This window comes from Rissa tridactyla, chromosome 9 (assembly GCF_028500815.1).
Source record: "Rissa tridactyla isolate bRisTri1 chromosome 9, bRisTri1.patW.cur.20221130, whole genome shotgun sequence".
NCBI classification, from domain to species: domain Eukaryota; kingdom Metazoa; phylum Chordata; class Aves; order Charadriiformes; family Laridae; genus Rissa; species Rissa tridactyla.
In genome coordinates this window covers 13,834,120-13,895,067 of record NC_071474.1, presented here as the reverse complement: position 1 = coordinate 13,895,067, position 60,948 = coordinate 13,834,120, and the positions used below count along the sequence as shown (strand labels likewise).

Sequence of the window (60,948 nt, the reverse complement as noted above, 5' to 3'; positions counted from 1 at the left end):
GCCCAGAGACAATACGGTGAAGAGCATAAGCTCTTCTATTTTGGATTCTATTTTGGCTCATCCACAATCAACCCATTTTCTATTCTAGAACTATTTATTTCCAGTGATGATTCATGAGCCAGAAAGAATACCACTTGCCTATCAGATGCCAAGGAAAACTTACAGGAATGGCAATTAGAATGTTTTTTATTGTGTTGAGTGCAGTTGATAGGGAGCCTAGGGAAATAACTGAAATGCAGCCCTTCAGTGCTATTTTTACAGTTGTTTTATAACCACACTTCAAGGTTTTTCATCTAGCTGATGAAAACAGAAGGCAGATGAAAGCAGAAAGAAAACCAAACAACCCAACAACGCACCTTGCCAAGTTTATGCCTACTTAGTAGACATTCCCTACTTTTCTGTATTTGCTTTTTCTACTTTATCTCATATTATGCTAAATGATACATTTAATATTCTAGTGCTAAAAAGGAAAAAAAAAATAGGAAAAGTTACTGGTGATCTTTATGCAAGGCATTAGATGTATCTATAATCATCTGACCATAAGTCATGTATTTTGCACATATGTGTGCACTATGAATAGTCCTCTCTATTTCAATGCAATCATCAACAGTATGAGAAATTAATCACGCAGAAGCCTGAGGGTTTGTATTCTACAAGCCATTTTACATACAGCATTTATCAGTACACCACCTAAAGCGAAGAGAAGGAATTAAGACCCTAGAATCAATAAAAATAGAAGAAAAAAGTCAACGCTATTGAGATTTGAGCACTTATTCATGTTCCATCAGCTCTACCAGCAGCTTTTCCTATGCTTATTGAACTTACATTTTTTGGTCTGCAAAGCTTAGAAGGTCTTCTACATTCTGCAACATAGTATGTCTTTACATGAGCAACTCTTAATTGAGATTTTCTTAAACAATTCATTTTGTAAAATGAATTTCAAAAAATACAGTGCAAATCTTTCCACTTAGCTTCAAGGAAATGCCAACTTTTAATACTTTTAAAAGTAGTGACCTCAGTTTGTTCCTATTTGGCTTTTTTTCTGATAATAAATCAACTTATAGCTTTGAACTTCAGCATGATTTTCTGACCAGGCATATGTTGGAGATGGAGGAATACTTTTTCCTTGGAAACACACAGCTCAGAAGGGATTGCTTCAGTATCATCTTCCCCACTCTTTCTGGAAAAGAAAAAAAAAAAAAAAAAAGAAAATCACCTTGTGAACTGAAATACAAACCAGAAAATGTCAAGTAATTTTGTTTCAGAAAAATACGTGTAACTGAAAAAGATATACGTGGGTTTCTAAAATGGAATTAAGCATTCAAAACTACATAGATACAGTATTATTTTAGTCTGCTGTCTTTTGCGAGATGATTGACTCACATATTTAAGCGGTACTACGCTTTTTCCTTCACAGGAAAAACAGTGAGAGAAAAACAATTCTGTTAAAAAATACATTAAAGATGATATGGATATATCTTGTTGCCATTGGCTGAAGATTTCATTACACAAATTTGGAAAGGCATATCCTAACAGATCAGGTAAACATGACTGGATTAGATGCACTTTCTCCCTTGTAGTATGAGATATCTATGGAAGTAATCTGTCATCCTTCTTTCACGTGTTCATTTCATTGCTTTGGTGGCGAATGCCCAGTTCCACCACTGCCACGCAGTCCTGCGGCAGCCATGTATGGACCAGAAGGCATGTCACCATGTTTCAGAGCAGAGCTGGGATATGGCCTGTGTCTGACAAACAGAGGACGAGCTTTTTCTGTTAATTGAAATCGCTTCTCTGGGTACCAAATGACCAAAACTAACAAGGCTTCTGTTCATTTAGCATCTGCAACTACTGCTGTTCAGCTATGGTGACATAAAACTAGCCTTCATTTTGAAAGGCACAGTATTACAAAGTGGCAAAAATGGTATCTGAAAAATCAGAAAAAACTGTAATCTTTACTCTTATAAATTCACACCGTGCTTTTAACAGGTATATGGCCTTCCAGTATCTAAAGGGGTCTACAGAAAAGATGGGGAGGGACTCTTTATCTAGGAGTGTAGCGACAGGACAAGGGGTAACGGTTTTAAACTGAAAGAGGGGAGATTTAATTAGACATTAGGAAGAAATTCTTTACTGTGACGGTGGTGGTGAAACACTGGAACAGGTTGCTCAGGGAAACTGTGGGTGCCCCATCCCTGGAGGTGTTCAAGGCCAGGCTGGATGGGGCTTTGAGTGACCTGGTCTAGTGGGAGGTGTCCCTGCCCATGGCAAGGGGTTGGAACTAGATGAGCTTTACGACCCCTTCCAACTGTAACCCTTTTGTGATTTGCAAGAGCAACGAATGCAGAGACAGTTCCCAGGAGCTATGTGGTGAAAACCTTCCAAAGACACCAAACCCTGCTGCCAGGGGAATGCGAATCACCCCAGGAACAGCTCTGCTGGGAACCTCTCCTCAAGACCACTCTCTAGGTGCTCCCACTCACACTTTAAGAATAACATTTCCCATAAGAATCTACAATTTATCTCACTGCTCTCTTTTCGAAACCCACCTTTAAACATCTTTGTTTTGTGATGCTGACAAAAAAAAAGAGGCCGGGCGGGCTGTTCGGCCGCTCCCGCAGCCCTCACCCGGGCAGTGGTCCCTCAGGGGGGGAACCCGCTCGTATCTGGACGCGACCCGCAGCGGCCATAGCCCGGGCAGCCGCCCCTGGAGGCCGGATGGGGCTCGCCGTCGCCCCCCGCTGGGCTGACCGGCTCTAAACGCTGTCCTTCAGCTCCACCTCCCGGCGAGGCCGGGCGAGCGCCTCTCGCACAGCCGCGGCCGCCCCCGAGCCTCCTGCCCGCCCCTCAGGGCGCGCCGCCATTACGCTGTCACCTCGCTCCCTCAGGAGCGGGCGGGGCGGGGCGGGGGCGGTGCCGGAAGTGCGCGGCGCGGGCTGTCCTTCCCTTCCGGGCGGCGGCGGGGAACTGGCCGCAGCCGGAGCCACCATGAGTGACGTGGTGGAGCGGACGCTGAGCGCCCTGCCCGGGCTGCTGGGGCAGCAGGAGCCCGGCGCCGGGCTGGGGGGCGCTGGGGGCGGCCCTGCCAGGGTTTCGGTCACCTCCCGGCTCGGGAGCCTCATCCGGAGCATCACGGCGCTCACCTCCAAGCACGTACGGGCCGCGCTGCGGGGCGGGCCGGGCCTCCCGCTCCTCCCGCCGCCTCGTAGCAGGGGGGGGCCGGGCCTCACTCCTGTTTCTCCCCTCCCTGAGGGGCCGGCGACGTCCCGTGGGGCGCTGGCTGTGGTGCGGGCTCCGGGCGCGGCGCGGGGCACCGGCCTCCCCGCACAGACCCGGGACCGGCCGTAAACCTCCTTGTAGTGCGTATTCATAGGGTGGTTTAGGTTAGAAAGGACCTTAAAGAACCTTAAAGAGGGCAAAAATTGCCTTCTGTGCTTGAAATATGCAGCCTGGTGGTACTGCCATAAATGAGGTGTACGCTGGTCGAATGCTGTTAAACTAACATGTCTTCTTCAGCTTCTGCTTAATATTTTAGCCTCCAAAATTTATGCGAAATGAAAATAAGAAGTTTAATCTCTTCTAGGAAGAAGAAAAGCTAATCCAGCAGGAGCTAACCAGTTTGAAAGCAACAGTTTCTGCCCCTACCACGACACTTGTAAGTTCTGTTAGTGGTTGCAGGCCGTGGGAACGGCAGGCCAAGGGTGAAGAAAAGCAATGTTCTCGCTCCTTTTGCCAGGTGGAACGTACAGGTTATCTGCATTATAGTCATTTAATCATCGGCATTAAGAGATACCAGTGTCTGTGGTTTTGCAGCATGGCTCAGATAGTGAGGATGCCGCAATTCCACTTGATGCGGATAAACTGTAGCAATGTGGCACCCTGAGTCTGTCGTTCTGTAGTTTCTGAAATTAATGCAAATAAAAAAGCTACATGAGGAACTGCTTCCATCAAATAACATTCTTTGTAGGCCGACATTGTTCTTACAATTAATTTGTGCTGTATAAGAAGCTGTTTTGTTGTATGCACTGTTGTGTGTGTCTGAGTTGCAGGAGTTTGATGTATTCTGGTTTGAATTAGTTAATGAACATCTTAGTCCCATGAGTGAGAATTTTTGAAGGGAAAAATAAAGTTTTACCTTACACATAGTGAAAACCCATCCTAGGTCAGTGTAGTGATTAGTAAAGAATAATCTGCGCTTGCAGTGCGATCACCTAACACTTCAGATAATTCATATTTTTTATGTTAGTCATAATTAATCTGTTGTTGATAATATACTGTTGATAACATCCTTAAGGGTAGTATATTGGGAGTTCTGCTTGTATGGTCAGAAATGAATGCTGATTTGCAGAAGAGGTTCATAGCAAAGGAAAATTACGAGTACCCTGATTTTGGAAAATGTGTGTGAATGCACATATGTTTCTATGAGATAAGGTCGTCTAATTCACTACAGCACTGAAGAATAGCATAAAACATGGCTGACAAAATTCTCAGTTTATTTTTGGTATTTCAGAGACTGATGAAAGAATGCATGGTGAGACTAATCTATTGCGAAATGCTGGGGTACGAGTCTTCGTTTGGATATATCCATGCAATCAAGCTTGCACAGCAAGGAAATCTTTTGGAGAAAAGAGTTGGTATGTGCATGGAGCTGTAGCCTTAATAATATTCTTAAACTCTATTTTTAAAGTTTCTTAGGATTTATAATTTATGTAAAAATACAACTTAGTTAAAATGTTCTGTTTTCTTGGTCTTGTTTCATGGTCTCTCACTCCTCTGAAGATAACTAATTCTCTAGTTTGTAAGCTGCTATGTATCTGCTTGTAGAACAGAAGGCAGTGGAAATTAATTTATTTTCAATCATCAGTTGTTCTTTCGTTGGTTTGAATTGCAGCCCAATAAACAAGTAATTTATGAGAAATTTTGTTAAAAAACACGTCACGCTGAAAATGAGTTTCTGTCAGGGTTTGGTTTCTTTTTCAAGCACTGTAGTACAAGAGTAGACAAAGATGCTCATGTCGGACAATTTCTGCAAGCATAGTGTTGGTTTCCCGGTATTTAACTTGGAGATAGTTGTTTAGAATTTTTATAAAGGGCTTATTACTGTTAGCAAAGTGGCCCTAAAATATTTTCTGTTTTGGTGCTTGTAGGATTTTTTTAGTCTAGAAACAGTTATAGGAAATAAGGTAAGAAGGAAGGTCTGTATAACATAGACGCAGAAGTTCCTGAGGAAATCTGAAAGGCTAATTCAGACTTCTTTGGAATGTCATGCCGTTGTGATTTCCTTGCCTGCGAGTGTGGCTATTAACTTGTTTCTGGTAGATTTAGTTTGAGTAGCTGTCAGCCTGTCTCATCTGGAGAATTTCCTTGCAGTTGCTGATTCAACTGCCTAGTGAAGACACTTCTTCTTGTTTGCAGAGAAAATGGTTTAACTCCAAGCAATACTGTGTCTGCATACACAGAAGGAAGGCAATGTCTTACGGGATATGCTTGTTTGATATCCTTTGAATTTCATCTGGATCATCCACTCAAGTATTGGAGTTCCTGAGAGAATGTGTTACAAGTGGTGATTTAAAGTTACTTTATCCCTGAGTAATGAAAGATAGTGTACAGATGCTCTGGTAGGGATTAAGAAATTCTGTCTTCACCAAACCTGGGAGGCCAGGTAGTAAGCTGTTCGGAAGAAAACTTTGTGATCTCTGTAAGTGTCAAGTACCAATGTGTCTTGTTATTAATTGGTTTGAGAACTTTCTAGGTCGGTCTTGAGACCATACTAGGGCTCAAGTTGGTCTTTTTGAGACGGCTTTGGTGAAGCAGCAGTTCTTTTTTATTTTTTTAATATAGGTGGCTTCAAGTTCTCTGGACACAAAGTGCCCTTAAGCTTTGATCTGGTAAAAGGATGTTATCAGGAGTGTGTACAGGGGTTTTGTCTGGGTTTTTTTTGGTTGTTGTTCTGCAGTTATATGTGATACATGAGGATGACCTTGTCTGTTGTTGGTGCGGTGTACCAAAGTCTGTATTAAGGAAGCGTTGTCAGTTGATCCAATCAGGATGTGTTACTCTCTTACCCAATGTGAGCCTCAATGAATGAGAGCGAGCTACACTTTCGCAGGTGTGCAAAGCTGATCAAGTCCATAGTTCCACAAGCAGATTGATCAAGCTGATAGCCCAGACAATATGGTTATTTGTATCTCAGTTGTTAATTTTGATCCCTAAGCCCTGAATAAACCAAGACTTTTTTTAAGACCCATCTCTGTAATACAAATATTGTCATGAGTTGTGGCATGCCCTCCCAACTCCCCCACTTCCAGTCCCTTAATTTAAAAGGTAGAGCGGCCTTGAAGAAAAAGGCTTCTGTCAGGTTTCTTTCATGGCATTCTGGAATTGTTTCGTCCTTGTTATGAAGCAACAAGGGAGTTTTTGGCATAGGATGGTGAATTTACTCTTCTGTATTTCAAGCTGAATATAAATTTTATTTGAAATGGAACCTTATTTTTTGGAGAAAAAAAAAAAAAGGAGGTGCATTTGTGTTGTGTAGCCTAGAAGTAATATACAAGTAATAACTTTTATCTGTGAAGAGAAGATATTAGTTTTCCAGGAAGTGATTTCTCATGGTGTTCTTAGCTGCTCTTTAGCTATAACAGTATTGTAACGTCTCATTTCTCACAGTTTACAAGTTCTTAGCTGTTATTTGTTGAGTTTTACTGCAACTTAAATCTAAGTGGTTTGCCTGGAAATAAAAGTCTTGATATTTAAAACACGAGCAACTGTCACCCAACAGTGGGCTCTTTTCTTGGGTTTTTGTAATTGTTTGAGTTAACTCTTCTTGTATTACAGCCAGTCTTAAGTTTTCTATCTTGAAGTTGCTTATTGCTTGAAAGTAGTGATGGAGGCTGCTTTCTTTTATAGGTTACTTGGCAGTTTCTTTATTTCTACATGAAAATCATGAACTGCTACTTCTACTTGTGAACACAGTTGTGAAGGTACAGTGTTTTTGGAGGTCTGGAGGTAAACTAAATTTGAACCAATTCTTCCCATTTTGTGTCAGACAACATCTAAGCTATGTACTTATTAGTTCTGTCTTGCTCTCTTAAAATTGCTGTTTCTTTGGTTAGGAATGAAAATTTGAAATAGCTTTCTCTGGCTTTTTAATTTAATCTTGGCATTCGTGCTGTCTAAGCCATGTTTTAAAATTTTTTCAAAGGAGATATACCTTAAAATTTTCTTTATAAAATGTGCCACACATATACACTGTCAACTCCAGGAGGAGCCAGGCATACATACTTCAATGTAAACTTTTGCTCTTAACTGACAGCAAGTATCTGTTGGCTTCTTTGAGTTCTTTTGATAATTTTGTTAGAAAATGGAAATATGCTTTGGAGTGATACTGAAATTCTAGTACCTAATAATATTTATAGGTGCCATGGTTTGTATTACTGCCTCTCACATGGAGCAGCTGTGACTTACTATAACTCTGCGTGATGATTACTTTTATATTACACTGGGACAAAAATCACGTGAATTATAGACTGAAAGTGATGCTCATTTTGTTGTTGTGATTGAAAACTGTGTTATTATCTTTGAAAATCTAACTTGAAACTAATAAGGATATAAAAAGAAGTGAAAAATGGGAGTTCACAAAGAATTAAACCAAGATGAGGACTAAAACCTATGTGGGACAAATGGCCAGAACAAATAATGATGTGAGCTGGAAATCTTACATGTTCTATTTGTTTTGAAAAATAATTCTAATCTTGGATTTCATGAATTCATCCATCCTTTTTTTGGTTAAAGATTATAGTGAGCTATATCTACTATTTTTAATTATATTTAGGACAGACTGTTAATTTCTGTTCTTTTTTTTGTAGAACATTATGTGTAATTTGCCTTCATTTCTTAGGGAGTAGGTAATGTCTTATTTTAGTGTACAAATGTGTAATTGCCAGTATTATTGAGCTTGCTGTTTTTCTTTTGAATTCTTTGGGCTAGATCAAAGGCGCTAGAGAGAATAGTGTTGAATTCAGTGAGAAGTGACTCATCCCACTGATCCAACTGGGGACTCAGCGTAGTTTTGCAATCATAAAAAAAAAATTTCTGTAAACAAACGTTGATCATAGCTCTATGTGTTAATTGAGCATACCTTTAAAATATGAATAGTTCTATAACACAAGTGTGAGGAGCTCCTTGTTTCCTTTTCCTGTATAAGAGAAGAAAAGAACCCGATTAGCTCAGTGAGAGCTGACACTTCTCAAACACGAGCAGACAACAGGATGGCTGGCAGCAGGATGCTTGCAGTAGGTCAGCTAGATCCAGCCCGCTTGTCAAAGATTTGGGCTATGTCTGTGAAGAATTTTAAAGTCTAAATAAAAAATGACTGTCTTATCTCAATGATTGTAATAGGACTTACAGAGCACTAATCTAGTAGAGGTGTGCATGGCGTTAACCATTGTCAGCCAGATCTTTCCACGGGAGATGATTCCAGCTGTTCTTCCCCTAATAGAAGACAAGCTCCAGCATTCTAAGTACGTATTCATTTACAGAATTTCAAGTGGCCTTGTACAGTTGAATGACTTAATTTTGTAGGTAAACTCGTAAAACGAGTAAACTCGTGTTTTTTTCGTGGAGTTGATCTTTCTAATCGTTGCCTTCAGAAATTGTTCCTCTCCTAGCTTTTCTCGTGGATTCTGGTCTCACTTATTTTCAGTCTTTACTGAGTATTGGATTGGTATTAATTTTTTTCATAACCAGTTTTGATAGGTAAATGTAATTGAGTTTATCTGCTGGAGTCCTTTCAACAAATATGTGGATGAAGAAGTGTTTGTAGAGTAAGTGGAGAAACAGATTGGGATCCTTGAAGTACTTCACTGATACTTTTTTAAAAATAAAGCCCTTTATAGCAACTTTGTTGATAAAAGTGTATCTGCATATGTTAATACTCTTGAATTATTTGATTCTTTATTTATAATGTCCCATACACAGAGGATAACATTAAAAGTGTTGTGTTGGTTAGAAAGGGAACTGCAGAATGAACTGGCGTGGTAACTTCTAGATGGGTATTTTTTGGAGCTGCATGTGTGATCACAACAGATTAGCAGTGGCCAATTTCATTGTTTATTTGGTGGCCATTCTCTTGAATTGTCAATCTGACATCAAGTCCTACTAGGCTTTTAAGTTTGCTTTCTCACTTACCCACTTCAATGGTATTTGCAAAGTTGTTTGTTATCAAATATGTAAAACACGGGTTCTCATCTCTCTCCAAATCATGATGGCTGGCCATGTAATCTTAAATTGCTGTAGAAATAACAAGTGCAAGTTGTTTTGTGAAGTCAAATACTTAAAATGCACAAGCGACTTCATTTTGTTTTGTGTAAATCTCATGTCTCTTCAGGGAAATTATACGAAGAAAAGCTGTTCAAGCTTTATATAAATTCTACCTCATTGCTCCTAACCAAGTTCAGCATATTCATGATAAGTTCCGGAAAGCCTTATGTGACAGGGATGCTGGAGTCATGGCTGCTTCTTTGCATATTTATCTTCAGATTATTAAGGTACGCAAAGAATTAGAAGCACAAGTGAGCTTAGGAGCTTTTTTTTTATTGTAAATACACAGCGTACTGTTCATAAGCTTTGCAGAAGAAACTTACTTGTAGTTGTTAGAAAAGTTAATTTACGTGATCGTGGATATCCGTGCTATGTTTCTTTGTGCTAGCTCTCCATTTAACTTGACAGATCCACTTCTTGCATAATCTGGATGTTCGGCATCATTGGCATCCTTAGCTAGAGGATCTAACTTCTACAGATTCTTAAAGGGTTTGATGAAATTTTCTTGTAAATTATTTTTTTTACTGTTGCCTTCAAGCTCCATTCACTCCCTTTGCAAATGTGTGAGAAAATAGCATAGGTTTAAAGTGAAGAGTTTACAGGTGTTGAGGGATGAGAGCAGAAGTTTGATTTCAAGAAATGAAACCATCCGCCTAGATATTTTGATCTTACTCAAGTTGTGGATTTTTTTTTTTTTTTTTTTACTTTTGAGGTGCTATATCGTATTTGGATTGTATTTCTTTTTCATTATGTAGGAAAACTCATCTGGGTACAAGGACTTGACTGGGAGTTTTGTAACCATCCTAAAGCAGGTAGTGGGAGGAAAGCTGCCTATTGACTTCAACTATCACAGTGTGCCAGCACCATGGTTACAAATTCAGCTTTTAAGAATATTGGGGCTGTTAGGAAAAGATGATCCAAGGTAATCAAATCTTTCTCTATAATTAATATTTTGAAGCTACGGAGAAAACAGTCATGACCTGTATCTCGTAGGCAGCTTTTGTTTTTTTTTTTTATAAGAGGATTTCAGTGTTGAACTACTTACACGTTTGATATTACCCAATACGGTGAGCAGATACTTTTTTCAACTGCAAAATTAATTTCTTCTGGATTGGCTAAACAGTTGATTACTGTGGAATATGCTTGAAATATATTTTTTGCTAGGACTTCTGTTACTAGATTATCAAACAACTGTGTGAAAATCCAGAATAAAGACACTTTTAAAAGTGGTGTCATTTTGTGAGGACCTAGTTATCTGTGATCCTTTTCCTGATGATGCTTTATTTTGTTATACGAGCAGCGAGGGCAACATTTTTATTTTTGTGATATGGTAAATATTTCTTTTGAAAGGTGCAAACATCTTGCTAGATGCCATTTAGAAATGTGTTATAGAGCTGTTCCATGTTCAAGTGAATCTGTGGATATGAATAATTTGTTACAGATTTCAATACTAGTGTTTGAGCTGTTTGGCAAAATAAGACTACATGCTTGTTAGTGCTGCAAATAATTTTAAATACTTTTTTCTTGTTGAACAGGACAAGTGAATTGATGTATGATGTTCTAGATGAATCTTTAAGAAGAGCAGAGATAAATCATAATATTACATATGGTGGGTGAGGTTATTTTATGTAATTATCAGTATTTGGAAAGATTGAAAATGTGAGTAGTTGATCATGCTAAAATACTTAATGCAGTACTTTTAAAAATCTTATTATATTCTTAATGAACAACAACTGTATTCTGAAGTGTCCAACTAGTAAATTGTAAAACAAATGATACATTGCTGTACAGCACAGGTTTTTATCATTGAAGCAAAACACTTTCATTTACTGGGAATTCATCTTGATAAAAGAAAAATCCTAGTGATACAGCTCTGTTTATTAGAAATGCTTAGATCTTCTTTTCGCTGCCCTGAGAAAGGCAGTAAAAAAAGTCCGCAAGGGCGACAGCATCAGTTCTTTACAGCTGTGTAGGACTTTTCCTGAAGCCACAGTTAATAAAAACTACACCTCCAGAGTTCAGTGATAGTGGTGGCTGTGAAAAGACGTTTTTGGCGCACATCTCAATTTAAAATTTCTAGAACATGGTAGAAGGCTGCATCAATTTCATTACCTTCTCAGTAGAGAAAGGTGTATTTGTTGCTAGAACACAGCAAAAGGAATAATTGCATTAAGTTTTTTCTAATAAAAAGTTGAGCAATTTATTTGTTTTTTTTTTTTTCTTTTCTTTGCCTTCCCCTACCCAGGTCTTAATACCTTTCCAGACACCCAGATGTGATGTTCTAGAACCCTGCATTAAGAGTTGTTTCACTATTAAAAAAAACTAGCCCCCCCATTATTTTATTGTTAAAGTAAAGCCCCATAAATGTTGCCAAAGTACCTGTGCTAATGGAATGAAAAGAAAATTGAGACCTTTTTAAAACAACACTGGGGCGGAGAAAGAACATGGCTCAAAGCTCTAGATGTCTAATGCCTACTTGATACCTATTTTGTAAAGCATTGTGTAAGCTTTACTTCCACTAAAAAGGGGAGCTTTGGGGAAGTAGTCTCTTTTAGTAAATAATAAATGAGGAAACATCTGTCAGACTTAGTGTATTCAGTTTATTGCTTCTATTCTTTTAGGCAAGAACACACAAGATATTGGGAGGTGTGTTGCCTTATAATACAGACAATTTGCACTTGGAATTGCTAAGAGTTAAACATTAAATTTGTTTTAAGCACTTATGGGGCCAAAGAGGGCAGTTTATTATGATTTATGCAAGGACATAGAATTTAGGTATGTAGTTTTTGTTCACATATGATAAGCTTTTTATAAAACTTCTGTTGATCCCAAACAAAAGAAAAATGTAATTCTGAGTGATTACTCTTTCTTACACAAAGTCCTCGGTTGTGCATGTTTCTTGCTTCTTGTAGGCAATTGAGCTGTTAATACGGTAGTCTTTCTCAGATATAGTTTTGTAATGCTTAAGAAAAGTAGGTTGTCTATTGGACACTTCAGTTAGAGACTGAATTACAAGAACAACTGAAAATTACATCACGATTTTAAATGCCAGTTAACTTGGTGAGAGTGACTTGGTCTGAAGCTTTGCCTGAATTGCTGACACAAAGGATTAATTACTTTTTGTGTGTTGTTCAGTTTACTTCTAGCTTTTTCTCAAACAACTATTTTTTTAATAAGGATGTTCTTGGGATGATTGTAGCTGTTGGTAGTAGCTAAGAAATCATATGAATTATTGAAAAGTACTTGGTCTCGAATCCTTTATAGTTGCACATCGGTGTTCTAAAACCATCCCAGTCCAGTCCCTTGAGCAATTAGGACAGAAAGTTGTATGCGCAATGGCTAAAGCTAATAAAAAATCTGTATATACTAAAGTAGGTGGTCTTCCATCCTGTTTTTGCCTATGTCAGTAGGTACTCCGGAGTTAGATTCAGTGGGGGTGGGACAGCGGTGCAGTTCCTTGGTATAGTTGGTGGGCTTGTTTGCTTGTTAAAAACTTGCATTATAGAAGTATTTAATATGCATTAATTACATGTCGGGTTTTTTCCCCTCCCACAGCCATCTTGTTTGAATGTGTCCAAACAATTTATACAATTCATCCCAAATCTGAACTACTTGAAAAGGCTGCCAAGTGCATTGGAAAATTTGTTTTGTCACCTAAAATTAATTTGAAATACTTAGGTAAGGATACCTGATTTCACTAAGATGTTTTTGATTTGATCATAGTAGTATACATTTTCTTATATCATTTCCAATCACTTATATTCTAGGTTTAAAGGCTCTGACCTATGTTATCCAGCAGGATCCTAATCTGGCACTTCAGCACCAGATGACAATAATTGAATGTCTGGACCATCCAGATCCCATTATTAAAAGGGAGGTCAGTGAATTTTTGGACTTCAAAAATTAAGTTATTTTTTAAGGTGGATGATAGGGTTTCTAAAATGAGCTGTATAAAAGGTGTATTATGTCTCAGTTATTGTGAGAGAGCAGTTATGAACAATACTAATGTGACAAGTTGTGTAGATAAGCAGTGTATTTCATTTAAGACTTGTTAAATACAGTTGCTTAATTTGGCATCATACTAAAGTGTTTCTGTTTGCCTGCATCCTTCTTTGAGTTATCAGAACCAATTAAATATATTTTTTTGATTTCTGTTTCAGACTTTAGAGCTTCTCTATAGAATTACAAATGGACAGAATGTAATTGTCATAGTTCAGAAGATGCTTGACTACTTAAAAGAAAGCAAGGAAGAATATGCTATCATCAGCTTAGTTGGCAAAATAGCAGAACTAGCTGAGAAATATCCTTTTATTTTTCTGAACTAGCTGAGAAATATCCTTTTATTTTTCTGAAGCTTTGGAATCAGAGCTCAGGTAAATGTAGCATTTTTACCTTTCAAAGCATCTTTCATTTATGATCTTTGAAAGTAAGTATTACAGCTGTGCTTTCCACTCTTTTCAAATGCGAAAAAAATGTGCAAAAAAAAAAAAGTGCATACAAAAATGACCATGGTGTTTCTTGTATTTCACTGAGAGAAAGTAATTGCACTCAAAATGCTTTATTTTGGCTTTGGAGTTTAGCATTAAAACTTTGTGTTTTCTAAATTAAAACTTTGAAGTCTTACACTGCTGCATGGAGAGAGATGCCTCGGTGCTACATTGAGCGCTGTTCTGTAATTGTGGGCATGATCTTCCTATCGGAGAACTCTTTGTTGGTGTACAGCTTTATTTGTATGAAAATGTGTTATTCTTAAAAGAAAAGATTATTTAACTATGCCAAAAAGATGAAAGCGATAATTAGGCATTTGGCACATGGTGGACATTGTTGTTAGAATTGCCATTGCCTGATTTTCTGTGTTCTTGTCTGATAATGTGAGTTGTGAGCTCTTTGTAACAAGAGAGCTACCTTACCATCCTGTTTGTACACTGCTTGGCACAGATGTAGTGTACCAAAAAGGCTGTGTTGTCATGCAGTATGCAAAAATAAGGCAGTAATACTAATGTTTCTGTACTGTTGAAAATTTCCATTCAGTAAGTGTGCATTTTCAGGATTTATTTGAGGGAAAGCAGAAGCTAACCTCCAAAGTTAGCAAAGGCCGATCAAATTTTAAATATATAAAAAAAGCAGTGTTGCTTTCTGTGGAGTACTTCAAAATGTTTATTGGTTTTCAGTAAATCAACAGTGAAACACTGCTGAAAAGAACAGATTAGTCTATCAGTGGTCAAGTGATACTGGGTAAACAAACACAAAAGATCATGCTGGAAAGCTAGCACGGAACAAGTGTGAACTTAAAATACAGTAGGACAGGCTTTCAGAGCTAAACCCTTGTGGGAATGTGGTTGTTCCTACTGCGTGAAGTCTGCTTATTCTCCACTCTAACATTTGTTCATGCACAAGTTAAGATGTGCAAGATTGGCAAGCCAGCAAGTTGCACATAATGCATAGCTGTTAAGTTCATGTGCGAGCTTTTTCTACAGGGCAGTAATTTAAGACCACCAGTTTTCATGAAATTTACAGGAAACACTTCCTCTTCAGTTAGATTGAGCTGATACTTGACCATCAGGACCCCAACTTATTGGAGAGAGCAAGATGGATAGCTTATTTGTGGAAAACTTGTTTCCTTAGGAAACGCACTGAGAAAGAAAGAAAAAGTTATGCCATAGCACTTCATTCCTTAACATCTGGACAGGTATGCCCCTGACAATGAGTGGTTCATCCAAACAATGAATGCCGTGTTCTCAGTTGGAGGTGATGTTGTGCATCCTGATATCCCAAACAACTTTCTGAGGCTGTTGGCTGAAGGTGAGATACCCCCTGAATGCTCTGAAGAATTAGATGCGTTCCTTAATCTTCTGGCTTTTTTTTCTTAAATGCACTTTGAAATATTTCATGGGAGGTGTTACTTATATTTCAGTCAAAATATGTATTGTTTTCTATCTAGGATTTGATGATGGAAAAGAAGATGATCAGCTACGGATATACGCAGTACAGTCTTATTTGGCATTACTTGAAGAGGAAGATGCCTTGTATCCACAGAAATTCCTTCAAGTTATGAGTTGGGTAAGGTACACACATGGTCAAAATTGAATACAGAGATATGAGGAAACTGTCAAAGGTGGTGATGTTTTTAATAAATGTTTTAATCTTTTATTTTCAGCTATGAATATTCTGTTTTTACTTGAAGTCAAATCACATGCTGCGATCTGTTTTTTTAGTGATCTCCTTTGGTGCCCGAGGACTGCTTAGCTTGTCATAGTTTGTGGAAAAGCTGACTTGCTCCCTTTAGGGCAGGTGACTATTGGTATAGCTTAGCAGCCACATGAATCTCGCTGTGTGCTGAGAGCCTTTCTGTCTTCATCAGAATTAGGCCAGATGTGGCTGTCAAATGCACTTTTAGCCTTGCAGGCCAAGTGCTATGCTAGTATTGTCTGGCTCCTGGGTAAGCTTCAGCTTCCACCCAAGGAAGAGGCTGCAGTATGAGCAAATCATGTTTTGTAAGGACCTAATTGCTATGTTTAGCTTTGTTTTTAAGAGCTATTTGATTTTTAAGAAGCTGAAAGTTAGAGTCTGCTGAGGTAAACACAAAGATCGTTTCAAGCCTTTGACATTTAAAATAGTAAAGAAATAATTTAGAACATGTTTAAACAATAGTTTTTTGAATGTGAGGTGGATTTTATTGTGTTGTTATTTAGTACTGCATTCTGATTTCAAAACTAAAAGCACTGCTCAGTGTGACTAAATGCATATTTTGTCTGTTCTTTGTGAATAGGTATTGGGGGAGTATTCCAGCCTTGTTACAGATGTTGATCCGGAAGTTATTTTGACAAAGCTGCACAGCCTGCTGAAGAAGACTTTTGTTACTCCTGAAACTAAAGTGTGGATAATGGCTGCAGTCACCAAGACAGCATCACGTACCTCTTGTTCTAAAACAGTTGACAAACTAATCCAAGAATTTAGCAATTCTCTAGATACCTGCATGAGACAATATGCCTTTGAATTGAAGCATCTGTGTGAAGACAAAGCACTGATGAAAAAGTTGCTTCCATTTGATGCTAGTTGCAATGACATGGTGGTAAGGCAGCTGCAATGTGTGTTCTTCATGACCTTCTGTAGTTCAGGCAGTTGAATATTTTGGTAAGAAGTGTTGTCAGAATGAATGACATTTGGCACTTGTGACTGGTGCCAGTCTTTAGTTTGTGTAAAGTGAGTTTTCAGAAACATACTTTTCCAGGCATATGGGATGAATCATATTGTTCTGTACTGAAAGATAAAGAGCCATAGTGTTCAGTTACTAAGCTGGGGTAGCTTTTAACAAAATTCTGATTTCAAACACTGATTTATTTTTTTGTTGTCGTCTCTCTTTTTTAAAGACAGATTAGGCCTGCTTTAGTGATGTGTTACTTCTAGTTCAAAGGGTTTGCTTCCTATTTAGAAACTACTGATCTCTGCACTGAAATGTCCCTAATAAATGATGGAAAACAGTATTGGTGAGGTTTTTGAATTTGTTTTTTTTTTTTCTTAATTCAGTGTTTTCATATAACAGTAGGATCAACTATTTTGGGAAAACTCTACTCTGCTTTTTTTTATTGTTTAGACAAAAAAAACCAATAGTGGAAGAGTTAATTTAAGTTGCAGATCTTTAGCTCAGTCTGTTTCAACATACATGCTAAACAATTTCTGTTAATACAGCAGCTTTAGTGGTAGGTGTGGGAGATGTGAGACACAAGATCCCGATTTGTTGATAAGACACAATATTTTTCTGGTAACATCAGGCTCATGTATAGAAAACATTTTTATTGCTTTCTCACTTTTCTTAATTCTCTGTAGGTAGATGCTTCCTTATCTTTTCTGGATGGGTTTGTGGCTGAGGGACTTGGTCATGGTGCAGCACCATATAAGCCTCATCACCAGAGACAAGAGGAGAAACTTTCTCAGGGAAAAGGTGACTGTTAGTTTACTGCATTTATTAAGTAGCTGGTAAATTGCCTGATAAGTATTAACAAACAATCCAAATGTACTGTTAATCTTATTTCTTAAAGTAATGTTATCTCAATGCATCTCTTCTCTCTAGACTTAGCTAAGCTCAAGTTAGATTTTAGTTCCGTGTCTGTCTAGCTGGTATGTGTAACTGTTCATTTATCGTGGGTTGCTGTACTGCAGAGGAGAAAGTTTTACTATAATCTCTGCTGGTCTATGGGCTTTGAAATTTGTGGGGTTTATTCAAATGAAAGCAAAGGATTCCTAACTTTACTATTCTGAGCATGTAGTCTTGTCTGGAATTATAGTTCACAGTAATAACCATTGTGAGTTTATTTTATGACACAAATCTTACATTTTGTACCCAGTATAAATACAGTTAAGACAGCAGTATGTGCTTTTATTTGTTTAAAAATACCCCAAAACTTTATCTATAGTCCATTTTTTATTTTTACTTTTTTTTTTTCCATAGAAGTACTCATTTACTTTATTATAGCCAGTCACAAAAGGATTTCTTTTAGACGCTTCTGAATGATCCACTTTGAGGTTGCAAAACTTTTCTAAAACATTTCTCAATGTTACTGTTGAGGAATTAGAAAAATGAGTCCTGTACATTGCATTATTACAATTAAATTATTATTTTTAAAAGAAGATTTTGACTGTGCAGGTTAATGGATACAAAAAATAATACTGCCATTTGCTTGCATGTGTAGCTTGGCAGGATTTAACACTTCTGAGAGAATTATAAATTGAGAGTATTCCATCTACAGCCTCCACTTTAAGTCTGCTAGAAAATCCAAAACTTTGGTGGAGAAATGTTGAAACTGGATATTCTATACTGTTTTTTTCATGCATATAAAGCCCAGTGAGGGATACAATCTACTGCATGTCAGGTTGAGTTCATAATAGCGCTTCATACAGGGGTGTTGAGAACAAAATTAGTGGTCTTTACTGCTGAAGAACATCTGTTTAGCACTGTGGTGTTTTCAGTATTCTTAGAATAATGACAGGGAAACCATTATGAAATGCCGTTTTTTCTGAGTAATCACACGTATTGATTAGCATCTTCCACTGGCTCATAAATATTCTGGAAGATAACATATAGGTGAGGGAGAATATTCAGAAATATTCTAGAAGGGGAGTCCACTGAGTTTATTGAAATGATTTCTTTATAGATAAGTAAATTTATGGCTTGGTAGAGTTTGAATATCTTTATGTGGATGCATGTGGATGCCGTTTATCAAAAGGCCCTTGGATCTCCGTTCCTTCTTGCTTCGTTATGGGACAGGACACTTCCTTAGCACTACCTCCTCCTTTATCAGGAGACTTCTCTCATTCCAGATGCCCGACAGCTTTGCCCTGCTCCTTCGCATTGCTGGGAAGAAGAAAAGTGTAGGGCTGGGGTGGAGATAAGGAGAATGGACTGTACCTCTTAATAGTTCCAGGGCTGCAAAGGACAGTCTGCAGTCTGCTTCATATGTAACAGTGACTGTTTATGTTGCAGTCCAAAACGATGTTTAGAAGCTCTTCAAACTACATTTTGATTCATAAAGCGTAGTTAAGGTGGCTGGTTCTGAGTCCTGGTTTGCAAGTCTTAGTGCAAGTGATTTATCACCCAAGGTTTCGAGTTGCAAAGCAGACAGTGATATGTGGACATAATGCTGTGGACTTAAAATGTTGCTTGGGCTCATGAACAGATGGAAAAGCTCACTTACGTAGATCCAATGCAGTACGTCTCTCTACAAATACTAAGCATTTGCAGATATTTTAGTGATACACTGTTAAGTCACTATTTCTTCTTAATTTCAGTATTTAAAACCAAATACCAAATGAATACATGTTTTGGATAAATCCTCTGTGTGTCTAAACTTATTTGAGAACAGAAACATCCAGTTTTAATGATAGCATCCTGAATGGGAAGTTTGAGAAGTGCAACAGTACAGCGTATCTACTTTCAGAAAATAGACTTGTTTCTAACCTTTTTATGCCTCACTGTAATGTCAAGATTCTGTCTGTCTGGCAGCTCTGAATTTTGAACCTTATGGATTGTCATTTGCTTCAAGTGTGTCCTCATCTGGCATCACCGGCAGACAGTCCCCCACTGGTTTATCTTTTGGTTCTGACACATCTGGTAATAGTGCTGAGACGGGGCATAAAGAGTGAGTTAATTTGTGTTTGAAATGTCTGTTTAAGCTTCTGTTCTTGTCAGCATCATGTGTCTTTGCCTCTTTAGTACATGAAACTGAAAAGAATACAGCTGATTTTGGAAACCTTTGTTATGTAATGACAGGATGTCATCTTCTTTGAAATAATTATAAAGAAAGCTAATGCAGTTGGACTGTTTTTTCACTTTCTTCACAAAGTACAAATTAATTGATAGTTAATGCAGTAAAATTGGGGACAGGATTACCTGGTGATTACAGGATTAAGTATTTATTTTTTTCCTCTAGCTTCTTTCTTTTCCTTATAGGCTATGCTTACTTTTTACGGGCTTGCAATAATGTGCCTTTTAAGGAAACTTCTTAAGATAAAAGTGAGGCTAAGATTTGCAGTGTAAGATACTTCTTAAGTTTTAGAACACTACAAATAAATTCCATATCCATTGTTTCATACAAATTAACTTCATTTGTACTTTAGTAAATTGGTATGCAGAAAACCTTGGAAGCTTTTTCAGATTCTTTAACCAGATTGTGTAAGAAAGTTTGAGTGAGACTTTTATGTGCAGGACTTGCAGCATTTAGCCTGTGTCTGTTGAATTAACTTCTGCTGGAGTTCAGGCTGTCTGAGAACACGTACGCTTTTCATAAGAAATAAAAATGCTTTCGAGGTCTCTTCTTATTTTCAGTCTCTAACTTAAATTTTTTTTTTTTTTTTAAGGAATCAGCAATAGAAATAATTAAATATTACTTAAGGATTCCCAGAATCTTTCGTCTGGGGGAAAAAAGCTAGATACCATGTTGTTTGTATTCACTTTTAAAAAATTATTCAAATAGATTATAGATGTCATCTGAAACTCTAAATGGAATTGGCAAACACAGTCTACTACTGGCTGCAGGTGACTAATGCTGACTTGGCCTCGATCTATATTTAGGACTATATAGACTAGTCCAAGTTTGCATTTGTGGGGTGTTTTAAAAGCGATGAATGACATTGCTAACATAGAACTTCACGCAGATGCAAAAGTGTTAATTTATATTCCCCTGCTCGCTGCGTATATCAAAGTAACCAAGTTGTGAATGGTGTTTAGAGTGTTGGCATGTTTTTATGAACGCGATGTTCACACGGTTGATCCTGCTTTGTTTTGTTGGCCTTTTTAGGACAAATACTCTGAAACTTGAGGGAGTACGCAAGCTATGGGGAAAAGAAGGCTATCTTCCAAAGAAAGAAAACAAAGTAGGGAAAGAAAATGAGCCACAAACTGTTTCTTGTGGCAGCATGTTAGCAGGACAGGTGGGTGATCCACCTGCATCACGCTCTGATCAAGTTGCCAGCCTCTCCGAGGAAGATAAAGAGAAGCAGCAGTTAGCATCAACCTTGTTTGTTGGGCTAGGATCAAATGCTGGTGTCAGTCTGGTAAGTGGCTCTTTTGAGACTTACCAGTTTAAAGTTTGTATATTGCCTTATTTACAATTGCAGATATTTATATGTAAGTGGAGGTCAAATTAGTGTTGTGGTAAAACAAGGCAAAAAAAACCCTGAGTCACTGAAAAACTATTGAAAATTACTTTTGTAATCTGATAATTTGTTAAGAACCTGAAATGGGTTGGGTATTACTTGATCGAGCAACCTCTGGAGCAGACCTGATTCAGTAATTAGAACTTCCCTCTCTTTACATGTTGCGCTTCAAGTTTTAGCCTGTTTTACATAATAACTGTTCCTTGACCCAACTTTGCAGAGCTGTTGGCGTTCGTTTGGTAGCGAGGCTAGAGTTTGATGGCCATTTGTCAAGACCATTTTTTATTTTTGTGTGGTAATATGCAGAATGCTAAAGAATTCATTGTTAGGTAATCTTTTTAAGACCGGCATTATCATATTAGCCAACTCAAATCATGGTGTTTATCACTGGTTTAACCAGAAAATGTTTAGCTGTGCTTGCTTTTTAATATTTAAGCTTTTAGTTTGTTTTAGAGAACCTTGAATCATTCTTGCGTTACAGGCTAATCCAATACCCTGTAAGAAATACAACAAAAGCCCGTTACTGGATCCACTAAAACGTTTGGAATCTATTTGTTACCTGAATTTATTCCGTGGTCATTATTTGTCCTTGCTCACTCTTTTTCGTGCTGTCAACAGTAACACAGGTGGTTGATAGAAACTTCCCCACACATTTGTTTTTTTTTTCCTTTTTACTTTTCAGATGGGGAAAGCGGACACAGCTACTCAGAAGTTCAAAAGGAAATCAAAGATAAATGAAACCCAAATCAGTGAGGAGGTGTCAGACTTCCAGAATAGAGCTGCTTCAGATTTTGGTCCCTTACTTGATACAGTACCTATTAACACAGAAGACTCTGAGGGAGATATACACACAAGGTTAAGGAAAGCCTCCCTGTGTTCTTCTGATATTGTAGAAGATAATTTATCACTCGAAACACCTCAGTCCCTAAAAAAATCTGGGCTGGATGACAGACTTTCAGATAGCAGGCTGTCACAATCATCTTTGTTTGCTGATAGTAATATTGAAATTCTTCAGCCTTCTCCAAGTGCTCAATGTGAAAGTGCCAGTAAAACACCATGGGTCCCTTCCTTACCAGATGAGCTAGAAGAGCTCGCTCACTCTGACGTAGTGGAACTTTGTCAGAGTGATGCCGTAGCTCTGTATTTATGTAAGGTGTGGACAGATGACTCTCTGTTGCTCACTGTTTTTGTTTCAAATAAAACCACTTCTGCACTTCATGCTGTGAACTTAGTGTTTGAAGAAACAGAACATTTTCAGGTAAGAAACTTTGTTTCCATTGTATTTCAAATTCCCTGGGAACTTCTTCTGTTTTGCTTACGTTTGTGTACAATGTTTGTTTTAATGTCACAGCTGTGCCTTTTTGCCAAAGCATTTCCTTAAAACCTGTGGTATGGCTATTACACACGTCAAAGAAATTTCAATACTAAACTTAGTGTCATTTAATAGAAAAGTGAACATCTCACTTATTTAATTCACCTTGGTTTCGTTTCCTACTGCTTGCCTCCATATAACAAATCCATATGACTTTTCAGTTCTGAATTCAGCTTCTTCCTGGTGTCTGACTGAATGCAAACCTAACTAGTCGTACTCAGAGTGCCAAAGGAATCACCGTGTAACTTTTGTCTGAGTGTGGCTATTAGGTGTGTGCATTTATTTGTATTTATCTGATAGGCAGACATGACGCTGTTTCTTCCTTCACATAAAAGTGTGTAAGTGTGCTTCAAGTTTTTGGTTTTGTGGTGTCCTTTAAAGACACGGGTCATATTTCATTCTTGTTCTCCTGCATTCAGTTGATGTTGGAGAGGAGTTGCCCGGTGTGTGTGTGGGGGGGTTTGACGTTGGATACATCTAGGATTTAACTATAGTTGGTAAAAGCATGTGATGTCTTGATTTAAATGTCACTTAACTAATTGGAAAGCTATTTAGGAATTGCCTATCAGCATGACTATCCACAGATTTTGCTGAAAGAAGCACGGAATTATGAAACCTTGGAGACACTCAGCAAGTGGTAACTGGACAAAGAATTAAGCAGAATGTTTCTTTTAGAAGTGACTTACTCAAGGAACTGCTAATTGGTTATGAAGTCTCCTGCCTTCCCATTTCTGGCTTGAATCAAACCTGTCATGGCATTGATAGAAAACGAGCATCTCATGTCTAGTTTTTCCTTCTGTTTCATTTAAGCTTCTACATAGACCGCTACCACAGATAGAATCTGTGTTACCAGTTTGTTTGAAGAGGCTGGGGACTGCTGAGTAATCTTGAAATCATCTTTGTTATTGGGGATGACTTCTCAACTTCTTGCTTTTAGTATATAGCTTGGGGTATATTGCAGTGTTGCTTGCCCTTGTATATTAGTTTATTTTCGGACTGAACTACAGAATTCAGGTTCTTGGCCATCAGTTCTCTGTCTCTCTGAGCAATCATTCGGGGGGGAAGCCAATTGGCAGAAAGAGATTAATTTCTCCAGTGGTTTAATTCTAACTAGAGCTTTTGTAGATGTTAATGATTGATTTATCCTTAATGAGAGCTGAGAAATGGTAGCTCTGTTCATTTGCCAAATAGTCCAAGAAAAATCCATTGAAATAAGTCATTGACGCAATTTTATAGCTGTATCTTAGCCACTTACACAACTTGACAGCAAGACTTATATTCTGTATTCCTTTTAAATAATTGTATAGATTTTGGAGAGTCCCACCTATCAGTTTCCTGTAATTGAAGCTCAAAGTGTGGAACGTTGTCAGAAATGCGTGTGGATGGACAAAATCTGTACACAGGGAATTCTTTCTGGCTCTGTTAATTACCAGTCAGAAATGGAAACTCTTCTTGACTTTTCAATACCTTTATCGTTGTTGGACTTCATCAGGTAAATAAAATAAGCTGCAGTTTTTAAAAAATGCAGCATTTTTACCTAAGTATTAGACAAGGGCAGGATGATTTGGGTATTGATTGTGAAAATATAAGGCTTCATCTTGAGCAGCTAATTTTAATTTAAGATGACTGTTGAAGAGTGAATGGTTATTTGCACACTTATTCCAGTGAGAATATTGACAGTAGCTGCAGGTTAGCATAGTCTTGAACTACAGAATGCACCTCTGAGGAGGCTAACAGAACTGAGTGAAGAGAAGGCCATGCCCTTTTAAAATAGGGCGTAATATAAATGTGTCAAAATGAAATAAGTGATTTGAGTACAGGGACCCATACATGATAAGAAAAGGCTGACAGCTTTTGCAGGGGGAGAAGAAAGCTCATTCTGTTAATTTTTGAAGACTGCATTTATTTGGGGAGTAAAAAAAAAATAATAAAATTGCAAATGTTCTTTTTCCAATAGACTTAGCTCTTTTATAGTGAAATCCACCTTATTTTCCATAATGAAGTCTACCTCTCATTCAGCTTGTTTTGTCTCTTTCAATGGGCAAATATCTCAAGGCCGTTCACTTTGGTCTTGTATTTAAATGGAATAATGCATTTCTTAAAATTTAAAAATGTAAAGCAAGGAATAGAAACTGTTTTTAAATGGTAAGCTAGGAAGAGGAGGGCTTTGTTTAAACTTATTGCTTGCTGTATTGTCCATTTGCTTCCAGATACAATTTTTTGAGAGACCAAATATATTCTGAATAATGTGTCTTATTTCGCTAAGACATGTGGTGAACTTACTTTTTAGGCCAATGGAAATGACTACAGAAGACTTTGGGAAGCTGTGGTTGTCCCTTTCCAATGATGTGAAACAGAACATAAAAATGGCATCTCAAGATTCCCTTTCAGTAGCTGTGAATACCCTGCAACAGAAGCTGAAACTCCATATAGTTGACATTATAGGTGAGTGAAAGTACACTGTAAGGTTGCTTACAACCTATAATTCTTCCCAGGAAAATAAATGCATGGAAGCAGGTATCTTACAGTTTAAGGCAGGGAATGTTTAAGAGCATAGTAAACACAGGAGTGTTGTCCTGTGGACTTTATTTGCCTTACTCGGGGGGTCTATGAAGATTGATGTGAAGGTATAAGCGTACAGCAAGTGGTAGATTTTACAAGGGTGCAAGCTTGTGCTGTGAAGAGTTTTGGACAGGATAAAAAAAAAAAAAGGCAATGAAGCTGTACGACAAATATGAAGCTGGGATTGCAGGCAGGAGGCATGGTTTTTGGTGACCTGTTAGGGGAGGAGGGGTAAGAGTAGGAGAGAACAGCAGAAACGGAGTTTGAGAGAAAGATTTTTTTTTTTTTTTTTTTTTTTTTTTTTTGGTGAACTATACTGTAGCTGCTGTTAATTGTTACTCCATTTGTTTTCTGTGGCTTCTGTTTTAAGGCAATGAGGGAATACTGGCATGCCAGCTCCTTCCATCTGTGCCCTGTCTGCTGCACTGTCGCACTCACTCAGGGATGCTGGCTTTGTGGTTCAGATCGCCTTGTTCCGCCCTTCCAGATGGTTTGCTTTATCAGTGTCAAAAGGTGATGGAGGAATCCTAATGACAATAGTGCCTGCCTTCATCTATTTGCTGCGTGAAAAGCAAATCAAAATTCATACAGTTGCACAGACAATTACCAAAGCTAAATTAAGATCCTGCTTCTCGGAAGTATTACAAGTTTTCTTCCAGCTCGTGTATGTCATAGTGGACTTGTGGGGGAAGAATGATGACCTAAGTTATGCCTGCAAAAACATGCTCAGGACTGTACAGTGACTAACAAGCAATTCATTAAAGTATTATTACCTGTTTAAGTGAAATGTATATTTCTTAATTTTGTTGTAAATGACTGAAAGTATTTATTTTTATTATGCAGCTTTTATAGATGCCAACAATTATTCCTCATGGCAAATACTTAAATATTATTTTAAAGAAAACATCTCCATTACGGGGTCAGGCTTGATCGGTTATCAGGATCATCTAATTTTATTTTGATATTTTTTCTAAAGCTATTTTTAAGCACTGCTGACAACGAGCGCCGTATTGGTGGTTGTATAAAGTAACTTATATAGCAACAAATGCATGTTTTGAAAATAGTTGAAAGGTTTTAGCGATCAGCACACTTCCTGTGGTCTTTGATGTTTACTGTTTAAGAGGTGACATCTAAATAGGTTTTTGCTAGGAGGCAAGCCTGTGAAATTGGATTGAAGCACCTCCGGGGGGATGATCTAAGGCCCTTCAGGTTAGTTCCTGTCTGCAGTTCTTCCTGCCTCACGTTTCAGCCACGTTCCCTTTCCTTAGGGGTCTGTGACAGTCACTGGATGTCGATGCACGTCCAAGGACAGGTTTCATGTGGATCAAGTCCGCGATGACTGAGCTGGGGGTAGCTGGCTGTGGACATGCTGGCCAGTTGGTACTTGGCTAGTGGACATCTTCATTGCTTTCCAGTCAATCCTATAAATTTGGCCAATCTGTCCTCCATGTGAATTTTCACAGACAGAAACTTTCATTTATTTTTACTTCTCATTATTTATAGCCTCAGTTGACTTGCACAGATGTGGCTGTATTGTGTGTGCACGGCCAGGAACTGCAGTAAGACATAAAAATCTAAATCAGAGCAACATACGTGATGAATGTGTCTGTCCAGATTGTCTCCTTTTTTTCCTGAAATAGCCTCACAGTCTTGAAAATCCAGCAATCTTAATTTATTTAGATGCTAAATGAAAACTTTAATGCTGTTTACTATTTATAACTGGTTGTGTTTTTTATTTAAAAACATCAAAGATTGTCCGCACGATTCAGACATGGTATAGATGGATTCTACAGTGGAATTCCCTCCTTTGTGTGTTTAATATTAACAAGGAAAGTCTTTGTTATTTCAGTGTTGCTGATTCTCACCTGATAAGCACTGGTTGTAAAGGAAAATAAAGTATTGTTACTCTGCTAATGGTTTGGTAAATGTTCATGAAATCATCATAAGAATGCAAATGCGCTGATAGCTTTTTTTTCTGGTTGGTGTTTTTTTTTTATGTCAAGCCACTTCTGTTTATCACAAGTACAATCATATAAGCAAAGCTCCTTTTTTATTGCTGTTTCAGTACCCTCTTACTGAGGAATTCCAAGTGCACTGAACCTGTAAATATACTTAATGTTCTGCATACTTTAATGTTTACCTGGCACTTCAGGACAGTTTATATAAATGAAACTGATTTATAGTGGAATAATTTCCAGCAAACTACTTCCCTGCTGGTAAATCAGACTTCTGTTATGCAATTGGACTTTTGTATCATATGAACTATAACAGAAGTATCTGGTTTTGGCCTATGCATTTAAACCATTTCAGCAATGAGATGTTCAATGTCCTAGCGTCAAAAAAGAACAGCAGAAGACAGTAACACCTTCTGTTGTTCATGTAAGGTTCTTTATAACCTTTTTCTCCACAGGAATAGTGTATGTAAGCTGTCAATACGCAGATTCGAAGGACTTTATGGTAACATTACACAAAGGGGTTTGCAGGGAGTTGTATCTGGGTCAGTCTTCATTTTTAGATTGCCCAGCAAACATTTTTCTTAATCTGTCACCATCTTTGCCTTTCTTGTAGTTTAATAAAATTCAATTTTATTTAAAAAAAAGAAAATTAGCTTGATACTTGTTAAATAGTCTTTGCTACCTCATGTAGCAGTGTTTCTGCATATTAAGAACTAGGTTCTATTTTGTTTCTCTTTGCATCTGAACAGTGATGAAGCATGTAATGCTGCAGAAGTCTTGAATCCATTGGTGATTTAAATGTCCTGTGTCTCAGCTGGAGGCATAAAAAGAGTGAGAGTACACCTGAGATCTTTTGAACAGCATTCTGTGTGCCAGCTCACATTATCCAATACTCCTTTTGCAATACTGCCAGATTATTGGGATTTGGTTTTAGGCATCACAGGAGACTTTGGGGTCTCTTGTTAATCATAGTTGACAGCAATAGTGTTTTGGGTTTTTTGTTTTGGGTGTTTTGTTGTGTTTTTTTTAAGTCCAATCCTAACATAACACACTATTTGCTGTAGTATTGAGAAGGAGCTGGGAGTTTGGGAAGTTTGACATAACTGCTGAATTGAAGGTGGTCGCAGCCCCGATGGAAATCGTGAGGCTGTTCTGTGTGGGGTGGCTGTTGCTGTGTACCCAGAGGGCATGCCGCACTGCAGTTCTGGCGGATGGACGGAGTTTAGGCCCTCAAGAACCTCAGCAATTCAGTGCTGGGAGTCCCTCTGATCTTCATCCATCATCCAGTTGTTGCTAAAATGAAATACAGCTGCATAAGTAATTATCCAAAGGAATAGTCTTTCATCTAGTTCTGTACTGAAAATCCTTTAGCAAGTATCTTCATCTTCTGTGGTGTTGCCATTTACTTTTCTTTGTGACTTGCAAGGATTAACCAACCTGTTCTCAGGGAAAGGGCAAGAAGGTGCACAGAAGTAGGCTAGAAGGAAGAGAGCATGTAATCCCGTTAGCACGAAGAAGCCTGCTCTCAAGAGGCAGCCAGAGGCCAGTCAGAGTATGTACTGACCTTTCTGAACTGGCAGGTTAACAGCGTTTTGGACCAAAACCCTACGTACCTGGAGATGCCACTGTTTTACTGCTCTGTGCCATGGGCAACTTGGAGTTCTGGACATTTTGGAGTCAACAGATAAGCGATTGTATTGGATCCGTATTTCAACTATTTTGTCAGGTTCTCCCCCTTACCCCAAATATTTTCAGATATTTTTACTGATACAAATACTTCGGTAGGAAAATTGGTGGACGTGCACCATGGCAGTATGGTGCAGTATGTTCTCCTAAACACAGATCACATCTCCCATGGTGTTATATTACTTGCTCCTGGGTGTTCCCAACCCCTTCTCATCCTGTAAGGACTAGAGAGAATAAATTTGTGTAATGGATGGCGCTATCTTGAGATTTTCCTGTGCTTGCAAGTAGTTCATAAATGATACTGCCTGATGGTTTCTAAATACTGAAAAGGTGGTTCCCACCTATAGATCCCACTAGTGGTTTTTCAGCATAAAAAGCTGTATTATTTCTTCTGTGTGGATAAGACTATGCATGGTCTCTTTCTGTCACTGAAATATGTAAAACTGGAAGTAGACTTGCTTAAGTCATCCAGTGAAGACTTGCTTTTGCATTTCTGTTCCTGTGATAAGAGTTAATCGTGCTTTACCTCTTGGTTCTCATCAGGGTGGGGTATTTATATGCCTTTCTGTGAGGATGTGTCTCCACCACAAATAAGATGACATGTTCAGTGCGATGTGCTCTTCTGTGGTACACGTACAATTTCCTTAGGATGCCAGAAATGGTCACTCCCTTGAGTTTCTTGAACATTAACATTTCTCTCTTTTTAACTTTATTACATCAAGTTGGCAGTGATGAAGCAAAGAATATTGTGTCCTGCCATGATATGATTCATAAAACGAACCTGTCAGCCATGTTTTACCAGCAGCGTGGCTCAAAACACCACTTACGAAGATTGCTTTAAACCTTTATTTTAAGGTAGTTGGCAGTTTTCTCTTTGTGCCAATCTTTAATTGCTTCCAGGATAATTGCCGTCTGAGTTGTTTGCAAATCCTGACCTCTTTCAGCCAGAACAGTTTGCCTTTTCTGGGAATAAGGATAGGAGAATATATGCTTGCACTTAAAACATTCTGGTAGGTTCTAGCACGGAAGCGTTTAGGGCAGGGATAGGAAATCTGTCAGGGACTGAGCTAAATACATCATGGAAAACTTGCAAGAAGGTGCTTGGTAGAGAGCTAGACTGTGGCGTGTTACATCTGCTGTGGCGCAGAACAGGCTGCCCGTCTGCCTCCAGGCACCGCGCCGGCTGTGCTGGGCGAGAGGCTGGTACCCCGGGGTAAGAAGCTTGTGCCGTTTCCTCCGCGTGGCCCTTGAGGGAGTTTCTGAGCCCGGTGACTGAACCCCACCGCTAACCACCCTGAGCCACCACCGTTTGTGAGCTCAAGTGCTCGAGACCTTTTGTGGAAAAACAGAACTTTCCTTTGCTGCTGGCGCGTGTTTGTGTTGCGTGTGTGTCGCGCAACAGAACTGCGGATTTCCAGTTTTCTTTTAAACCCATAAACTGTCCGTCTACCGACCTCCTACCTCCACAAAATCTGGTCATCAAAGAACATTAAGGTCGCAGAAGCTGAAGGTGAGAAAACTTAGATTACATGAATTCCCTCCTCTTACTCTTAATTTCAGTTTACATTGGATGGCAGAATAAATAAATGAAAAGGAAACAAAAAGGGCAGTAATCACACATTTTTAATCCACAAATATGATAATAGATCATATACTTAAGGTGACCTGAACATTGCCCGTATTTTAGCAATGTTATTACATACCAAGCTACAAGTACAAAAGTAAACAATGAATATACAGTATATGCAAGTATGAGAAATACTTGAAAACATTCTCTTTCCTTAAGGCTACTCAGATTTATAAATAAAACAACAGATGTTCAGCTGGTTTGTCTAAAATACCAGAATATGAATATTGATACTTGCAACACACAAAAAGAAAGTCACAGACACAGGATATCCCTTTCCTTTGGACATCTTGAATGTTGAATAATCTCTTTTTTTTTTTTTTTCTGGCTTTAAAAAAAGAACTTAAATTTGTTTGCCACAAGTGAAACAAACACGCAGAATCTGACGTGCGCACTGGGACAGGAGTGTTGGATACCATAAATACTGTTCAAAAGCATCAATTGACAAGTACGTGCTTGGAAAAATGCAACTAATGGTGCCTGTAAACATGGCTCTGCAAATGGCTGAACTTGAGACCTCAAATGTTGGTATTTCATTACCGTGCTGCCTTGCAAAGGAATTGTCCACCTTCATTGCTACTAAATATACGTTTTTATGGTTAAAGGAAATGTGTGAGGAAAATTCCATTGTTACAGACGGCTCTGGTAATGTCTTGTGCTGCCATTTTTACTGTGCTCCAAAATGAGTTCTCCTGGGAACAGATAAAAATCCATCTAGCGCTGCCCTAGTGAATACGTGCTCTGGGTATGTGTATTCTCAACCCTGTAAGGGCGTGATGGGCGAAACTGTTGTTGCAAGAGAGACAATATAGTTATTCTGGGGTGAGGAAAGAAGAAGAAGAAAACTTTGAAGAGTTTTCTCTACCACCATAGTATTTCAGAGTTTAAATGAGAAACATAAATTTTTCTTATCCTGAAGTAATGGGTGATAACACTGGAAGTCTTCCTTAGAGAGGAATGGCTTTTAAATATATTTTATTGTCTTTGTCAATTTTCAAGTACATGCATCTCTGTATTTTAATATATGTGATATGGAAGGTGTTAACCTCCAGGTAATGGAATTGTCTTCTATCTGTGGCAACTAAAAGGAGATGGTACATGACACCGAAGTGTCAGTGGATGGAGGTGAGTCTGGAGGATAAGATGCCGAGGGTGAGGAGAGGAGAGATTTCCGAACATTCTTCTTTCTACTTACGGTCAGCGAGATTCGGCAAGTAGCAAGTTGGTGTATCTGCTCTGCCCTGATTCTCCCTTAATCCTAACAAAAGCGTACAGAAACCGGTATTTCTCTGCAAAATGTTTTCAGTTTGAAGACATCAGTGTATTTTGTTTAAAAAAAGGAAAAAGAAAGTCACTGAAAACATTCTGAACAAACAAGTCACTTGTGAAGCTCACCAGAGTCACCGCGACAGTTCTTCTAAGACTCCTGTGGAGATACTACGCTTGGATGGCACCATAAGCGTAGCGGATGGGCTTCCTTTTTTATCACACCTCTGTCTTCCCGTAGGCACAAATTAACATCATGGACACGTTAAACCGAGGGTTTTATCTAGGCTGAATATTTTGAGGACAGGGCCTGTAAACGTCACTTTGTAGCTCCATTGGTGTCTTAGTCATGCTCCTCTTCACAAGTGCAATTTCAAAATCTTCCCAGAGTATTTAGTTCTGGCCAGCAAAACAGCAAGAGCACAAAGAGCAGCACAACCTTCAGCCTAAACTCATCTGATGTTACCGAAGAGGGCTACACCAATGTACTAATTTATCTAGGTTTGTGGTTATCTTTGAGCTTGAACTACTGAGCTGCTTTTCAAAATTAGAATGAAACCTTCTCTTGTTATTCTCAGGTATAAACCAAAACTCTTTAATGAAAATATTGCTTCATAGAGCAGCTCTTTAAATTTTCTCCCACTTCTACTCAGTTTGCATTATTTGTTATTCCCCTAGTAGGCTTAAATACTATGTAAAATCAGAGATGCCTTCTCATATTGATCCCTGGTCCTTTTGAAAGGAGCGAGCTTAATCCATTACGGCCCTACTTTCTGCCTAAGCTTTTTCAGTTAGTGTGGGAATAATAAAAACGTACGCACCAAGGGCAGCCTGGGGGGAAATTCCATGCGTTGCTCGTTGCCGTCACCTGTCTTATTTTTACATAGCCATGTGTTTGAGTTTACTTTCTTTTCACGCCTTTAGCCTTGAACAGAAAGCCAGGAAGATCATGGTGTATCGCCATCTGTTTCTGAACAATATACATCAGCAGCCTTGTTCACTCCGCTCCTTGGAAAAGACTGAATTATCTGAACAAAACATTAAAATTGATAGCTTTCTGATTGCAGTTTTCCACTTCATCACGAGCCTGGTGAGCACTTTCTGGCCCCTGCTGGAGACTCTGGTAAGAGACCAGTAGGAAGGAAGCTCGCTTGCTCACCACAGCTCGTGAAGGGTGGCCAGTTCTAGAGAGAAGTTTTTGGTTGGTTTCTTGTTTTTGAGTGTAGTTTCAGAGGACCTTCTCATCAAGTAGTTTGTTGATGCCGTCGCAGATCTTTTTGAGGTATGGCCGACAATCCCCATCAAGACTGTACAGGGCAGTTAGAAATTCCACATCCGCAAAGTGATTGAAGACGTGGTTGATGCGCCCGTGGGATCTCGGTGTCAGGTGTCGATCTACTAGTTCATGCAAAAGGTCTTTACATTCGTTCAGAAGTTCTGCAAGAACACTTCTGTCAAAAGTGTATTCTACCTCGTAGAAACTGACAATTGTCATGGCAGTTTGGTTCAGCTTCTTCCTGAACTTGTCAACGATTTCCAGCTCTTCCTGGTTGAACTGATTATTTCGATAGAGGATCCCGATTTTTATTGCCACTTTAATCAGGTCTTTCATAATTTTATGGGCTTCCTTTTTGTTTCTCGTGTGTTCCTTTGTTACTTTGTATAGCTCGTCGAAGATTTCGCTGCTCGTGTCATCAATCAGCATGTTGGCCATGGTTTTAGTTGCCATTTTACTCAGGATCTTTTTCTGGGCTTGCAGTGCGAGATTCTTGGAACTGAAACAATCAGGACCTGTTTCGGGGTAGCAGAGAAGGAGGAAAATGTTAATGTTGTTTGATGAATAATTTTCACAATCAGTTAAGAAACGCAGTACCGATGTGCTTAACCCAGAGACTGTGTGTGTCACGGATCGCTACGTGTAGTCATGGCTGCAGTAACGGGAACACTTCCCATGCTGTATTCCCAGGTATCCTTGGGGTCTCAGACATCTGTGTTTTAGGTCTTGCTGTCACTGAGGTTTTTTGCTTACAAATAAAGAACAGAATATCCCGGCAGGGGATATCTGTGCTGGTTCTTTGCCAGTCTTTTAATTTTGAAGTTCAATATTAAAGCTTTCTTGGCAGAGGGATCCATTGAGATGTTGTGGTCAAAATAATACATAAGCTATCACAGACAAGCAAAATGAGAGTGACATTTGGCTGATACTTGACAAATAAATACATGAACCTGAAAAAAATCATGGTTTTGGTCATTGGGAGGCACTGTTGTTGCATGGTTAGACTAAGCAGCATCTCAGCTAAGGGCTAAGAAAGCAGATTCATAAGCCTGGATTTACTTTGCTTTAATCTCTACTAACGATGCCTTTCCAGTTTGTTACCTATTTGCAAAATTATAGAGTGTGATTTTTGTAAAATGTTGGTGCTTCAGTGCATGCGGTTCCTGACAGATAAAAATACCTGAGCTGTTTGCTCTACATTTATCAAATAGGTATCTTGGATTTTTTTATCCTTTATGTATCTGTGCAAGTTTCCCTCAGCACCCGAGCATGTGGCTACTCCCGCTGGACTTTATCCAGTAACTATTGGTGGAGATTAATTTGACCTTCCTCTGTTTTTCACATTAATGTTGGTTTTTAACTGACCCTATGTGGACAAAGTAAAGAAAATGGAAAGATTTCCTATGAAATAATCATCCAGTTCAATACTCGGGTAGTGGAGTCTCTGTTGAGTCAAAGCGCGTTTTATTGTTGTAGCAAAACGGTGATGGGTGTGTGTATTATATACTCGGGCTTACAGCCGGTGAGGTGAGCGCTGGCTGCTGGCAGAGCGGCCTCTCTGGTACGAGACGCCTTCCTCGCCTTCCCCTCGCGCAGCAGAGATGCCCGGCTTTCCCTGCCAGCTGGGGACCCTGCTCTGCTCACCGGGAGATCAGAGCCTTGGACGGAGGTAACAGCGTCCTTCGCCAGCTGCTGGGGAATCGAACCACTAAGAGATTAAAAACACCAATAAAAATCAAAGCTTCCAGTCAAAGATTTGACTCTGGAGCCTGTGTGGGTCGCAGGCTGGTTGGGTGAGCTCCGGAGGCCCTTGCCAGCCTTCAGGACTCGAGTGCTCAGCTGAGACACCCCGCTGTCGCCCCTGCGCAGCCCTCAGTCTGTGTGCGTCTGTGGTGGAGTCTGTCGCGCAGCCTGGCTCGCGCCGCCCTGGGGTCACCGCAGCCTCTCCTTCCTCCCCGGGCTCCCTCCCCGCAGGCTAAAGGCGTGCGGGGTGCCAGCGCTCGCTTCGAACAAGTAACGCTCTGAATTTCAATAGTCTGCTGTTTAAACCCGATTTTTCAAGTTAGCTAGAATACTAAAGTTGTCATTTTTCTTTGTGCGCTACTGCTGTATTACTGAGCAATATGAAAGAGTAACATTAAATTTCAACTGAACCACCACCTGGAAAAAATAATTCAATGTGCTTCAAAGAATTGCCTGTCATTTAGAGAGAAAAGTGTGGGGCTGAGCTGCTGACTGGAGGAAATAGAAAAACTGTGATTTAATCTAGAAATGATAAAACCAGGATGAAAGCATTCTTTCACTTAGCAGTACATGGGTATATAAATAGTATCCGTGATGAATAATTACGTGCATTTGACACAGTAAAATGGAAGATTAATATTAGCGTCTGTTTCTGTAGTAAGCGTTTGCAATTAATCAAGTGGACGCAGTTGTTCCGTATCTGTTTTGATCAAAACCTGGATATAATTGCAGTCGATTTTCAGAATATTAATTTCACTGACGGTCATGATACTTCAGCCTCCGTGTCATTTTTGCCAGGCGAGAGCCCGGCTGGCTCCCGCCGTGCCCGGCTCCGCTGCGGGGAGAGGGGGAGCTTTGCAGAACCCGGGCGATGCTGGGGCTGAAAGCGAAGCCTGCAGTGGTGGCGCACAGAAAAGGGGGACGAAAAAGCACCGCCTCCCCCAGGACCAGCACAGCCACCAGCACGTTCTCAAACACGCGTGCAGCTGCCCTGCCATCTATGCGATTTCTGAGAGACAAAATTTGACGCTAAATTAGCAGGTAAAAGCTTCTAATAAACATGGTAGTGAGGTTTGTCTGGCACAAAAAAAAAGTGGTTCAGGGGTATGTTTCTATAGTCAAAGCCCTGCCTTTCATCCACAAAACTGAGCGGAGTGCGACCTTCAACGATGACAGCCCTGGGTTTGGTACCTGGAGCAATGGTGACACAGCTGCCAGCAGAAGGTGTGAGCCAGGAAAGGGGCAGTGCAGCCCGAGAGCATCAGGCTGAGCTTAACTGGATGTTAAGGCTGGGCCAGTCTTCCATGGCAAGTCCCAGCTGTGGGATCTGCTGTTTAACAGATGAGAGGGAGCTCAGTCTCATGATTTCTAAAAATAAAATAAATCTGTTGTTACATTGGAGCTGCTAAACTCTTCTGAGGAAGCTGTATTCCTTTTCCTCTATGATTTCCTTTACCAGGCCCTAGTGCTATATCCTCCTCCTCCTCCTCTCGTGTCTCTTGCTCTCCTTGGTTCAATCCAAGACGCCAGTTTTGTGGCTCATGTCCCTGCTGTGACCCCCTTCTCCCCTTCGCGCTCCTGTCTCACCATGGCACCTCCAGCAGCCGTGAGTGCTCAGAGCCCTCAGAAACCAGGCAGATCCTACTACTTTGTGCACACTCCTTTCCCCCGGCTCCTTCCATGATTTGTCCTGCTGGGTGTATTGTAAAATCTGTAATAGCTGGTAACGAGTTTCACCACCGGGACTGCTGTGTGCTCTCTCCCGGTCAGCTGTACCCAACAGACAAGGTCCTGGTGGGGAAGGGCTGCACTCTGTGGGGACACAGGACAAGCTTGTACGTTGGTAGCATTCTGTGGAGCTCTATGTTAGATAGAGAAGCTGCAGCCTGCTGCCACAGTCCCTCCACTGCATCGGGAAACCACTGAGAAGCTCAGGGAGGAGGACAACTGGTGCACCCCAGCTGCATCAGCAAGCTGCCAACCCGGCCGCCGGCATCGGCGCTCGCAGAGGCTCAGCCGTGGTCTCCACCTGCCCGAGCGCCTGCTGGTGGGGTCGGACAACGTGCGTGCGATGAGGAGGAGGCAGACGACAGCCATCAGCCCGTTTGTGCAGCCTGGACAATGGCATGGGGGCTCTTCGCAAAGGGCTGTGCTCAGCGTCGCGGAAATTCAGGGAGTGCAGAGTTTTACGGCAGCGTATGCTGGAAGGAGCGAGAGATTGTTTGGATTCCTGCCTCCAAAATCATGTAGTGCTCAGGCAGCAAGGTGACGCCTGGCCTTTCAGAGATCACAGGTGGTTAGCCACATGATTAAATGCAGGCTTTCATGGGGACGGCAGGTTTACTGTGGCAGCCCTTTCTTACTGCAGCACATTGCTCGTTACACAAAATACAACATCTTTGCCTCCTACAGACAGCAGTTCTATTTTCTGCTTGCTTTCATACAGCAAAACAAGTCAGCAACAACATTACAGACGCTATTAGCTTTCAGGAACATTACACCAGAGCTAAAAAAGAAAAGCCAGCCTCCGAGCGTGCTGCTTTGCTGGGTTATGGTTAGCCTCCATCATAGAAGGCCTGACGTCTTCGTTTTTATTAAACTAAGGACCAGTTCTGCCTTCAGACCTGCTCTCTCCCCCTCTACCTGTCATTTAGAGCTGTGCATGATAAAAGCTATTCAAAAAGCCCCGGGTTATGGGATTGATCCCACAAGAATCTTCCATCCTTTTGACCTGCGTTCCCGCAGCGGGAATGGTGCGGAGGGGACAGGCTCCCGCCCCCCGTCGGGACGCTGTGCTGCTCCCCCCAGGGACCGCCCGGCCTCTGGCACAGGGCGCTGAACACGACAGCGCTGCCTCGCAGCCACTAAACTTAATAACAGGATTGCTTAATAACAGAGTTGCTTAATAACAGAAGTGCGGAAAAAGTTTGGCAACTCTAGAGAGTGAATGTAAGAGTTTTATATTTTGAGAGTTTTTGAGACTAAAATGCAAGAGCATCTGTAATATTCACCAGATAGTTTGATTCCAGATGGCTGTACCAAGAACAAAATGATTAGAACTAAATGCTCAGCAATACTATTTTCATGTAAATACCCATTCAGCCACTCTGCACGGAACACACGGCAGAACCAGTGAACCAGAATGTGCTCCCACTATGCCCAGGAGAGAGCACGGTCCACGTTTTCTGAAAGCAATTAGGCGGACATGGAAACAACCCCCCCGGGCACATGAATCCATTTCCCTCCCAGTTAGCCACTTCTTAGTCAAAGCCTTAATAAAGTTTTGCAGCCAGGATACTTTCTCCCCCGGCACATGGCTGAAAGGCAGGTTGAAGTGAGCTCTGGAGGGCGTGCTGCTTCTCAGGTGAAAACAGACAGAGCGGGAGTCCATCCGCAGGGTTTTGGCAGAGTTCGTCCAGGGCATTTTTAATGGCATTGGCAGCCTTGCTCGGAGAGAAGGGATACAAACCAATTTCTTTGGTTTTGTCACGCCTGGGAGTTGTGTCTGCGCCTGCTGCAGCTTGTACCACTGAGTTACCTCAGCCACTGACTTCACCTGGCCTAAGGAGAAGCCCACGTGGAGCTGTGCGCCTTATCTCCCGCCTTCCCTGCGCGCAGTTGCTGGTGGGCTGTTCTCGAGCCGCTTGCCAAGCAGTGTGTGTGTGTGGGGGGGGGGACACACTGAGTTAGCTCGACAGCATCCCGGAGAGGTGAGCCGAGCTGCTGTAAATTAAAGGACTGAGCTAAAAAACATAAAAAACTGAGCTAAAAGAGGCTGCAGCCTGGCAGGAATGGGAGGCGATGGGATCGGCAAAGGTTCTTGCGTCTGTGCTGCAGCTGTACTGTAAGCAAGCAAAGGCCTGAATCTTCACTGAGCAAGAGGGAAATGCGTAGGAAAGTAAAGATGATGAAGAGGCTGAAATATTTTTAATACTCCTGAATCCTCAATTTTCAAATGTAGTGCAGCCTCTGCAGCAAAAGACAGGCTTTAAGGAGTCAGCAAAGCTGCTGGAAATGCGGGCATCCCTCCAGCTGCCAGCAGTTGCTCAGGCTGGTGGGAGAGGGACTAAGCCCAGCGACAGGCAGGCTCTGGGAGCCTGCTGCGGTATGAGACAGCTGGGTTGTGAAAATCATTGTAGAAATGTGCTGGTTTCATGATTTGCGTGACCCAGTTTGAATGCATTTGTGTTTTTTAACCCAGTGACCTACCTGCCCCTGAGCAGGGGGAGTCTGGGAATGCCAACGAGAAGGAACGAGGCAGCCGTATCATAAAGCTCGTGCAGAGTTAAATGAGCAGGGGATATCTGAACGGTTAATCCAGTGTTGCCAGTGTTGATAACTTACTGGGCTGGCAGCTTGTTATAACCTAGAGTTACCTGTTAATGCCTCTTTTGCTTGACATAAATAGTTAATAAAGCATAAACAACCTTTGAGGAAAATCAGAGCAGGAAACTTTATCAAGCTGGTATGTAAAGCTGTAAGGACAAGAAAAAGCTAATGCAGATTTGGAAAGGAGAATGTAAAAAACAAACAACAAAAAAAATCTAGTTGCTTAATTGGCGGTATTCAGACTAAATGTTTAGAGGTAAGGAGCTGCAAACTCGTGTGTTTTATTTATCCTTCAAGTATCACTTAAATGCTCTAAGATTGATTAGAAAAGTGAACCGCAGAACTCGGGATTTCAAAATAGCTCTAAAAGCAGACAGGAAAAAAGTGCACTAGAAGCACTTCTCCCATAGTATTTTAGTAGTGAGCAGCCAGGGAGCTCTAAGCGTGCGTATTGCTCTTGGACGGCTACAGGATCACTGCAGAAGAAACATTCAGTGTTTCCAGTAACTTTAAGCCAAGAAATCCAATAGACCAGATGGAATATATCAGCTTTCAGGGAGGGCCAATTTAAACACGTGTAAGCACCAGGGGCCCGGCGCTCAAACTTTTAACACTTCTAAATTGTTACTATGAACATAAAAGGGTTGCTCATTTCTGTAGTGGAACGGGAGATTACAGACTGATAATTATATGATCCTGGGAGAATGTACTGCTATCCAAACGTCTGAAGGCAAAACTTGGACACGCTGGAAATGGCAGCGACAGCCCTGTACAGAGGGAACATGACTGAATGGAAAAAAGACCGTTTTTCCTTTCAGTGCTTTATACGAGCAGCAACCATGCTGCAAAAAAAAAGCACTGTCTGGGACTCTAGCAAGTGGAGATTCCCAATGAGTCTTATTTCGGTGGCTGGCTTGTATCTGGCATTTACTTTACTAATAATAGATTGTTGCTGCGTACTGGAGCGTGCCTTTCAATACCTGGCAGAGGTGACGGCTGGCTGGGGAGCCCCTTCCGTAAAGCGAAGCGGAGCAATGCAGAACGAGCGGTTAAACTGGTGTCTCATCTCGGTAATGCCTCCAGAGATGATATCCAGGGGGAGAGGAGCTCAGCTGCGGTTTCCATCAGCTCTGCTGGAGCTGCCAAGAAAGGGGCTGGATAAGCTTTTCTCCTGCTACCCCCAGTAGCTGGCTGGGAATTCAACTACACCGCTGTATTCTCCTCCCGTGTCTAAAAGCAGTAGCTGGCAAGCGGTGTCTGGATAACAGCACTGTCCCGTGGCTATAACTGGCCCACGGTGTGGAAACCTTCACAAGAGCTCCCTTGGTTATCCGGCACAGCTGAGACGGTGCCGTGATTTTGTACGGCTGCTATTTGACATCAGACATGAGACATTACGCTCGGTCATATCCTGAAAACTCGCATCCAGCTTGTGAGAGAGGAAACCACTCCCTGACGAAAAGGCTCCGCGAGGACCATCTCCGTGCGCTGCGTCCCTGGCCACAAACCAAGCGGTGGTACCAGGCAGCAGCAGCTTTGCTAACGACCCAGCCCCGGGGTCCAGCCTGCCAAGTAGGAGCTTGGCACGTGCAAGCAGCAAAGTCACCGCTCCGAAAGTGGCTGCCAGAGCTCTTAACTTTTTTAATCCAATAACATATATCAGAACCAAAACCAGGCCGCAGCCCAGGGAACAATGTCTTTGAAGAGTGACTTTCAAGTGTTCAGTTTAAACCTTGCAACTCCCATTTTGCAGCTCGTGGGGAAGCTCTGCCAAGGCAGCAAACACATCTGGCTGCACTCGCCACAGATTGCCGAAAAGCTAAACGATGCAGAGCCTGCTGACGCAGCACCCCGAGGTACACAGACAGGGTGCGGACAAGGCTTTGCTCTTATCTGGAACTGCTCAGGCGTTACAGAAATGAGAAAGTCTGTCTGCCAGGAGTGATAGTAAAATACTGTGGTGGTTGGGTTTTTCAAGCTTTACTCTACGGCTAAAAGAGGTTTTGATAAACTGACCACTGTAGCTTATAAACAGGTTTAAAGTCTTTCAGTGTCAGCTCATTATGTTGATAGCAAGTGCAGAACACATTGAAAAGACTGAACATCCCTACCCCAGAAAATGCTGGTTGAACTCTGGCTGACGCTGCAAGACACAACACTCGCACGCCGACAGCAAAGGTCTGGGGAGGGAGGTATTGAGCCGTGCAGACCAAGGCATCGCCTGGGCCCGTCTTTAGGGAATGGGAATGCTGGAGGATTGGTTACTACCTGTTGCAGTGACCTGTTGATCCTGTTCCTGTATTTTGAGACAGATATTTATGATTATATTAGCATGTTTTTCTTTAAATACTAGCTTTGGTCCAAAAAAGTCTTCTAGAGCAAAGAGGTGTGCTGACATACCCAAAACACTACGGCAGGATCTTAGGTCAGCATGGGTAGATAGCTCACACAAACCAGCAGACAGCGCTTTGGTGGCAATAGGGGACATCTTGACTCGGCTAGGATTTTTGGCCTTCAAATTGTTAATAGTTTTTATTATTTTTTTTTCCAATATATGCTATATGGCAAATCCTGGGCAGTAATTGTTGAAGAGCCTAACTTTGGTCTCTGAAACATTTTGTGCTTAATCTCCGTTGTCTTCTCCACCATTATGACTGTTCTTGCACCTTCCTTTTAAAGACACTGCATTAAAAAATAAGGTTTCGTGGTGACTATGCAGCAAAAATACTTAATTAGATGAATAATTATTATCTCTATAGGAAAATTAGGCTTGTTTTAATGTCTGTCCATGTAATTTACACAACAGGACAGTAAGGAGTTCTTTGGTGTGTGCTAAGGAGCTGTTTATCGCTTAGACAGGCCAGAGGCTCTGGGGGAGCATCAGGCATATAATGAAGGATAAACCCATTATCTTGTTAAGGGAAAGTCCTTTTTTTAAAAGGACTCAACCACCATATTCTTCCACAGAAAAGTAACAATTATCTAGAAAAGAAGGGATTTTCTTGCCAAAGTATTATTTGCCACTGAGGCTCGTATAAGCCATGAGGAACCTTTCAAGATCTCGCAGCTATGCTGTTTTAACCCAGATACAATTAGAGTAGCAACTTTCTCTTTGTAGATGATCTGTAGAACTTGCATGCAGTTTTCCTTTATGATCAGTTTCCAAACCGGTAGATTCTGTTTTGAGCAAAAACTTGAAGAGGGGAAAAAAAAAAATAAAACTGCAAGCACTGCAAATAGAAAATCCAGGCTGTGTTACCTAAACATGAGGGATACAGCCAGGCATCCTGGAAGCCAGCAGCTAGAATCGCCTCACTTACAGCTGCTGAGGCTTTCTAGTTTCAGTACATACAATATTTCTTGCTCCAGGAGTGTAACAAGTACTCAGTCTCTCCCCTTGCCTCTTAAAACAAATAAAAAAAAACCCCCAAACCACATGCAGAGAAAACAGAGCCAGGACAGACCGTGTACAACTACGTGGCAGGTGCTTTCCACCTGTTAAGTGTTGTATCTGTGCCTTAGTATTCACTTGCAGTGGCCCAGAAGCAAATTGCCTGGTTCACCCTCTGGCTATGTTTTCCTGATATAGGCAGGGAATTTGGTGCCTGGGAGCAGCTATGCCCTTTTTCTGATGTTTGAGTGTTCAAACACTGTGATGCTCGTAACAGATCCTGGGGAAATTGAGTGCAATTTCACGAGTGACTTGGATTGTTGATCAGGAAACACGAGCTTTTCTGTGTGTTCTTTCACAGCCTCCCCTGGCCGGGTGAGGGAAGGCGAAGGGCTATGGAGGTGTCTCTGCTTTTTGGGGCTCGGTGCTTATTAAGTACCACAGCCATCACCCCTGTAACAGGAGGTGCCGATTTCCCCGTGCTTCTGTAGCTCAAATCCTTTCTATTCCATCCACGGAAGTCTCTTTAGCACGCAGGAGCCAGTCGCTCCCAGTAGGAACACAGTAATATGCTGTTAGTACAGCAAGGCCTGGCAATATCAGCCCTAAATATTAAACAAGGCCTCCGTGCAATATGCAGGCTTCAAACAGATAAAGTGCAGCTAAGAAAGAGGCCATTTGGTAGTGGCTCACTGATTTCTTTTTTTCCCCTATTTCCCGTCCCCTCAGGAAGAAAATTCCGAGGGTTTATTTTTGTGCCTTGAAGTTGCTTGCTGTTGCAGTACCCTGCTCTTTCTCCAGAGATATAACATCCTTGCCTTTTACATAGACTAATTCTATTTTTGACTCTAATATATTAAGAATGGCATGAAAAATAAGCACATCTATGCTCTGGGGATGCACAAAACTCCGTGAGAAAGCAAGCAATTGGGACCCCAAGGGTAGCTGGTCCGAAGATGCTGTGAAACTCCAAGATGGCATTTCTCTGCAGCTTAATACGAGGCTGAAGGAAAATGGGTGGGAAAAGTATTTCTGCTGAAGCAGGTCAAGGTGAATAAACTTCCAAACCACACAGAATGGGCTGCACCTGCAGAAGGTGTCAAGCTGCTGCTGACCCAGTGGGCTCTCCAGCTGCACCAGGCTGAGCTCTGCCACGTCCAGAGGGAGAGGATGGGGGTCGGCGGCTCTGGCACCGCATCCCTGCGAACTACACCAGCGTCTCTGCAGAGCATACGCCTCTCTCCACCATCCTCCAGCATTCTGCTCAGAGACACCCAAAATAGCCCTCCTTGTCCCACAGAGGGGGAGTGACTGGAAGCAAAGTTGCAGTTTACTCTTGTGTGGTTTTTGTCTTGTGTTTTAAAAGCAAAAAATCCCACTGACAATGCCACTTAGCCACCTTTGCTTGAAATGCTCTGAGGGCAGTGACACAGTGCGAGTGCCGGGTGGGTAACCCTGAACCGGGCGTGTAAATGAGAAGAGGCCAAGGGCAGCGGGGGGTGGAGGGGAAAGGCAGGCTGTTTAAGCTTGGAATTGATTTAAGCTAATGGCATCTGTGTATCTGGCAAATGAGGGACATATATTTTTTATGAACGCCATATGCCGTTGTTTTACTACCTTGGTACTTGCTTGCACTAGGTTTTGAATCAAGAAGGTGATGGATGGGAGGGAAATAAAACAATGGCAGAGATCAGGTACATCTGGAAAAACATACTGTGGGTCCCTAAACCAAACACTAGAGGAGCTGTTAATTTTCCCAATTAACTCCAGCCGTGCTTCCAAACTGTGTTTAAACCAGAGAAGAAAGTCAAATGAGGGGAAGATGAAGCTGGTGAGGGGTCTGGAGCACAAGTCTCATGAAGAGCGGCTGAGGGAGCTGGGGTTGTTCAGCCTGGAGAAAAGGAGGCCGAGGGGAGACCTTCTCGCTCTCTACAGCTCCCTGAAAGGAGGCTGTAGCCAGGTGGGGGTCGCTCTCCTCTCCCAAGTAATAGGCGATAGGACAAGAGGAGAAGGGCTCAAGTTGTGCCACGGGAGGTTTAGGGTGGATATTGGGAAAAATTTTTACACTGAAAGGGTTATCAAGCATTAGAACAGTCTGTCCAGGGAAGCGGTGGAGTCGCCATCCCTGGAGGTATTTAAAAGCCAGGTAGACATAGTGCTTAGAGATATGGTTTAGTGATGGTTTTTGTCAGAGTTCGGTTGATGGTTGGACTAGATGATCTGAAAGGTCCCTTCCAGCCTGGGCAATTCTATCATTCTATGACAACGGTGCAAGAAGTGTCAGACAGCAGTTAACTTTCCCAAGTCGGGAGCAGACACTCTAGACTGATCACAACATATTTAAAACTATTAAGAAAAAAAGTTTGATTAACCTTAGACTATTTATCTAATTTCTATTTTTTGCTTCTGTGCTTTGGGGGAGTCAAAAGAAGAGTGTTTTGAAGATGCTGATTAGTGCTTACAAACCAGCTACTAGTCCCAGGGCTGTGGAAGACGGGGGCTTAAAGGTTTGAACACGTTTGGACCTGCTGTTTGGCCGTCAACAGGTAGGCACGGCGCTGGCTATAACACAGCCCAAACAGTAGGACCATGATGTGACTATCACTAACGGAAACAAAGGGTGTCAAACCTGCTGCTACGTGAGGGCTTGGTAGGGGCATAAAGGAATTTAAAGTGTGGCATATCTTGTGACTGATTAATGTTCTTAAACCAAAAAGCAAACAACCCCACAAAACCCAACCAAACAAAAACCAACCAAACAAAAAACCCACTAAAAAACCCAACCCAAAACTCTTGATAGAAGAGACTCTGCAGGTGTGTAAGTCAATTTCTAAAGAAATATTCTTCTGAACCCTCAGCTTGAGTCATGCCTAGTTACAATATTTGGTATGTCACGGCATCATTACTTACAAGGTATGTGGGTGCTACTTATGTCTGTGTATTTATGAATTTTCATTCCCTCTATGAATACAAAGGTCTAAATTTGTAAAGGCACCTAATGTATCAGTAAGTGTAGTCTAAAATTTTAATTCCTAGTCTGAGAATATTCAGGAGGGAAAGAAAAAAAAAAAAAAGGACTACAAGAAAGCAGGAAGAGTTACTGAAACTTGTGAAGTCTTTTGGGGTAAAGAAAATACTCCGGATTAATTCACCACTCGCCATACCAGTGACCCTCCTCCTGCCTCCTGGCAGCAGAGCAGCCCCTGCTCTCTTGGCCCCATGTCCTTCTGCCCCAGCGCGCGGTGCTGGGCACGCAGCCACGCACTGCCCTCCGCTCTGTGCCCCGCTGCGGGGTGGAGAGCATACCAGCCCTTCTCACATGGGTTTTAAGCTACTACACTTCACTTACCATAATAGCTGACAGGGTACGGGTCCGTGCTCTGCCCGCACAAACACGGCAGTGAGGATTTCATGGCCGCTTGAAGCAGACAGTTGTGTTTCGCCCAGCTGCGATTAGCTGATGCTTTGTGCTGCAGTTTAGAGCGCAGTACCAGAGGGGAATGCGGCTTCCGCAAGTCCAGAAAAGACCTGAGGGCACCCTCCCTTTCTGAGTGAGAGATGCTGATAATATCAGTGTCTGAATCGTGCTTGCTCTGGTTTCTTTTAACTCATTTGAAGTATCCCCCCCTCCCCCAAAGTTTAAAGATTTCTTTAGATACTTCTAACGGCCACTATGGCCTTGCCGAAACAACCTGGTTGCTTTTTGATTTTAACCATCAGAACTGATAGTCCAGAATCCATCTTCAATGGGTTAGTTCAATGGTATAGTTATAAACGAACCAACGGTGTTACAGGTTTAAATAAAAGAATACTTTTTTTTTTTTTAAAAACATCATCTGCTTATCCTGGCTGACAAGCAAATGAATAAATTCCTTTTCCTTGTAGTTTAGGGTTGTTTTTTTTTTTCCTTTCTTCAACAGAGAACAGATGAAGCATGTGCTCCACTGAAATAGCCGCCCACGGGCAAACACGGGTGCTCTGCAGACCTTTACAAGAAAAATCTAAACTGAACATGTCAATACTGTTGATCCAGGGTGAAATCAATGTCTTGTTTTCAGTCTGAAAGTGCTAGAAAAGTATTTCTTAACAACAGCAAAGCTGAAACTGAAAAGGCAAAAGACATGAATACTTAAAAAGAAAAAAAGAAAGAGTCTGCTTGTGCCTGTGAACTGTTGGTCCCAAAAGAGGACAACAAAACTGCAAGAGTCTCCATTTACTTATTGTTTTAAACAATGCTTTACTGTTTGCCTGGTTATTAAAAAAAAAGAAAAAGATTTTTACAGTTGCGGAATATTAGGCTGTGTGGAATCCTTGACTTTTTTTCTTTTTTTTTTTTTTTTTCCTTCCCCCCGCCTCTAGAGAAGGGTTAGCTGCTGGGGAGATGGCCAACCCAGATTCTAAATAGACAACTCCTGACCAAAGGAAAAATTAACGCTGGTGAATGCAGCTGGGATTCATCAGGCTCTCCATCTCTTACGTGGTTTTGTGCATCTGATTGGGGATTTATTGGTAGGAAGAGAGCACATGCTGCCTCATGCCTCAGATGTGATCTATAACCCTGTTTTCCTTTAAGATGAAGCCTGATTTGGACTTTAATATATCCTTTGGGTGATCTGCTCTGTGCTGCTCATCTGCAGTCTTAGGTCAAGCATCCCGATGAAGATGCACAAAGGACTAAGAATGGAATATGTGATGGCTTCCATCCCTCTGAAGAAAGGACACAGCCTAATACGTGTCTGTCCATCCCACATGAACTAGACCATCTGCTGTATTCTCCATGCTCGTTCTCTCTAAGCCTGTCGCAAAGAATGACCACTGCTTAGCCATCATTTTCTTTAATAAGAAGGAATACTTTTTAAACCATGAAAACCTTAGTATAGCCTAGTGAAAGTATAAGCTGAATCTTACAATAAGAGCAAAGGATTATTTCCTGTGGAAGGCCACAAAACTCAGTACGGTGGATCTGCAGGTCAGTTCCATTCCTCCTTGGTTCAAGATCTGCATGAATAATATCTGCCCAAATTTACAGTGTCTCACTTTGTTACACTAAGGAAAGAAAAAATCCTGAGGTCATACTGGAAAAAAGGGAGGAGAAAGTAGACTACAAATGATGTTCTCCTTGTTATGGGTTTAAAGCGCTAAGCGTGGTGTCAATTCTTTCACAGCGATGTAACTGACCCGAGCAGCATAAATAATATCTTACAGTCAAAACTCCTGTAGAGAATAAATGCTAATGAGGATAATCGGGGTTTGTACTTTTATCTTGTTCATTGTGTGTATACATATTGCAAAACAGATCATGCCAGGAGGAATATCCTGATAACAGGGACGCTTTCTCTGTCACCAGGGAGTCTCTAATAACAGTTTAACAGCAGTAGCTGTAACCACCCATGGTGTAGAAGTTCACTTTAAGTGCAACTCTTTATTTCAGGAAAGCAGAAATGGGAAAAATGCTGGAAAAGCACTGAAGTGGTCAAGACAGTTCTTAGGAGGTCTGTTTCGTTATTCTGAGGCATGTGAGTAACAGCAATGTGTCGTGTTTGGTTTTTTAAAAAAAACATATACATGTATGTATCCTTATTATATGATATTGCAGATATATGGAATCAGGATTGAATCTGCAGAGGAAAAATAAAAAAATCACTGCCTTTATGCTACCTAAAGAAAACTCTGAAACGAGACGCCTCGGCGATAAACACAATAAGCAGAATGTGCCGTCCCTCGTGAGGTTTCAATTCTGTGAAATCTCTGAGTACATACGTACTGAGTTTATTTGTGCCGATACCTACACGTGTACTGAAAGCATCCAGCTGAATAGCCAGGACAATGCAGAAACGTCCCCCCTGAGTACAGCAGCCACAACGGTCTCTGGAGACAGACTCCACACGACCTGAATGAGGCCCAGACTGATATTAAGCGGAAGTATCGTAGCACAGCCCACATGCTGTTATCATCTGGCTCTTTCGGATGCCAGCAAAACTGCCGCCTTTATATCTGGTTAATGGTAACAGAATAATAGACAGTTCTGCTAAAAAGTTGTGCTTAAGAACAAAAATTGATTCCACCAAAACAGCTGCTACTTCTGAAGGTAATTTAGTCAATTTTGCCGTTTCTTACTCTTGAGTGTGAATTTTTAGTGTGTCTGGTACACGCTGAGGAAACAGAGCCACTGGTGTGCTACTTTTCCTCCCAGAGCCATTCTAAATATAGGCAGCTTCTCGAGGCTGATCAAGAAAGTTTCCAAAGGTGAGTTTAGACCCATCTGATGTCTCCTGGATTTGACATGGTGTTCAAGGAGTGAACACCCTGTGGAGCTTCCTCAGTCTAGCAGTCGCCTGAGGGGAAATACAGCTTAGTTTCCTCTTACTGCTTTTTAGGACTTGGTAAATCCTTCTTTCCTAGATACCTAATCCTGCATTTCTTAGTCCTGCTCTAGGGCTCTGCTGGGTTCAGCGCTTTTTCTGCTTGAAGAAGCGTGACAATACCTACTTCTTGCTCAGCTCTCACCAGTCCCGTAGGAACAAACTGGATTCTGCCCAATCTCATGTTTCTCATTCAACTTTTTCTACGATGAAGAAAAATGTGAATTCCTTTCCTGAAGAGGGACTTGAACAGTTCTGGTCTGTACTGCTGTGTACGGGCCACCCATCAGAGAGGACTTTGTCAGGTAAGGATGGGCTAGACCTTTTGGACACCCCAATCCTGATAACTGGTCCGACTCCCTTTAGCAGAAGGGTCTAACAATCCCTATCATACGCTTGTCTAGAGAAGTAAGACTACCATGCTTATGCGTTTTGTAGGGTTCAACTTTTCCCAAAACTATATCTGTCTGTAACTCCTGCCCTGTGCTCCTGCAGTTGCCGTAGCATAACCCAGGGACCTTCACATCTAATGAAATAAACAGCGAGTGGAAAGCAATCACTGCCGCAGAGAGCCTTCAATCAAATGATACATTTGTACGCTTGTAAATGGAGACTGGAGCCTTGACAAGGAATGACTGTATACCTGTCATTCATTACTATGATTTCATAGTTTGCACCAAAGCCTGGAGAACAGTAATCCAGTGTTTGTGCTCTGAATATAGGTATCACTGTATTGCTCGTAGGGAATAAACTGTTAGCAGGAACATTAAATAAACTCTATCATCAAGTTGAATGATACTCTAAAATAAATCATTTAACTTTTACTAAGTCATTATTAATTTAATGAAACTTCCCAGGATGATTTAAACCAAAAGAGAGAAAGTTTGAAGTGCTCCCCACAGAGACACAGTACATTACGTATTCAACATGAAAGGTCTGGAAGAGGAGCCCTTTTGTTTATTCTTTTTTCATTTTAACTAATGCTAATTTTTGCTGCTAGTGATATGCTATTAAGCCCTACACTACAATACATTTGAAGCTTCCCTTGGAAATAACTGAGCAGAAATTTAACTCCGCTGACCTCACCTTAGCGGAGCTGGTTTTGCTGCCAAACTCAAGAGCTGGCATGCTTTTTTTTTTGATATGTTTTCCTCCCACCCCCTACTCCACCAAGTCTATTCAAAAAGTTTCTTTTGCAGCAACCTGTTCTCTTCCTCTGGGCCTGATGGTGCTGCTGAGGACCCCTCGGCATAGCGCTAACTGTTCAGGCCTGCCTTTGCCTTTGGGGTCAGCTCGCTCACCTGCATTTCCCCTGGGCCCTCCCCAGCTACACGTCTCTCGAGGTTTGCTGTAGCAGTGATGCTGCCAGCATCTCCCCCTCAGCCAGCTGCCTGGCTGGCCTTTCTTCAAGCCTAAAGCCTGAAGATGAGTTACCACTCACTGCTTTTCAATATTCTTTCCCCAAATATTAAATACTCTCACATGCTTGCAGAGAAAACGCACGCAGAAGCTTTACCCTTCCAGGATGCTTAACAAACGTCCCTCCAATGCAAAATACACTCATGATAAAATCACATTTTCTTACAGCAAACGGGCGCCCCAGTGAGCCTCTCAGACGAGCTTCCCACTACGTGAACTCTCATTAAGCGCAGCCCAGCGGTGCCAGCGTAATGGTGCATCAGTTGACGCTTATTTGACTTTAATGTACACAGAAATCACTTGTAGAAAGCTTTTGTCAAAGAAATAAAGTTCCAAATGCCAGAACCCTGTCTCTTACATAGTGAGAGACTGCCTAGAAATCCATGCGGCGCGTTAGAACTTGCAAGAGAGATTTGTATCCAGTGACTTTTCGTTAACTGAGAATATTCATGCTATAAACACAGGTCTAGAAATGTGATGATACACCACAAGAATTTATTCAGGGCAGCACTTAATCTAGGTAGCTGTGATAATTCTATTGCTTTGTAAACTGGTCAAACGGAAGCTGATAAGTCTCATTAACGTTGTGATGGGTATGGTCCATAAAAATCCAGAGCTGCTTGACAATTCTACAGCTATCATCTGCTTTACGCCATAATAAAACCAAGACTAACACCATAAAAGCAATTTAGCGTATTTCAATATTTAAAAAGCGTACACTTGAATCTCTTAATTTGGATCTGCCTGTAATGGCTTCTTCTAGTGCCATTTAGTTACTTTCTTACTTTACGTTTACATATAAAAGATCTTTATTTTAAAGAGCAATCTAAACTTATTTTAAAGGCAGCCTCTCCTTCATTCTCTTTCAAAAAAGAAATTTACAAAAATTGAAATAAATGCCCAAGATGTTGTGGTAAGAAAAAGTTAACTAAATATCTTCTCAGATAGATAGAGAAGTTTTTGTTCTTCAAGATAGATTTGTTTTCTACAGAAAACAAATTTTTTTTAAAAAAATAGTTGATCTTTTTTTCTTAACAAAGGTAAAGAAAATTCTGCCTTGTGGAGGAGCCTTTGCTGTATGAGGATCCGCCTGTGAAATACCTGTAGATCATTAAGTTGCATACGAGCAAGGAGGCTAAGGACTCAGTTCTTTTTGCATAAATCTTCTCCTTACGCATAAATCGGAATTCTTTTGCTATATTCAGTGTTTCACAAAAGAAAGTCTTTATTAATATCAGTAATAATGGCCTAAACTGGCCATGTAAAATTATGATGTCATGTACGATGACAGGGAGATTATTTTTCCAATGACGCTTCCCTGCTTTCCATGATGTACTCAGGTTTGACTTCAGCCATTTCTCATCCAAGACTGACTTAATATCCACGTGGTGCTCTTTCCTACTTCTTTTAGAAGGAAATTGCTATTTAAGGGAGATATATTCCAATCAAATGTATTTTTTTGAGATTCCCTGCATCATGTTTCTCATACTGTATTTTCCCTATACAGAATATCTGGTGCTATCGCTCTAATTTCCCACAGCTACCAGAAGATAACCATGCACTGCACGGTGCTGTGCCTGAATTAGTGTCCCAAATTCAAAAAGTGCGTCTTTCTCATACTCAGGCTCTCATCCCCCAGACTGGGGACTGCATCAGTAAATGCAGAGAAGGACTATTTTCTGATTTCTTTTAGTTATGTTTATTTTTCACTATGACAACTCCTCAAACAGAGAACAAGCTGAAGTCTTACTGTGTCTGTTCTTGCCTCATTCCTCCTCCTTTTTTTTCATAAAATAATTATGCAATTCATCTGGAATATGGGAATATAAATTACTTGTGTCAATGGATAGATTTAGGAATGACTTTTAATGGCATTATCTTTGCTTTAGCTTCAGAAGTGAAGAGACAAAGGCATAGGTCACCGAAGCAGTATATGAAAAAACAGCTTCAGAGATAGGAATGTGTGGAATGAATGATTAAAAAACCCCATAGTTTTGAAATATTATAGGTTAATTCTATCAAGCTCTCATGATTTATAAGATCTCTGGAACTCTTAGTTCTATGTTATTTGTTGGCTGTCATTCTTATCACATATGCTAGTTAATGTGTTTTGGTTAAATACGGGCAACTGCATTCACACTCTGTTCTTCAAGTCCCGCCTGTGTAATCTTTTCCCCTTTCTTTGTTATACAAGAAAAATGGACTTTCCTCTTCAAATAAAAACCTGGGCCAAAACCAGTTTAGACCTCTGACAATGTCTAGGTCTAAATCATAAGGGTATATTTCTATGAAATTTTGATTTTATTTATTTTCCTAGTTGGTTTTAGGTATTTGTTTGACCTGGAAAATCTACACCACATCTCTACTTGGGTGAGGAAAGATTAGATGGAGAGTGTTGAACAACACACAGTGCATTAGCTTGCTCTTTGTTGCTTAATAGACGTTTTCTATTGCATTAACCGCTGCATCTCCTGGTTTGTTCATCCCTTTTGCAAAACATACCTAGTTCCTCCCTCATTTCTACAAAATAACGTTCTTTCAGATACCTTGTTTTATAGTAATCATTCAGTAGACACACAGACACTCCCCTGCTCTCCTCCCTGCTTCAGAGTAGGTTTATCTGTGTGCTACTCAATACGCCAGCAGCAATGATGCAGGGGTGGAAACTCCTCATCAAACACAGGACCACGGTTACAATACTGCGGCTTCAACTCCTCTTGCCTTAGGAGCGAGCTGTGCTATCTCTTTAGGGACCAAGGAAAATTAACGCGGCCAGGGACTGCTTTGGGTACTATTTGTTTAGCAGAGAAGTCCAGGGCTGTATGAGGTTTCCCAATAAGGTATCTTTCAAAAAAGACGGTATCTCTCATAAGGACCTCCTTATGCCCTTAAGCACTGCTTTCTCGGTTTCCTCAGATAAGATACAATACCCGCACAAACTCTAACAAACGGGGCATTCTCCGCACTTTTGTACCTCCGGAGCACTGACACGGCAAAGGAGCCATTTATTTCACCGGTAAGGAATCCGTACAGAAATGTTAGCATGGGAAATGGACTCATAGATCCAACCCTCGGGATACCGCGGAAGAAAAGCATTGAATTCAGAAGGGTCATTGCTTCCCTTTTACAACTAAATTTTTATTTCTCTTGCAATATAGAGCATGGTATTTTCCAGCAAAAGTGTTTTGTAATTATAGCAATTCCCAAAGTCTGTTTATTCTAATTGCTGCCTTTTGCTGCATTTTTGGATTTGCAGCTTAAGATGGCCGCTGTTGGCTTAATATTTCAGACTTAATGTTTACTGGGGAGCGGAAAATGCTTAGCTAAATTTTATGGTAACAGACGTGTTTACGTGGAACCTTTAAAAGATTCAGTGGAAAAAGTTTCCTCCGATTCCCTGCAGAATTTGCAACATTATTTTGCAGCACAGTTAATGAATGAGTTCCAGAGAGTAAAGCTGTCTGGTTTGCTTTCCCTAGTTGAGATGTACAGAAATGAACGGAATGATCTAAGTGGTAAGGGGAGCAAAGTAACGCTTTTGAAGTCCTAACTAACTGCGAGAGGTTAGTTACACCAGCAAAGCCACCGCCATGTGAAAATATAAAATCCTTATCCTTTGAACAGGTACAATAATGAGCCTATTCTGCTTGGTTAGTCCTGACTAACCCACTGAAGTGGGAAGAAAATGAATGAAAAGCCGTTTCTTTCTCCATTGCCAGAGAACAGCTCTCAAAACAGCGCTTTTCAGCAGTACCCTGATTAGAATGGCTGGCGGCTCGGGGGACTTCCAGTTGCCAGCCTTGGCACCTCGCTGATTTTCAGCACTATTTGTTACTTTTTTTAAACCCAAAGCAAGTTGAAACTAATCAAAACACGCTTCTTTAACAGCCAGGGATTTCACAGCCAAGCCCTGCTTAAATTTATTCATGTAAATAGCTTTATCATTTTATAGGGTATGTTCTGAGTAAAATGAACAGACCTTCGTGTGAAATTGAATTTTAAAAAATCTTGATTGGTTTTTTTTTTCCCTTCCCCTCTCATATCTTTCCAAATGTGCCCTAAATTTTTGCCTGCACTAGGGTAACCTTGTTCGTACAATCTAACGTTTAATAGCCATATTGAATATTATCCCAAAGGTGAGTCAGAGCCTTCCTGAAATTTGCACTGAAGTCATGGAAAAACATAACCCCTGAATCAAGAAGAATTTATGGTCTTTCCTATATCTCCTGTCCCAAGGTACAGATCCAGCCTCTGAAACTATTTGCTCCTCTTTAAAATAAGAAGCGAAATCCTCTGGTGTACACTGGCATAGTTCCACCTGCACTGATAAACCCGTACAGTTCTATACCAAGGGAGGGAGCATTCCCCTCATCAGATTTATTTTTAATAGGTTGACTGAAGAACAATGATCACTCTGGACCTAAAGAGACATAAGAATGGGCAAATATTATGGCTCTATCTACTTACGCAATGGCGAACAGGGAAATTAATGAATTATGAGCTATCCCTAGCATTAATATAAGCTGAAAATGTTCTTATTAAGCTGTTTTGATTGAAAATGTTGACTGATTGAAGGATTATTGGAAATGCATGTATTTTTGATAAAATTCCCTATGATTTCCTGTTAATCTCCCAGGTTGTCAGACAGCCCCTTCTTCCCATGTCTGCCGTTTGCATTAGCTTTGCTGCACAGATTTTGGCTGAAAAAGTGAGTTTTTCCTGTTGTGTAATAGGGAATCCAGCGCTCTGCTCCTCTTCAAACTAACAGAGCTGACATTGACCTTGGTCTTGTAGACTCAGTGTCATTTTGGAAAAAAAACAACAAACCAAACCAAATCAAACCAAAACCTTAACAAAAAAATGCGTGTGTGTATATATATATATGCAGAAATATGTATATACACACATACATTTTTCACATTTTCTCAGGAAATTTTTCATTCTTAATGACAACACAGCTCCAATAGACTTTGCTAGTCTTTCAGCAGTGTAAAGACTGCCTTTTAATCAGGTCTAATCTTGCATACACTTATGTAGATTTCCCTAATGATACTGTAATTTCATCTCTGTGACACCACAGGACTGACAGTAATAATTGTTTCAGCATTTGTTATTACCTACTGTCCAAAGCCTTTGTCATTTCATAGGATACCAAATGCTTTTATTGGGATACCCTACTTCTAAAATATACAGTGGAAAAATTACCGTTGTCATAAAATGTTCTAAATGTATGAAGCATGACGGGAACAACCCTATTTCTCACAAGCTCTGCAGGATTAAATCACATACTTTGGGAGAACTGTTGCTTATTAAGAAATTATTTATGAGTTGAATTATATCACTTCTAAATATATAAAGAGTTGGGATGGCTTCCAACAATTACTAAAGAAGACAGACGAGTGGTGCTTTCCAATTAAATCAGGCTGACTTTATTTTTTTTAACTTCTCAGTGTCCTGTGTTCTTTCTTCTGTCTTTCCATGATTCAACTAAGTAATGTATTAACCTTGTACAACTGATGTCTCGCATGTCTCCTCTTTGGTATCCTTTCATGTGGTGGTGATCAGTAGGAGTCTCTGTGTAGCTACTCACTACATGAAAGGTTTCTTTCTTGTCCATATAACTGCTGCTGCTGCTGCTGCTTAAGTACTTGCTTTTATTTAGGACCAGTTGTTATACAAATCTTCAAAGCTTATAACTTCTGAGGGCTCATTTATATTTGTATTGTTCATTCTTTGATAATGACCGTGTTAAAAAACCTGCAGAAAACAGTGCAGCACAGAAAACATTGACTTCCATGGTAGCGCCTACGCTGTTCAAGTTATACAACGAGACAGATGTAACTCCAAGACCTAGTTTATTAGCAGGGGAATAAAGACAGATTAATTAAACCCAAAAATGCCAAACAGGAAAATTCGCCAAGCCATAAAGCATCCTCTTTCCCTCTTCTATTGGACGAAACTCAGATGTTTACAGAGAGCACTTGTACCAGCTCTCTATACAGCAAAAAATTTCACAACTCTCCACAGAGCTTTGAGTTTATTTCCTAGGTAAACCAGATAGAAAGTAAAGGCTAGCACTCAGCCTAGATAAGTAAGACCTGGGTGGACATACCCAGACTAGAGCAGCCCGTGAACTTTTTCCAAGATGTCAGTGAAAAGGTACCTACGAAAACCCAGTCAATTATCTATAAGCTTAAATTTACTCTATAAGGATGCTTTACTGAAGAAAAGTTAAGTAATCTGCAAAATGAAACAAAATATTGAAAAATCACTGCAGTAGACTATTGGGTAAGTGTTTATTCCTTGGCAGATCACCCTTCCCATAGCTGGCTATAGTCATCGTTGCTGCAGAGTTCACTTTGTTCTATGCTCAAGGAGTATGCCTGCTCCGTACATAGGACCCGCCTTTATTGCTGGGGTTGGAAGTTTGCCACTCCAGGAACTAATTAGAATTATTTATGTTTTCCAGCACTTTGGAGTAGATAGCAAGCTCATTTGGGTATCTGGCATATTTATTTAGCTCTGTTACCAGTTCATCTAGTTACCAATGATCGTTTACAAGATTTAAATAAAGGTTTCTCCTCCATTAGCACTGGAAAATGAAACCAGATCGTGTTACTTGGAAAAATGAATTAAAATGATGGAAATTATTCTCGTACAAGACAGACAGAAATAGCCCAATGTAAGTGTATTCCTCAGTTGCCACTTGAAACAGCAGCCTATTTTGTGCTACGCCTTTCACTGATTCATTTCTAGGGTTGTTCTCTAAAAAGAATCTACAGTTAGTGGGTCTGAACTGCTGCTTTCTGTCAAGTGGAAACCGAGTGGCTGTTCCATAGCCTTTTTCCAAAAGCTCCTTTTGAAAGCTGAAACACTGGAGCACAGAGATCTGCCAGAGCGCGCCACTGGGAATGCAGGAATGCAGTCCTTGCCTAGTGTCTGTACGTCCGGCCAGCTCCTCCCTTTCTGCTACGACAATTCATGTGCTGTAAGAGTGGCTATTGCTGCTCATGCCATACGTAGGAGTTTTAGCCAGAGGATTCGTGAAGCCAAATCCATTTGTCACGCGCCCGCATCTCCACCAGCCTTTACGAGGACTTCCCCGAAACAATGTTCCAACAGTACTCGGACTCGCAGGCAGGGCACAGTTTGACACAAACTGCTTTCCTTCCTGCAGAGTGCAATTACCCTGTCATGCTGCTCCATGTGACCATATATGAAGGGGTTGGCACTTATAGAACTATCTACTGTTTTCAATAAAGGCTTCTTTAGGTTTGTTTCAGGACCTCAAGTTTTCTGGGCACAGAACTACCATCTAAATCGATGCTTTTAAGACATTGCAACCATCTCCACGTGGGAGACAATACATTGGTAGTTCTGGCTGAGACGGACAGAATTAAAGTAGTGAAAGACGTGCCTTGGGTAGGGGGAGGAGAGTTTCTGACTAGGTGCAGAACACCTCTGCTTTTCCTTTACATTGCGTACGGGCAGCCAGAACCCTGGCTGCTCCCGCTGAGTGCAGTTCTTACTCTACAAGTCCTTAGGAGCAAGCCAGAAGAGATGTAGTCTGTGAGGCGTTAGCCAAAGAGCACTCACAAGACAGCGGATGATTCTGTGATTATTATAGTGGAGCTACTCTAACTCATAGTTAGTTTTATTCACAGATTAAGCTCATAAAAGAGAATTTAAAGCCACTGTGCTAGGCTCAGGTAGGGCTGTCAGTCCCTCGGGTAACATTCCTTACAATCAAACGATGCATTAGATTTGGGACCCAGCAACAAAACTCGGCATCTCATTGAATTATACCACACCTCATTACATTTTCACAATGACATTCAAAGGCTAGTGGCACACTAAAATACATATTTATGTACTTCAAACACATGCCCTTAAACAGATTTTTGTGGAATGTCCACCGTGCTTTTTAAAACTGCATTCTCACGAGCCAGCAAGCTTTGTAAAACGCTTACCAACCACGATCAACCATGGATAATCTTTTGTGGCTAGAATTGAAGATTTTTCTTAATGCTATATTATCTGAGGGTAATGGAACATATAAAGAATCCCTACAAAACTTTTCAAATTGCTTAAGGCCAACATAAGCCCTTAGCATTTTGTGGACCGTAGATCCTTATTGAAGTGTATCTTACGGAGACCTTCTACGGAGACCCGTATGAATTTCACAGTCAGAGCTGGGATGGATAGAGGGAGACTGAGAGAAGAGAAAGCCTTATCACCCTTTTGCCCCCAGTTCTGCTCAATTAATTAATTTTGTTATGTGCTTTCGGGTGGCCGTACAACCTGTCTTCCTCCCCTAGGTCGGGGCTGCATCCATCCCTGCTGATCGTACACTTTAACCTTCTGCCCCTTTGACAACAGCTAGTTGTTCAGCTCACTTCCAAAATAGCACTTAGCTGCTCCAAAAATTATCACAGCTTCTCTTTTGGGTCACAGACAATGTGGCCTCTGTCACACTGTTTATTTACAATACATCTTAAAAGCCCTCTGACACCCCAATAAGTAGTAAAATGAAATAATCATTGATTTCTTACAAGACGCATCAATCTTTATACCATTATGGAGAGGAAGGAAAATAGTGGCTTGAGTAATAATCAGAGTAATAACTTTTGAATTTCAGTGTGGAAATAGCAACACATACACATACACAAACATACGCATACATTTAACAAATAAGGATTTTAAACATATTTTCTCATTTTTATAATTTGAAAGCGCTCAAAGCATACCGAACACAAATACCTTTCAGTTCCAGGTTGCTGAGTATGTCCTGCTTAATAAATCATCACCACGTGGCACGTTGGCTCTTATAAATAACCACTAAAATGAAGGCTGTCTAAGAGCGTAGATCTAGCCAGTTATTAATGTTACCGCTTAGCACCTGGGTAGTCTATGAGAGTCGCTGCTCAGTGAGAACAGAGAGGTCCATTGCATTTGCGTTAGAAAGGTCTTTCTGTAACGTCCCTATTTGGAAAAGAAAAAGGAAAAGACACTGAAACAACTTTTCCTTTTCCTCTCCAAGCAGCAGTTATGAAAAGCCTCTCCACATAAAATTGAACAGAGAAAAAAAGGCTTTCACAGCAATCAGTTTCTGAGGTATTTAAAATTCCCTTACTTGACATAGTTAAAAAGTAATATTACTGCTACCACAAATTTGCTAGAAAGATAATGACAGATCTGTCCTGAGCTTCAAATAGCAGGCACTTGCTCATTGTTCTTTCACAATGAAATACCAAATTTTCACTCATGTTTGGAAATCAAATGACAAAATCCTTTGACTACAGCTACGTACAGCGAAGGCACTAATTAGAAAATTCCTTGGCAAATGACAAAGCCAAGACTCATTTCTGTTCAAGACCATGATGTTTAAACTTATTCAGGTAAATAAGAAATGCACAAGACGAGGACAATCAGATATATTTGTGTAACCTAAACAGATTTATTCCCAAATAATTTGTAGCAGATTCTTTTAATTTCCATATAAAAAGTGTACCTTCAAATTTTCTAAAAAAACCCCCAGCAGCATCTTTCATTTCCCACCTTCTCCTAAGCTGTAAATCTCTTCCTGCTGTATATGCTATGCATGTCAGGGAACAAGTTCCTTGTTTTTTTTAATTTATCCAATCACATCATCTTTGTCTTTGTACCCATCAGATTTCACACTCAAGCTGAGAATTTTCATTAAGGTTTGCAAAAGGGCAGATTTGGGGACACAGCTAATCATGATTCCTTTATTCTACCCAAGTATTATAAAACATTCTGGGAAATGTAAACTTTCCAAAGCTTTTTGCCATTTGAACATTTTGATTTAGAACGAATCCTCAGTTCTTCAGTTGTTTTGGTTTGTGCATTTAAACAGAAACTTTTTCTCTTCTCATGCTAGAAATCCCACTTCACACAGAGGCTCATTAACTACAATTTAGAATGGTGTAGGAATGATTACTCTACTGTAATGCTGCTGTTTCTTAGCAACCGTGAGAGATATGGTGAAGGATGTGAAAGAGAGACCCAAATAACATCGTTTCCAGATTGAGAACTTCCACCTAGACTAACCTGTTAGTGGTAAATTAATTTTAAATTTCCATTTGCCTTCTTCAATGCTATATCCCTTGCAGGCTCTAACAGTGTGATTTTCACAGTCCAAGATGGCACTTAAGCATTTAATTTCCACCGGGCTGATAATACCCGCTAGCTACTCCAAAAAACTTGTAAAATTTTATTAGAAAAATATTTTCCTGCTTCCTTCCCACATAATGACTTATGTCTAGCACTAACTCCTCACTTCATGGGAGTTTTACCAAAGTCAAACTGCAAGGTTAGGCCTGCTTCAGTGTTAAAACAATAAACAAAATTTATTTTATTTATTTTATTAATAGCAAAATTGGCAATTACATTTTCCCCATAATGCCAGTAAAGTATTTTGAGCATTTAAATTGCTTTACTCTACTCTGAAGGTAATTATTTCATATATTAACCAATTTTACACTGCAAGATAAACAATGCTGTCACTGATTTTCAAAAATATTAACAGAATTTAAAAAACGGTCTGACAGCTGGAAGTCCAATTGAAAATCAAACTCCTTTAATACTTGCAGAATCTTTTTATGCCTTGCTATGTAGTCCTACTCTGCAATTGCTACTTGCATATGACATTGTCAATACTGCAGATTTAATTTTTACTCTGGAAGGGATGGAAGATCGGTCTCTGCCATCCTATTTATATTTTGCTTTTTGAGCACAGGAATGTCTGAAACGGAAAACCACATAGCAGACTTCAAAGTACCGAAGCGAGGATATAAATGAACTAATGGCTTAAAATAACATGAACCACGTAGTCAGATTTTGGTCTATGCATCTGAGACGCACAGAATGTGTGGCCATGGGAGATGCGCATGGTAACGCTGCTGCTCCTCACAGCCTCTGGAGCTGGGAAATTCCCAGCTGGAAGGGATGGAGGTCTGTGTGAGTATTG

The 60,948-nt window shown here is 40.6% G+C and overlaps 2 protein-coding genes and 1 long non-coding RNA gene across 5 annotated transcripts; 1 reads left to right on the top strand and 2 right to left on the bottom strand.

Annotated features, from left to right (window-relative positions):
* Window positions 1-755: 755 nt before the first annotated feature.
* Window positions 756-2,869, bottom strand: LOC128915007 (uncharacterized). The gene is made up of 2 exons (XR_008468486.1): window positions 2,550-2,869; window positions 756-1,180 (listed from the first exon to the last, which is right to left on the bottom strand). It is a non-coding gene; the product is annotated as an uncharacterized LOC128915007 (long non-coding RNA).
* A 71-nt stretch (window positions 2,870-2,940) lies between these two features.
* On the top strand, window positions 2,941-26,818 carry AP4E1 (adaptor related protein complex 4 subunit epsilon 1). 3 transcript variants are annotated; one of them, XM_054214000.1, is made up of 21 exons: window positions 2,941-3,153; window positions 3,584-3,655; window positions 4,511-4,634; window positions 6,907-6,980; window positions 8,398-8,519; window positions 9,386-9,545; window positions 10,074-10,240; window positions 10,854-10,927; window positions 12,874-12,996; window positions 13,086-13,195; window positions 13,479-13,618; window positions 15,008-15,120; window positions 15,260-15,378; window positions 16,088-16,390; window positions 17,146-17,260; window positions 19,319-19,454; window positions 20,613-20,868; window positions 21,653-22,228; window positions 23,650-23,834; window positions 24,633-24,787; window positions 25,275-26,818. In XM_054214000.1, the coding sequence occupies exons 1-21, from the start codon at window positions 2,989-2,991 to the stop codon at window positions 25,433-25,435; spliced, it is 3,450 nt and encodes a 1,149-aa protein (XP_054069975.1). In that variant the 5' UTR covers window positions 2,941-2,988; the 3' UTR covers window positions 25,436-26,818. The 3 variants fall into 3 exon arrangements, with proteins under 3 accessions (XP_054069975.1, XP_054069976.1, XP_054069977.1); XM_054214001.1 differs by lacking the exon at window positions 2,941-3,153 and adding an exon at window positions 3,172-3,359; XM_054214002.1 differs by lacking the exons at window positions 2,941-3,153; window positions 3,584-3,655; window positions 4,511-4,634 and having other exon boundaries at window positions 6,912-7,005.
* A 3,316-nt stretch (window positions 26,819-30,134) lies between these two features.
* Window positions 30,135-33,238, bottom strand: TNFAIP8L3 (TNF alpha induced protein 8 like 3). The gene has a single exon (XM_054213999.1). It carries the CDS (start codon window positions 33,165-33,167, stop codon window positions 32,667-32,669), a length of 501 nt encoding a protein of 166 aa, XP_054069974.1. The 5' UTR covers window positions 33,168-33,238; the 3' UTR covers window positions 30,135-32,666.
* Window positions 33,239-60,948: the final 27,710 nt, after the last annotated feature.

What these genes read in the sequence shown, in the direction of transcription:
- AP4E1 (XM_054214000.1), top strand. Translation starts at nt 2,989, where the DNA reads ATGAGTGACGTGGTGGAGCGGACGCTGAGCGCCCTGCCCGGGCTGCTG. An exon ending in ATCCCATTATTAAAAGGGAG is followed by an intron (nt 13,196 to 13,478) that starts GTCAGTGAATTT and finishes TTTCTGTTTCAG; the next exon opens with ACTTTAGAGCTTCTCTATAG. An exon ending in TCTGAGGCTGTTGGCTGAAG is followed by an intron (nt 15,121 to 15,259) that starts GTGAGATACCCC and finishes TTTTCTATCTAG; the next exon opens with GATTTGATGATGGAAAAGAA.
- TNFAIP8L3 (XM_054213999.1), bottom strand. Translation starts at nt 33,167, where the DNA reads ATGGCAACTAAAACCATGGCCAACATGCTGATTGATGACACGAGCAGC.